This window comes from Phyllostomus hastatus, unplaced genomic scaffold, assembly GCF_019186645.2.
Source record: "Phyllostomus hastatus isolate PE091 unplaced genomic scaffold, TTU_PhHast_1.1 phas_contig_198, whole genome shotgun sequence".
NCBI classification, from domain to species: domain Eukaryota; kingdom Metazoa; phylum Chordata; class Mammalia; order Chiroptera; family Phyllostomidae; genus Phyllostomus; species Phyllostomus hastatus.
The window spans coordinates 6,171,933-6,230,992 of NW_025333715.1; the positions used below are offsets into that span (position 1 = coordinate 6,171,933).

Below are 59,060 nucleotides of genomic sequence, written 5' to 3' on the forward strand. Positions count from 1 at the left end.
CTTGGCTGGCTAGAGCATCCTCCATGTGTGCCAAGGTTGCGGGTTCGATCTCCAGGCAGAACACGTACAAGAAGCAACCAGTGAATGCTTAAATAAATGGAACAACGACCCGCTGTTTCTCTCTCCCCTCTCCCTTCTCCCCCAAATCAATGTTTCCTTTAAAAAAGTGCTGAGAAAGCTGTGCGCCATCCGTCACCCCCCTCCACAGTCAGGCCCTGTAAGGACAGACACTCCTTCCATTCTGTCTCCATTCACTTCAGTGGGTCGTACAAATATTACGAGGGCTGGGCTGTGCTGTCGAAACATTTGGGAAGCACTGTCCCAGGTACCTGGCAACATTCGCTGGCTCCATCCAGCGTGATTTCTTCACAGCGGTGAACAGAGGTCTGACAGGGTGAGGTGTCTGCTAAGTCAGAGCTCCCAGTGAGGACAGCACGGGGCCGGGATTAAAAGATAGATTTTAGGGGCAAACCCAAAAGAATCCCGGCTCTCCCATTTGTTAGCTGACAAGTTTTGGTTAAGTAACTTATTCTTGCTGAGCCTCAGTTTACTCATCTGTCAAATGATGTAAAAGTGATGAGTAGTATCCTTATCCTTAGGATGGAGTAAAATGACTGATGTGTGAAGCGCTGAGCAAAGCGCCTGGCACCTGGTAAGTGCTCAGTAAGTGATTACGGTTAGAACTCAGGTCTCCTGACCCTGGCCCCGCCCCGTACCCCCTCCTCATCCTCGAGTACATCATCCTGCTTCCTCGGAGGATCCCTACTACTTACTGAGATGACGCCAACAGCACTAAACCACCGGTACACGCAAAGCATACTGGGTGCTGGGACGTGTGGAGTTTCTCTCCCCGTGAGGAGTCACAAGCATGGAGACGTGCAGAAGCCGCCCACTGCTCGGTTTTCCCGGGGCATGACCGAGGCCCCGTGCGGCATGCCCTCTTTTTGCTGGATCAGGAGACTTGTCAGTGCCTCCTGAGGGACGACCACGCAGGTGGTTGAGAATTAAAGAAAGTAACACTGCCCCAGTTTTGACACTGCAGAGGTCGTGCAAGGATGACTTCAGTGGCAGTCTGTCCCATCCATTCTATTATGCAGACCCAGATCAAGCACGCCAGTGTTCTTGCTGAAATGAGGAGTCAGTACACTCCCGTGGGAAAAGGTTTCATACCACACACAAAAGTCAAAGTTTTTGGAAAGGAGGCTTTTATTTTATTCTCCCCATGCCGTGGGAGGACACTGTGTTCCCCAGCTGTTTCCTCCCCCAAGGAGAAAAAGGACAGCAGTTCTCCGGGTCTCAGGGCTGAGCTGCTTCTAGATGGAGCTCCCCAAGACAGGACAGAAGGACTGGGACTGGCTCCAAATCTGCCAGCCAAACACACTAACCGCTGCTGAAGAGCAGGCGAGTGGCCGGGAGACAAGCTGCGGACGCGGCATCGGACCGAGAATTTGAAGACTACACGGTGGTCAGAATGAAGAGGTAACAGCACTCTGTATCCGTTCACTCCAGAACCCCCGTGCCTGGCACTTTGGGCACTCAGAGTCAGCAGTGTCTAAAAGGGCGACGGCCTCACAGCTCTAGTCCCACGCATCTCTTTGGCCTTGAGCTTCAGCAGGAAGGGCAGAGCTCTAATGCATCCTGTGGCAGCAGACGTTCTCAGCCAGGGTCCCGGTCTCACGGAGACGGACTGCAGCAGGGGGCTCAGGACACATGCAGGGATCCCTCCTTACAGAAACCCCCTGGGGCCTCTCCAGGGCCTTCACATCCTGAGGCTGCTTCCCAGCAACACCATTTTCGCTCTCAACGCCGGTGGAGCACAGGGGGGCAAACCCAGCTAATCGGGAGTGTCCACCAGTGGATGATACCAGGGGCCGAGACCCAGGAAGAAAGACTGTAGGCCTCGACACAGCTTTTCCAAACATGAGCTTCAATTATTTATTTGAAAAAAATAAGTCACAACCAAGTGTATAAAGAAAAATACTGGTGTCCTAAACTCATTTTTTTAAGGAAGGAAAAAAAAATAACTTTGGAATTGATTCAAATGTCAAGATGGGGCGTATTTTTTTAAGCAGTGGGCTAACTGTGTGGTTTGCTAGCCTAGATGGTGTGGGGAAAAACCCTCAGACGGAGAAGTGGGACCAGATGCTATGACGTCAGAAAAGGCGGGAGTTACTGAGCAGAAACACAGAGTGGCAGGGAAGGCACCACATCCTTCCCCAAAGATTAAAGGTGGAGGGGACAGGACGCTCCCTCTTCCTCCCGAGAACCTGAGGACCCTGACTGTCCTCCGTGCTTTATGGTGAGGCTCGCTGAGTTGGCCGGCAAAGCCTCCAGGACAGGGGTTCCGCTGCTTCCCGTTCTGAGGACTTCTACGAGGTTCGTGCTTGTGCAATGGCAACGTTACGGATTTTGGTTTTTGTGAAACATAGTTCAGAGACAGAGAAAGGTGCTCTTTAAGAGAGGAGATAAACTCAAATCACAATCACACTCAGCTTTGATAATCTGGGACTTGATCTTTAAAATCTTTTTTGAGCTTGGGAAAACTGTCGGTTCTGCACGAGACCAGGAAAAGCAAGCCCGCTGTCTCCGTGCATGACCTGGGCTTCGGCAATGCCGTCTCAGCCCGCCCGTCTCCTGGACGCCACGCCAGGCACTCGCCCAGGGCGGCACCGGGGCGTACGGAGTTTCTGAAACTCCAATTTGATTCTGATGACCAGCCAGGCTAGATAATCTTTTTCCAGGTTCCGGGCTTTATACTTCTCATTCTCTCCCAACAGCCTCATACAAACGAAACCTCAACTGCTTTAAGGAACCCTTACTACAGTAAGAGGCAGGAAGATTCTCCAAATATAGCCAAGGTTAACCCCAGTTCTGAACCCCCCAATCCATGGCAGAAAGGGAACAGGAATCCCTACCCTAAACTCAGAGGGGCGCCACTGAGCCACTTCACGGTGTGGTCGCCAGGAAGGAACAAGACAGCTGCAGAGCGCTTCCCCAGCATCGCTGATTGGAGAGGTAGTAGGAACAGAAAAACACACCACCACTTCCTGGGAGCTGAACAAAATACTGGGTGGGCGGATCAGAAACAGAATCACCAGGCTCTTCTCACAAACAGGAAAACACACACAAAACAAGCAGCACTGGCATTGTGTATTAATCACTCCTCTCCCCACTCGGGACACTTTTTACATTGCGTCCCTTTTTACATTTAATAAATACTGCGATTTCAGCAGCTGCAAACAGGGAGCATAGGAGTCCCTACCTCCCTCTCGTGTGTGTTTTACCCGTGTGCACTCCTCCCAGGTAGCACCGATCTCCCCAGGTGCTGGGCAGAGGCAGGCCTGGGGGTGGGGGGAGCGGTCCGAGCACGTCTGCTGGCCTCTGGCTCTGGAGGTGCCTAGAGAGCTCACCAACGGCCCTCTCGCGTACCCACAGCCGATGGCCCGGCCTGTTCTCGCTCTGGCTCTAAGGCAACGTCCTACAAAGGCAGAGCCTGACGGGGGAGAGACGTGGCCGCTGAGCACCAGTTGGTGACTGGATCTTCCAGCTGCCGTTGTGCCGCCTGCCAGGCTCCCTCCGACCTCTGCCGCTAAGGCTGTGTTCTTGAAGGCCCCGCCCTGATTGGCAATCGGGGAGGAAGGGGTGAACGAGAGCGCTCGTGCAGGGGCGCTGCCCTTGCAGCTCCTTCCTCCCTGGTCTGCGCCTGACTCCCGCACACAGTGGCACCGGTCTGGACCGGGATGGGGCGCAGACGTCAGGCACACAGACCTCTCCCAGGCCCCCACCACCTCCAGCTCCCTGCTGATGGCACCAAGAAACACAACCTCCAAACACGTGGCATCCAGTTTTTCTTGGGCCCTCACTCCCATGTGGGCCACTAACAGTGTTCCCAGGAGAGACCTCCTCAGCACTACGGATGTGAGCAGGCCGGGACACTGGGGGAATGGGCTTCTTTGCCAGGAACCCAGGTCAAAGGCCGGCTCTTGCACTGCCTCACCGCCAGGTACCCTGAACACTGCTTGAGCACTCTCTGCAGAGTTCAGCTTGGAAATGTGCAATCATAACTTCGGTGACATTCAACTAAAGGCAACATCTGGATCAGGCAGGTGTGCTCCAGGGAAGAAACAAAACAGAAGGTGCAAACAGGAGGAAAAGGGAAAGGCAGAGGAGACACTGGCGAGAGACAGGCCAAAGGCCAAGGGCCAAGGGCAGGGCACCGGGAGCAGAACACCTGGGCCGCGTGCAGAACGCCAAGCGGCTCCAACAGCTCGGGCCGGTGCTCCATCTTCTCAATTCATTCCAGAAAATCGGCCTGGAGCAAGGGGGCACGGAGGAGTAGGGAGCACAGTGTTTGGTAACAAAAATAGAAAGGGCTGGGTTTGAGAAAATAGGAAATTAAGCGATGTCATTCTAATCAGCATGAAGTGACCAGGGCAAGACAGGAGGCACCTAGGGACCCCGCGCGGCACCAACCGCGTGGCCGAGAGCTTCTGACAGAGGATCCAGAGCCCGACCGCCCCACACCCACTCCGGCCTGCGCCTGCCCTACGTCTGCAGCAGCACCTCCGGCTCAGACAACGAGCAATAGAGAGTGTATCCCAATTCATCTATTTCTTCTGGGGTGAGCTCTGCGAATAAGTTCACCTTGGGGTTGAGGGCACTGGGCAGGACCCCGGCCTCCAGGTACCTGATGAGTCCCCGCAGGGCCTGCAGGAAGCGGTCGGCCAGCATGTCGGGAGACCAGTCGGCCTCCTCCTGGGCCAAGTGGAGGATGACATTGGTGAGCTGGCAGGCAGTGAGGTGGCCCAGAGCCGGAGTGGACTTGCATATGGCCTTGAGGATCTTGAGGCACAGACAGCGGCAGCCCGAGTCAGCCTGGTCCAGAGCCCGCAGGCGTGCTGTCTCGGCAGGACGCAGGCTCAGCCGCCACAGGTTGTCGTACTGGGCCAGCCGGTGCGGTCTGGCCACCAAGACGGTGTCGCCAAGGGTCACCGATGGCAGGAAGTCAATGACAAGATGTTTGTCCCGCTCATACTGCACTTCCAGGGTCAGGGCCTCTGGGGGCGGCGCCGGTCGGATCACATAGTCCAAGAGGGAGCCGATGGCCGGCCAGTTGATGGAGCCAGCCACGACCTTCTCAAACGTGTCCGCCACCGTCTTCGGGGAGAGGTAGCCCCCGACCACACAGCGGTCCCAGTAACTGCTGCCACGAGGAAAGTACTCCGGGTTCTCTCGGCGGACCAGGAAGAAGCCGGGGACGTTCATGATGGTGTCCTCCCCAGGAATGCACGACCACAGGTTCTGCTCCAGCACCAGGGGCACGATGAGCTGGATGTGGTCGGCCGTCACCACCTGTCGGAGAATCACAGAGGTCCTGAGGGACTGCATCTGCTCCGGACAGCAGCTTCCCCGAACACAGGTCTCCCCGGGAACCCATCTTGCACCCCCCCGGCATTCTTCCCTGTCAGCCTTCCAGTTCGGACAGAAATAGTGAGGACCAAAACCCGGGCCCGTCAGACTCCAGAGCCCACGCTCACACCGCTCGCCGGGGGCACAGAAGTACCAGGACACCCCCGGTAAGCCTGGAGCCCCAGTAAGAGGGAAAACTAGAACGGAGAGGCAGGGCAGGAATGGAGGATGGAAGAGGCCTCTTCCAATTTCCTACAAGATGTGAGTATGACCAAAAAACAAGAAAGGGTTGAAGAAGACCAAGATGGAGTCAATAAAAACACTAAATAACCTGGCTGGCATAGCTCAGTGGATTGAGCGCAGGCTGCAAACCAAAGTGTCGCAGGTTCGATTCCCAGTCAGGGCACATGCCTGGGTTGCAGGCCACGGCCCCCAGCAACCACACATTGATGTCTCTCTCTCTCTCTCTCTCTCTCTCTCTCTCTCTCTCTCTCTTTCTCCCACCCTTCCCTCTCTAAAAATAAATAAATAAAATCTTAAAAAAAAAAAAACACTTCATAAATAAGTGAGATCTGTATCTAAACAAACAAACAAAACAAAGACTGCAGCCGTGATCTCCAAACGCTCCCAACGAGCAGAGTGCAGAGGCAGGGAGACTCCGGCCTGTCTGGCAAGCCCGGGGCACTGACCCTTTGCGCCAACAGCACCGCCGAGAACCAGGGCGGTCAGCACCCAGCCCTCCCCTCTGCGAGGCCCGCCCCGTCACCTGCAGGTCATCGTAGAGGCTGCCGCTCAGGTACATGTCCCGAAGCGGCATGTCAGGCAGCTTGGCCCGCAGGAAGCCCCGGAGCTCGGCGCATATGTCCACGGCAGCTTGCTTGGCCCGCGCCTGCTCGCCGGCAGGGATGGCGGCCCGGTTCCGGTAGTACGCGAGCAGTTTCTCCTGCAGGGACATGCGGAGTCGTGACTTCTTCAAGTCTACCTGGCCCTTCCTGGCCAACGGCTTGGGCCGGGGTGGGCAGAACGTATCTGCCAAGGCAAGAGAGAGAAGCGTGTCAGCCCTTCCCGGGCTTGCTCCGCCCATGGCTGCCTCAACCCCAGACAGAAGGGCTTGGCACCAAAGGCAGGCACTGGCACGGCGCCTGGCAGCTGTGTGCTCGAGAAACCTTTGCTGAGGGCAGGAGGGCCGAGAGCCCCCACAACAGGCCCGGGGGGTGGGGGGGAGGATGACAGGCGTCTCACCGGTGTCGAAGGCCGAGGAGTCCGTGGGCAGCGTCTGCAGGGAGCGGCTCAGGCCGGCCTTCATGTCCTTGTTCAGCAGGCGGGGGGAGCCCATCCAGTTCGGCTCTTCCCAGCTCCTCTTCCCCAGGTGGCTCAGGCGGGTGGGGCTGGTGGGCGCGCTGATCGCCCGATCGTACATCTGAAACGGCAGAGGACCCGCACGTGCGCCTCTTCCTCCCTGTCCCCTCCTTCCCTTCGCCAGGTGAGTTCCAAACTACTACTTTTCAATGCCTTTGTTTCACTCTAGATCACAGGATCCTTTTCCCCGTGCAGGGAATCTCAGGAAATGCAAAATCATATAAGCAACAGATTTATTTGTAATGTCACAACACAGAGATTAAGCATTAATATTTTGGTATATTTCTTTCTGGAAAAAAAAATAGATTTAAGGAAATAATATCCTACTCTACATATACTTTTGAAACCTTACTTTTTTCACTTAGGACTTTTATCATTTCCCTGCATCACTAAAAATGCACCAGTGCACTGTGCCACGAATGTAGTGGGGAACACCGGTTCATTCCATCACCGAATGCTCGCTGAGGAGCTGCTGCGCGCCAGGCCCTGTTCCGGGCACGCAGAGCAGCGCGGCGGGCAAAGCGCCTCCCGGCCCTCACGGGGCTTCCAGTCTGGGAGAGGGGGCGGGCAGTACGTACACAGTGAAACGCAAAGTACGCAGAGAGGGACAAACGTCGAGGAAAACGAAGTAGGAAAGGGAACTAGGAAGCATATTATGTGGTGGGGGGTGTTGCTATTTAAAATAAGGTAGTCAAGGAAGGAGGTTTTGGTTATTTACAATTTTTTACTCGCTGGGATAAACTTCATCAGGGCAGAGACCTAGCAGCAGACTGAACTGACTCCTCTTGGGGTCTCATCTAACGACGCCGAACGACCGCGCCGTGTTCCAGGCCAGCCCCACTCTGCGGAGGCAGCCCCCCGCCTCTCCCACCCCTGGCCCGGCTGCAGGCACTTACCCGCTTAACCGCCAGGGTGGCGATGCCCAGCATGGCTGCTCCACCCACCCCCAGCACCAGCCGGGCATTGGAGAGCACGAAATCAAGGGCCGTGCCGATGCCATTGTCATCCTTCTTGCCTTTGCGCTCGCCAGCGCCTGCCATTGCTCACCTGAGAAAGAAGGCAGAACGCAGCCATCACCACCTGGGACCTCAGGAACTGTCCCTCCTGTCTCCCCCACCAGGCCAGTCCCCGGGCAGTTCAGCAAATCCTCCCACCGCTAACACTGCATGCTCTAGGGTCAAGAGAGAGACACGGCGTCCCAAGCTGTATCTGGATGTAAGAGGAGAGCCGGTCACACTTACTATGGGAGAACCTCTCCACTGATCCACTGAAATTACGGAAAGCATTAAGCTTAGTTCAGCCCTTCCCCGCATTAGAGTACCCCACCACGCAACGCAAGTCTCTCCCTGCCCCTGCCCGACGTTACAATGCAGACTGCACTTTGTTCCTTTGGCCACCGCTTCATGGGAGGTTAGATCTGAGAAGGTCTAACCTAGTAGATTAGAGGAGGCTCATCTCACCTCATTGCACCACCTCACATGTGGGGAGGAGACTTGATAGAGGTCCCGAGACAGGGAATGGCAGAGCCACCTCCAGAACTCTGGACTCCCGACTCCTACTGCAGCGCTTCTTCTACTGGATCGTATTTATTACCCTCCCCCACCCAGATCAAACTCTTCCTATCCTATGTACTGCCTGCAAAGCAAAAGCAAACAACCCACAAAACAGCATGGACCAAACACCCTGCGCACGCGCGCACACACACACGACTACGAGTCCACCCGTGGCAAAGGTCCAAAGGAGGAAATAACCCTCATGGACACTCCCACTTGACAAATGCCGTTTCCTGGGGCAAGTGTGCAGGGCGACTGCCCCCGGCTGGGGTGAGGCCGGCACTGTGAGAACGAGATAAACGCAGAGGACACTGCAGACTTGGCCGTAACTGACAAACAAGCGAATGAAACCCCCCCTGCTCACACGCCCTTGGAACATGAACTGAAAATGTGGACACCTAAAGGGAGTCCTTGGGCGCAACACTGAAGAGGCAGGCCTCCCGTGCCCGGCCCACAAGGCCAGCATGCACTTGCTCCCCGGCAATGACGGAGTCATCCTGATCGAAGCTCCCCTGGTCCCCAAACAAGCCAATCTCCCACGGAGTCAGGAGCCTGTCCCAACCCAGCAGAGGGTGGCAACACGGTTAGGTCTGAACACTGCTCTCAGCACCAGCCCTCTCTTCTGCCCCGTACACCGGGATCACGCAGGGACAGAGCCGTACCCCGTTCAGGATCCCGGCACACCCGGAATGGGCGGCCAGTGACACAAGGCCCTGGCGACCTTCCAGGGTCAAGTAACATTCTTTCTGTACCTTGTCACAACCGAGACTGTTTCACAGCTCACACTCTGCCTACAGCTCTGCACGCCCCCGAAAGGAAAAGAAACATTTCTGCCTCTGCTTATTCCAGCAGTTGCCTAAGAGTCGCTGTCAAGTCCAAAGACATTTGTTCCCTAACTGGAGTTCACAACCTTGGTGGCACTTTTCTTTCCTCCACCTTTCAGAGCCAACAGGAACGTCACATTAGGGGCATATGAGACCACTCAGGCGAAGGAAAAGTATCCCCACTTCGAATGCACAGAGCAAGCAAGGCCAGGAAGAGCTCAACTCTGCATTTACAGGTGGGGGTCAGGCAAGAACGCCTGCCGTCCTTTTCCCAGTGGCCACTGAGACAGAGACGGGACACATCAGACTCACTCGGCTGAGGCGGCGTAATCCAATCAGGACTGCAGTTCCCACACACAACAACGACGTTTTGTTTTATTTTTATAAAAACAAAACACCTTCCGCTGGTGTGTTGACAACAGGAAGAACCGCTGGGCGGAGGCGCCCTCCAGGTGGCAGGTGGTCCTCGGACGCCCTGCGGTAGGACCAGAAGAGCGCGTCCTCCTCCCAGGCAGAGGCCAGATGGGGCCCCCCTGGGCCACCCCGTCCTTGGCCTGTGCGATGTGGTGGCTAGTGAGAGCGAGTCAGTGACGTGGCAGAACAGAAAAGACCTGGGCTTCCAAGTTAGAAATCCTGAGACCGGGAACTTGCCTTGGAGCCCTGACTAATTAGCTGGGTGACCTCAAAGGAGTCACTTAACCCCTCGTTACAAAAAGGGGATAATGATGCCAGTGTGGCCTACATCATAGGGGTGTGGCCTACATCATAGGGGTGTGGCCTAGACCATAGGGGTGTGGCGAGGAAAAAACATCCACTAAAATACTGTATGCCAACACTTTATAAACTAAAAGTACTCCAGATATTTGAGTTTATGATGAAGTCTTTTAAGATTCCCACCTACAGGACAAAAGGTCAGCTTCCAGAGAGCAGTGAGGAATCCAGACTATCCCCTAAGTTACATCTGACCTTCTGAGACAGAGGTAAGAATGGCCTCTAAGTCCTGGCTGGTGTGGCTCAGTGGATTGAGTGCTGCCTGGGAACCAAAGGGTCACCGGTTCAATCCCTGGTCAGGGCACATGCCTGGGTTGCGGCCCAGGTCTCCAGCCTGGGGCGGGCAAGAGGCAACCACACATCGATGTTTCTCTCTCTCTCTTTCTCTCTCCCTTCCCCTCATTCTAAAAATAAATAAATAAAATCTATTAAAAAAATGGCTTCTAAAACTCAGACTGATGCTATCCTGGGCTTGCGACCAAAACGGTGTGATGGGGTGGCCTGGGAGAAGGCTGTCCCGCCCCAGTGCAGTGCGCCCCTCCCATCGGAGGGCCGGCGGGCCTGGGCGCGGCGGGTGTCCACGACCTCCAACAGGAAGACCTGAGCCCTCACTTTAAAATGTAACTGGTTCCAACTGACAGTGCTTACCCACTGTACCTCCTCCACTCGGGTTCTGGGGCACTAGTAGCCGGCAGCCTCCTAGGAGACAGGAACTCCACCCACCTGGCGAGGGGCCTGGCTCCCCAGTGCACCCAAGAGGGGGCGCTGTTGTTCAATGGGTATAGAGGGTCGGTTTTGCAAGACAAATTCTGGAGATAATACACAACAGCGTGAGTACTCTGGTTTTTATTTTGGGGTGTTTTTTTTTTTTGCCATTTTTAAAATATAACATTTATTCCTTAGATGATTTGATACAGAATGGCTTTTCTTCTCATTTTGAATCTATAAGTATGATACACCTAAATACAAAAAGAAACAAACAGCACCAAAACCAAATTTGTGATTCTGTTCATGCGGCATAAACAATTCATTCTTACCAATGAACTAGCTGTACACTAAAAAATGGCTGAAATGTTTAAAGGAAGAGCACCGCCCTGGCGGGTAGGGCGGGGATGGAGAATCCGAGCACTGCCAGCATTCAGGGGAGTTACTTAATGGGCCTCCCTAGATCCAAAAATGGGACTAGGGATATGGATACCCATCGCCCCAGCATCGTGGTGATGAGTAATGCGGGGCCCTGCCGCGTCCTGGGGTGGCAGCACAGAACTCTAAAAACTCCAACCTATTTTGCTTAAAAAAGTCATGTGACTCAAACTTGTCATGAGGTCAGTCATACTGTTGTGTCCAGTTTTCAGAGGAAGAAACTGAGACAAAGGTTAAGTAACTAGCCCAGGGTCACCATGGCAACAAGTTGCGTGGAGGTTTGAGCCTAGAGCTCATGCTGCCGGGTCATAGTAGTTTACAGGGGCCTCAGGTGACTTGCTCACATGTGCTCTGTATTAGCCACTAGACCGCAGCTTCTTGGGGGCATGTTGGCTCCTTCACTGCTACCACCCAGGGCCAGCAGCGTTTGGTAAGTATTTGTTGCACAATGAGCTATAACCCTGTGGTTTTTTTTTTTTTTGGCAGGAGTGATTGCAACCTGTAACCCAACTCACAGTCAAAACCAATCAGGAGCACAAAGACTCAGTAACTCACTGTTTCATTCCAGGCCCCCACGGGTGCCCACCCATCTCAGCCCTACACTGCCAAAGACCAGCCTGCCAGTCAACTGAAGTGGCTCGAGCAGAGACAAAAGCAACTACATAAGGGTCATCCTCCTGCTTTCCCTCTCGAAGTCAGAAACAGTACCCTCCACCCAGCTGGCAAGCCTTACGACTCAGCCTTTGCTCTTTCTCCTCCTCCTGCCTCAGCCAACTGGTCACCAGGCCCCGCTGCGGTACACCACGTTGTAGCTCCATGCAGCCACTCCGCCCCTCAGTCTCATCTGGCCGGATCTGCTGCCTCTGAACCCCTCACCAGTTTACTCTCCAGGCTGCCACTGCCATGACCCCTCCCCCACGACGTTCCACCCGCTTACAAAGCTGTGATGGTCCCCCTACTGTCAGAAGTCACAATCTCCTCAACAGAGGATCCAGTGTCCTTCCGGACCTGGCCCAGCCCCAGCTCCAGCCACCTGCCTCACAGGTGCACCATTCTAGCCACGCCAGATTCAAGTTTCTGGACTACAAAGTATAGTCTGCACCTCCACACCAGCTTTTTCTTGCCCATCTCCTCGGCAACCTTCTATTTCTCTCAAGGCAGACCTCAAATGTCCTCCCTTCAACAGCTGCCTGTGATTCCCTCTGCCACCCCCTGCCCAGGGCAGCTATGTTTTTACCCTTCCTGTAAGCTTTTGTACCCAACCCTCTGGCACAGAGCTGCTCGTGCTGGGATTACTTCCTGTTGATCCCGCGTTAGACCGAGCCCCTCAGTGGCCTGTCATTCATCTGCATCCCAGAGCCTGCAGGACGCCTGCGCCACAGAGGGGCCTTTGGGAGAGCTGCTGAATCCAATATGACCGTTGGGTTATTTTTAGTGGGACTTCTTATGACACCGGTATCGGGAGTACACAGAGGTAACGCCACTCGAGGAGTAGTTCCAAGTGCTGGGTGAGCACTGTCTCACTGAACTCTCACGATAACCTGGGGGGTGGGTACTCTTCTGTCCATTTTACAGATGAGGAAACAGAGGCCTGGCAGCGATCCGCTCTGAATCCCACAGCCGTCAGCAGCAGTGCCTGCAGGGGAACCCAGACACCTTCCCCTAGCACCTGTAACTATGTTTTGCTTTGTATTTCAGACGGTTGTAACAACATATAGTCATGTCTGGAGAACGTGGACAGACCCGCAAGATAACCGAGTGCACTGAAGAACGAGCCGGCCTGGAACTGAACCCTATTAGTTTTAACCAATGTCTTTTCTAACATTTTATGTGAAATTGTTCTATTTGAAATGGTGATAACAATCCTTTTCCAGTGGGTGGGGCTTGAGACTCAAGGCCTAATTTTTCTCAATAAGGAACCGTACTTTCTGTTAATATGTCTGATTAAAAGACTTGGGTGAAAAGAAAAGGGCCTCCCTTTCCTGGTCCGCTGCGTCGGAAAACAATGAAACCTACAGTGACAAAGGCCCACCTACCTGAAGCTGCTTACTGCATCTGTGAGGTGGGGTGGGAGGGAGCCGGGGTGTCCACAGAAGGCACCTCTGTCCTCCTTCCCTTGGAATTAGGATGGGAAAGGAGAGGATTCTAAATAATCCCCCCCAGTTTGCTGTGGAGGAAGACCAGGCCCTTTTCCAGCTGCCTCTCCCGGGCCTCAGGATCCTCCAGCTTCTGATTTCTCCGGAACTCACGGCGGACGGAGGCAAGGTAGAAGTCCCGATCAGTGTAGCGAAGCTTGCGGCCCTGGCGCAGCAGAGCCCGGTAGAGATTCAACACCGCCTCTCGGCTCCATGGGGCCATGGGGGACTGGCAGGGGCTGGGCGTCGAGCTAGAGGCAGAAAGGAAAAACAGAGCCTGGAGTCAGAATTGATAACAGAAGAGCCTATAGAGACAACCCGGAACTCAAGAGTTCTTAATCCAGGTCTCGGAGACCTCGAGGCCACGCTACAACTGAATGACAGGCCAGGGCTAGACCCCAACCTCTCAATCCCTGCCTTATGCTGCAAGTGCAGGGTGCGCTGGAGGGGGGGCCCTGGAAGGCGAACTGCCTGGGCTTGAATCCTGGCTCTGCCACTTACCACGTGACTTTGGGCAAAGCACTTAACCCCTCCAAGCATCAGCTTTCTCCCTTGTAAAATGGAGGCGATGGCATGTCAGAAGTACCTGCTACACAGCTCTGAGAACTGGGCGAGATAATACGTGTAAAGAACCTGCCACGGAACTTCACCACAGGGGTCTGGACGGGTTGCAGACAAGGACGCTCAGCCATACTTGAACCCGGGCATCCCCACTCGTGAGCTGATCCCCGTGGGCAAGTCTCCTAACCCCTCTGTGCTTATTTCAGCTCCTCGTCTGTAAGACGGGGGTAAAAACTGTGTTCTGCCCATATGGTTTGCATGAAGATAGAGTGAGATAAGGCATGTCAACGTGCGTAGAGTGGCACTTGGCACATACTAAGCACTCCAATAGGGACAGCTATTACTACTGCCACTGAGCCCGATGTGGAAGGGCTCAACAAATCCTAGATTTAGTTCCGGGTAAGCTGCCACCATCCTCCTTCAGTGACAACAAGCCCTTTCACAAGTAGGCAGAGTTATCACTTGTAAAGTGCTTTGTCACCATTAGCATATTTAAACTAAGGAACCTAGGAAGTGGCCAGGGCTCACAGTAATAACACTGTTTGCTACCTACCACGCAGGTTCTAAGCACATCCCGCATCTCACTCTACAACAATCCCCAGCGTCGTCGTCGTCCCCATTTTAAGCGGAGACGGAAGCTCCCGGAGGGAAGTAACTCGCCCGCGGCGGGCACAGCTGTAGAGGCGGGCTGCACTCCTGACCCCAATTCTGCCTGCCTCTGGAAGGGCGGTGAGCACCCCGCCGGGGCCCTACCACGCGGTGCGGCACTTCTGGGGGCCCCACAAACTTCCCCAGCACAAGCCCGGCACCTAGCAGGAGCTCAATAACGAAGCTGAACGAAAACGGGGGTCCTCACAACGTCCCCAAGTGGGAGAAATGCTCACCCCCGTTTCAGAAATACAGTCCTGAGACTGCGCGGGCGAGGTAGTTGGTAAGAAGATCCGGACTTGGGGCCCCAAGTCAGCTAGCCGTCCTCTGGCCCTGCCACCTTCCTGCGCGAGCCTGAGCGAGCCACTGGCCCTGGCCCTTTTTCCTCGACTAGAGAGGAGCCCCCTGCAGCCCCAAGGGCCTCCCGGAGAAGGGAAGATGAATACAGAAAACCAACAAGGAAGTGCTTTATGAGGTGGGACGCGACTGTCAGGCAAGGGCTGTCCGTACAGGGTCTCTCGGCGAGTGGACGTTTGGGTCCCGGCAGGCGCCCAGGTCCTCTCCCGACCGCGGGGAGGCTCGGGCCGAGTCGGGGTGGGAGACCGAAAGGCTGGGGTAGGCCGGCTCGGGGCACCTGAGCGGCTTCGCAGGGAACGCTCAGGGAGGGCTGGGCTGAGACCCCAGGCGTCCAGGTCCGTGGCCCCGGCCCAGGCCGGGTGCGGGGCACCGGCCACTGCCGTGAGAGGAGCCTCGGCGGGTCCGGCCGCCGGCCCTCTCTCCTCCCCGCACTCACCCGCGGACCGCGCGCGCTACCACTCCTCGGGATTCGCCTCTCGCCCGGTACCTCTCCCCGGGTCACCCACCAACATGGCCCCTTCACTTCCGGGACACGACCTTGTGCGCGGAGCGGAGGGGCGGGACTGAAGGGAGTTCGGAGGCGGACGGAGGCGGGAGGACTTCCGGTCCTCGCTGCGGCAGCCTCTCTCCGGGCCGGGCCTGGAGCTTCGTCGGGCCGAGCTCTCCCAATCGGACCCGGCCCTCAATCCTCAGTCCCGCCCTCTTTGTGACGTCACACGGGCCCGGCCAGTTTAGAGCGTTCAGGCCCCGCCCTCCGGAGGGCCGCGGGGCGGGGCGTGCACCCCGCAGAGAGAAAGGGCCCGAGCGCGTGGGACCGGCTAGGCCTCCAACCGGAGGCCAGCACAGCCCTTTCAAGTCACTTTCCAGGGGGTCAGGCCAGACCGTAGCAACTTCTGGGACGGACTATGGGGGTACCTGCGGGAATTCTAACATTAGTAACATGCCCAGCCATAGGTTTCAAAGCTCTTCCAAGTCCATTTTCTCGGATCGATTTCGAATCTTTCCTTTCCTTCGTGCTGTTCCAGCTTCCCAGGCCCCCTTGGCTCCTGGCAAACTCCTACCAAAGTCCACCTCGGATGTCACCGCTGGAAGCTTCTCCAGCCTCTTCCTTGCCCCTCATCCAACACATTTAAGTGCGTCCTTTGGGCCCCACAGAAATGTCTGTACACCAGTAGGGCTCCTAAGCTGGTCAATGACAAAGCAGTTATTTACTGGCACCTGTTATTTGCACAGGCACTGGTTTTTAATATGCACTGGCTTCTCTGTCTCTCACCAGCTTCGAGGGCAGGAGCCATGTCTTAGGGAATCTATAAACTCCCTCCTCCAGTGCCTCACTGGGTGCCCAGCCCCGAGTGAAGCCAAGGAATGTTGGGTTTTGGAGTCGGGCCCAGCAGGCTCCCAATTCCAGCTCCACTGTTTAAGGACAGCTGCCCTCTGGCAAGTTGCCTCTTCTCTCTCAGCCTGGGGCTCTTGTGAGGACTGAAAAGCACCTAGCATTCAAGGAATAGTGGCCGGAAGCAGGGTACCCTGGCTGAGGGTCTCCAACGTGCACAGCCCTGCCGCAGGCATTGCAGGGAACAGAGATGCAGCCCTGGTGTTCTGGTGGCTCAGCCTCCAACTCCTCCCAGGATCTTCTGACCACTCCCTTGCTCACTGCCACCCCCTGGTCTGAGCCCCTGTCTGATTTCGTAGATGGGAAAACCGAGACCCAGAGAGGTCTGGTAATTTCTCTAAGGCACTGAGCTAGGCAGCTGAGAAGCTTGCAGTGGAACCCAAGTCTGTCCGACTCCGAAACATATTCTTCTCACGCTTCCAGGCTGCCCTACTTTGCTCTCTAAACAAATAATTTTGTGACCCAAATAAACCTAAATGGTGACATTTCTAGCTGGAAGACCAGATGACCTTTCATATCCCTCCTGACCCTGCAGTTCTATAGAGTATTATTTTTAGAAGGAAAGGAGGGGGTCCCTTAAGGAGCTGCCCTTCAGATCATTTCCAGATTCTTCTTGTTCTTCAGAGTTTTCTCTTTACTTCCAGACACACAAGGCTCCTCCTGTTTTCAGTACTTCCATGGCAACCTGTGGGAGGGAAGAGGACAGGGCAGTGAGACAGGCGTCTGGCCCCCACACGTGTTGGTGGTGACTTTGTAGGCTGGAGACCCCGGCAAGGGGCACCGACCCAAATCTCAGGGCTCCGCTGGGTTTAATGGGACAAGGGGCCTTCTGGGACCTCTCTGATTGATACTGCAGCTTTGACACAACCTCGGGTCTCGCATCGGGATGATGTCCAGATGGGGTCACGGTTGGAGGGTAACAGGGAAACTTGCTCAACAAAACAGCGACTCTCACAGAGTAGGCATTTAATTGTGGAATTAGTTCATTAACATTTCCCACAAAGGTAGAGGGTTTGGCAGAGATGGGCCATCTCCCCTGAGTCAGGCCAGTTGAGTCTAATTTGAAAGGGTCATATGAGGTGGTGATGATCATGGGGCCAGTGATTTAGGCTTCACATGCCTTGGTTTCCTCATGTCTCCATTGGACAAAAATAGACAAAACGTTTCTGCTCAGTGGTCCATGAGAACCAACACTATTGCTCCCAATGTACTGACCAAGTAGTCACCCACCCACCATTTCGTGGGCACCTAGTATGAGCCAGGAGTAGAAGCAGGTATGTGAAATAAAACGCGCAGTTCCCGTCCTCAAGAAGTCCCGGGTCGAGGAAGGAGTCAGACAAGCACTCAGACAGGAGCTAGGAGAGAAGGCTTCACGGCGGGAAGCGGAAGAGCCTGTGACCCAGAGCAGAAGCAGAGGGTGGGCTCCACCCGGCTGGAGCACAAGGTAGAAAGATGAGGGGGAGAGGAGGCTGGACAGGTGAGCATCCTGAGGTAGCCCAGGGAGGAGGTGATGGCCTGCAAAGTGTGTTTCAGGCTGCTGCACCAGCACCATTCGTTTGGAGTCAGTCATGAGTTTGAATCCCAGCTCCTCCTCCTGATGGCTGGGTGACCTGCAACAGGGTTCTCAACCTCTCTGGGCCTTGGTTTCCACACTTGTCAATGGGGATTAGTATAAGTACCTACGCAATCAGAACTTGAAAGTGACTCAAACTAGCTAAAATGGGGGCGGAGATAAGCAGGTCAAGCAGATTTCTGCAATGAGAATTGTGACTATGGCTGGGGCTTTAGGGAGCTCACCAGGTGATGGAGTAGAGAGCAGTCTGGGCAAAGGACAACGTCGTGGGCCATCGGAGAGCTCAAAGGACCGCAGCCCAGAGAATGCAGGAAAAGGGGTCCAAGATAAGACAGGTGAGGAAGGACGGGCCCAGCAGGCCACAGCCGGAAATCCGGCCCTGACCATCTGCAGTGGGCAGTCTGTGCCGTGGTCAGACTTGAGTCTTGGAAAGAGCCAAGGCCATGGCCGGGCTGCGTTGTGGGGGCTGGACTGGTGGGCTGAGCGCCGCAGGAGCTCGGTCCCCAGGCAGGGCGGGACTCCTTGAGAAAGTCATCGGTGGGCAGTGAGAGCTCATCCTCCTCACTGAGTTTTTCCTGTGCGCCGGCACTTACACACACCAACCCCCTAGCTCTCCTCACAGCCCCGTGAGGACAAAGACTGAGGAGTAAATGGCAAGTGGGGAGGAGACAGGGGTTCTTCTGGGAAAGAAAAGGGCAGAAGGGGAGGACAGTTCAAAGAGAGGGGTGTTAGAGGGAACTTGTTGGGTTGTGACGGCACAGAGGAGACGGAGCAGAGAGAGAAAGAGCAGGCCGGGCGCCCCTTTGCCTGTAGAGGAGCAGGGCAGGGTGGCCCCGGGCCTCTCTACCTCCCTTAGCAGGGGCCCGAGTGCTCTGAGGCCTGCATCTCACCAGCCCCATTCCCTTCACTTTGCCCAGGAGGATGCCTTACAAAGTCAAGCCTCTCTGGAAATGCTGGCCACTCTGAGTTGGAGGGAAATTGCTGCTGGATGACAGGACAGAAAGTTCCATCCAGCCCACCTCCACCTCCCCAGCCCTCCCAGGGGCAGGCCCGGGAGGGAGTGAAGGGCGGGCACTATCATTACGCAGCTGATGGAGGAGTTGGCTGAAACCGGATCAGCCAAGCTCTGGGATTGCGAGCCTGCCAGGGACCTGGAAATCACTCTCAGAAAGAGCCGCCTCCCTCGTAAAGGGCTTTGCTGTAATCAGTGCCATCGATCCTGTACTCAACAGACTAAAACCGGATCTCTGCGGGCAGGAGTGAGGTTTCAAGCCAGTGAAATCTCCGCTGCCCACGTTGTGCCAGGTGGTGTGGAAAAGGACGCGGGGGATGGACGCTGGTTTGCTGAATACCCTCCTGTACCAGGCTGCAGGAGTGGGGGCTGGGGTGGGGGCGGGGGAGGCTGGCAGGTGCGCAGGCTCAGAGCCTGGATCCCAACATCTCCTCTTCCCGCCTGTGCAACCGCCGTGAGTTCCAGGACTTACTTAGGAGGAAGCGGGAAAGGCCGAGAACAGCGCCCAGCCCAGAGCAGTTGCTCGGTGAATGTTACTTGGATGCCTTTCACACCCTTTGTCTCCATTGACCTCTACTGCAGCCCTGTGCGGGCCAGGTATCCGTGTACCCATTTTACAGATGAGGCAGCACCGTTCAGGCTGGCTGTAGCCTCCACCTCCTCATCCTCGAGGGACACGCTGGAAGCCTGCGTGCTGGACTGGACCGAGAATTGTTCTCCTTGCTACACCAAGAGCTTCGCAAGTCCCAGACGGTTATGCAAGACAGCTTTCCAGGTTTGCTCAAATGTGTAGAAGATCTGGCCACACCGGCCTCCCCACCCGCGCTGGGGAGTAGTCCTCACCTCTGGAGAGAGTATGATGAACTCCCTGGCTCGCCCCCATCCCCACCACTCCCCACTGTCTCCTCTGTGGGTGCTCACTCCATCCCCCGTTGGGCTCCTTGGGTTTTCTGGGTCCGCCAGGCCTTGTGAGGCTTTCTCCTCCTACGTGGGAAGGAAAAGGAATCGAAGACAAACCCCGACTGCCCCCCAGGGTTACGATGAGTACGCTCCCTGACATCCCTTCCCAGTTCCCATCACAAAGCCCTGAACCTTAGCCTAGAGAAAGAGGAAACTGAGCTCTGGCTGTTGTGGCTCAGTGGATTGAGCGCTGGCCTGTGAACCAAAAGTTCACCGGTTCAATTCCCAGTCAGGGCACATGCCTGGGAGAGGCAACCCCTCTCTCCCTCCTTTCCTCCCCATTCACTTTTTATATCTTTGGTAAATTCATCTGGGATTCATCTGGGTGTAAGGACTGAGGGAGGGATTGTGACTAGTCTTTTTTTTAAATGTCTGTCAGATATTTATGAACTAATCCTTTTTCCTCCCGATGCCATGAAAAACCTCTTTTATCAAATACCGTGTGTATTTGAGAAGCCCATCTTCAGGTCTTTGGAATTTTGTGACTCCTGGGTCGGCGTGACCTCCCCCAGGTCACAGCTCCGACAGGGCGATGTGGAGCGGTTACTGGTCTCCCACGGCTGCTTCTCTCTGCACCTGCTCCACGCGCCCCCTCCCTGACCCCCGCCCTCTGACGGGCCCAGCTCACCTCTTCAGACCTGGCCACGTCACGGGCAGGGCTGCCCAGCCTGTAGGTGGATCGGCTGCCTTTGAGTCAGGCGTCTGCTCCAGCCCAAGGGGATGGCACAAGGTAGCCAGCAGGACAGGGCGGCAGGGTGACTTAGCACTGCAGGTGACTGTGTCCAGGTCGTGATCGGGGCAGATCTGGGATGGAGACGGGACTGCAGAGGTGGTTGTTTGTGTTGCACGCTAAACAAGGGCACTACATACAGGGGCACCTTCCCCATGGGGTGGGCCCATGGAGTCGTGTTTCGTCTGACATTTCTCTGGCAGAAGGCAGTGAATTGTCTTGTTCTAATGAAACCAGTACATTATGGCATTTTTAAAAGACTTTATTTATTTATTTTTAGAGAGGGAAGGGAGGGAGAGAGAGAGAGAGAAACATCAGTGTGCGGTTGCTGGGGACCATGGCCTGCAACCCAGGCATGTGCCCTGACTGGGAATTGAACCTGCAATGCTTTGGTTCGCAGCCCGCGCTCAATCCACTGAGCTACGCCAGCCAGGGCTACATTATGGCATTTAAATTTTTTTTATTGATTGATTTTTAGAGAAAGGGGGAGAGAAATATCAATTTGTTGTTCCACTTATTTATGCCTTCATCAGTTGATTTTTGTTTGTGCCCTGACTGGGGACTGAAGCTGCAACGCTGGTATCTCAGGACGATGCTCCAAACAACTGAGCTACGCGGCCAGGGCCCATTATGGCAATTTTTCAATAGATGGAAGTAAAATGTCTTGAGGAACGGGCACCCTTCCCGATTTGCAAAAGGCCTCGAAGGACTGGGGCGGCCCTAAGAGGGAGAAGGAAAAGCAAGAGATACTTTCTGCATTTCCAGGCCAGGGTGTGTTCCAGAGGATGAGCAGCGCTGGGAAAGGCCCCAACCGTAGCTCAGATGACGAGCTGTGATGTTTGCACATGTTCTCCATCCTTGGAGTCTCAGAACGTGACCCACTGATGCCCTCCTGCCCGGTTGCTGCCAAACAGCCGTTCCTTCCCTGGGTGTCCTTCTGGCTATCCACAGGCTGGGTGCAGGCTAGAGAATGGGAGGAGCCCTCTCCAAACACAGCTCCTCAGTGGGAAAGCCATTCCTCCACGTGGGCCTCTGCCCTCCCTGAGCCAGAGGGGATGAGTGAACCCCAACTGAGGAAGGTAGCTACCCTGGCCTGACAGGGCGCAGGGGTCCTTGGGGTCCTCCGACTGTTTGGGGACATGCTGGTGGAGTCGATGCCAACATCTACGCCCACCACTAACAGCCCACGTCAGAGGCCTGGGGGTGGGTCGCCCAAGGAAGGGCGAGTTACTACGTGCACAGCGCGTCAGTACAGTTCAGCAGGATTGAGGGGGCACTGCCCGGCCCTGCGCAGAGCGCTGGGGACGTAAAAGTGAGGGAGACACGCCCACTAGACAAGAGAGCCGCTCCCGAGGCGCCCGCCGTTAGTGTCCATCCCCAAGCTCCACCACGTCCCGTGCGAGTTCCGGAAGCTTCGTTTCCTCACCTGTAACAGCGAAGAAGAGGACGTGCCCCTCTCCTCTGCAGCCTTGAACACTCTGACGTCCCCCTAGCGCTGACTTCATCATTTGGTGGTGTTTCCCAGGCGTGGTTTGCTTTTCTCATTACACTTTTCCATGATTCTAACTTTTATATTTGCTCTTCCATTTTTTTGCGGCACGCAGTGCGGCCGCGTCCAGCGAGGAGAAAAAGGAAAGAGCGGCGAAGCCTGAGCCGCCTGCAGCGGCCATGCCTCGCCCTCCCACTAGGCGGCAGTGCAGCACTGTGAGAAGGGTGGTGGAGATCCTGCTGCCTGCGAGCTGTGCACCTTGGAGCCGTTTCGACCCTTCATCTCCCTAAATCCGAGCCTCCCCTCCTCCAATCTTCCTGGCTGGAAAATGGGAGGAACCCCTCCCCAATACCGTTAAATCCCACAAGAGAAGAACTGACCCTCTAGTGCCCCTGTGAGTGATCATTGTGCCTTCTTCCATCACCCACCACCTGTGGAGCGCCTGGCACCTTGGCAGTGCTCGGAAGACACTAACGCCTCCCGTTCTGGCCACTCCCTCTGCCGCCACTCCTTCCCGTCTCCGGCCTCAGTCTCCCCATCTAACATGGAGGCTGCAGTCACCCCGCAGAGGACCAAGGCAGAGTTCAAAGTGTGTCCCCTCCCACCACCTCTGAGACTCTCCTTAGAAAACACCCAGAGGGCCCTCTTCTCCGGGACAATGCCAGTATACGAGTCCGAGTCCGGAGGGAAACTCCAGGAAGCCTCCCCACCCCCCGCATTCCACACCACCAGGTGCCATCACGGCCCAAGTCCACGGTCAGTTTCATGGGGGAGAAATGACTAGCCCCAGAAGCTGCCACCCTCACCTGCCCCAGAGGGTTGCTGGCAGGACTGGTGTTGAGTCCAGGCCCAGCCCCGCTCGCCATCCGGTGGCTGTATGTATGAACCTAGGACCCCAGAGGCACAGTGAGGACACCACTGAGGATGCCTCAACAACCCAGCTGTGGGGGAACTGCTGCCCTCTCTGTACAGGCACCAAAGTCTTTATCTGGACCCCCAAGATCCCCCTGCCTTGGGAGGGTGGGTGTTGCCAGTCCCAGGCCCCCTTCTCCTTCCTTCTGGGCGTCCCTGTCCTGCGCTTTCCCTTCCTCAGCCCATTTCCACCCGTAGGAGGGAAGGGTGCCCCCTGGTGCTGGCGGAGGTAACTGCACCCCTCCTCACCAGCAGTGGGGGCCTGGGAAGGCTCACCCCACAGACCCAGCACTCCATAGGGAGACTGGCTTCAGCAAGACCAGAGCCACCCACTTGCAGCCCGCCCTGCCCCAGAGCACCCCAAAACCAGCCACACACACGCACACACGCTGCATACTTCGTAGCTGTTTTTATTATTAATATTACCTTAAGCATCCCTTTAAGGGTGAAATGAAATCCAACCATTTACAGAGAAAATGATTTCAGAATGTACATATCGATTTTCCCTTCCAAAAAAAATAATGGTGTCCTTAAATTATACATTTCCCAGGGCCCTGCTATCTTTTTGGCCAAGTCCTGTCTCCCCACCCCAACTGTTACCTTTGCCCTCCAAAGCGCTCCCATGCCTGACCCCGGGACCCGGCATGGCCTGTGGGTGGGCTGCACCTCCCTGGGCCGACAGGTGTAGGGCAGGTGTCCCAGGGAAGAGAAATGGGGGTGTGTTGTCAGGGCTAGTGGTACACCAGCACTCACGTTCACAGTTTGGCTTCCCTTCGCATTGGGTGAGTGGCCCAGGGCTCCCCTGTCCCCCACAAATTCCCAGTGTGTGGTGTGATTACATGTGAAACTCTTCAACCCCGTGCCTTTGCCCCCCACCCCTCTGACAGCTGTCATCTCCGCCCGGTGGCTAGGCCTCACTTGACAGTGGCCACGAACATGCCCTCCTGGGTCTGAGAAGGAAAGGCCGGGCCTGGCAGGTCTGAGCTCCACCCTTCTTCCCTTGCCCGAGCTGGTGAACTGGAGGCCAGCCTGGGAGGGGGTGCCTGGCAGTAGCAGGAGGGCGCGTGGGGTGAGAACGCTGGCCAGCAGGGAGGCGTCTGGGCTGGGGCTCAGGCTCGATTCCGGACCCCTGAGGCTTCCTGTCCAGGGGTGAGCAGGGGTGGTGGCTGACCTCCTGAGCCATGTCTCAGCCCCCAGAGGAATCAGAGACGGGGGGCTGCTGTAACTCTGAGAGGGGTTCCCTGGCAGTCCTTCTAGAGACAGGAGGGAGAGTGGGGGCAATAGAGCCCCCTCAGCCTTCTTCATTCCTGCCCCAGAGACTGACTGACTTCCTCAGCCAGCTGCCTCACCACTCCCACAGCAGGAACTTCTGCAGACGGAGCTGTGGCGAAAGGGGCACCCTCCTCGTCTGGCCCATTGAGGAACACCCAGAAAAAGTCCCTGCTGGAGGCCAGAGAGCACAGGGTGGAAGGATGTGGGTGGGGCCGAGCGGGGCTTGGAGGTCGTGGGCGTGTGGCTATGCAGCCCAGCCCTTGGGTCAGGAGGATTCTCATCCCTCGAACTGAAAGACGGACGGACGGACGGACCCTGCATTCCCTTTAGCCTTGCTTTCCAGGCTCCCCAAGGGTTTTCTGCCTCAGTCACTTTGGGGAGCTGCAGGAGGCGTGATCACAGGCTCCAGACTCCGGGGAAGGGGGCCATCCACACACAAATATTATGTATAGGGACACAGCGACACAGACACATACAAGTACACACAAGCATGCACCCATGCCCATAAATACACACGCACACACACGCACCATTCCACAGGCAGCCTCTGCGTCCTGGCGTCACCGGGCAAGCATCTACTGGGGCCTCGGAGAGAGGGTGGCCCACCCTCCCTATAACCGCAGGCTCCCAGCGCACCCCAGCCCCGGGCTGGCAGGGAGGGGGCGGGTCGTTCCAGGAGCTCCACGCAAGGCAGGATGACCTTATGACTGCCACAGTCGTTTCTACCCTCTCCCCCCTAGCCCCTGTATCCACCTTTTCCACCTTCCTGTAACGTGAGAACTAAGCTGATGCTGAGCTCATGGCAGCCCAGCTTTCCTTGCAGCTGCCTGCGGCCAGCAAGATGCCATCAGAAGTGACTGTGCCATCTCTGGCTCACGCCACGAACAGGAGAGGCTCTGCGTTTCCCTTGCCTTTCTCTGCCGGCCCCCGGGGCCTGGGTGCCCGTGTGCCGCTGGGAACGGGGCGAGCCCCCCGTCCGGAACTGGAAGGTTGCACGAGGGAAGCAGAGCTGCCCTCCTCGGTCCAGACCCCTCCCCTCCAGGGGGTTAAATCCGAAACAAGCTTCTGTCTGGCTTAAACCACTCACTGTATTTCGGCGTCTCTTAATTACAGCAGCTTAGAACCTACTTCAGTGGGTCCATCTCCTGCCCCCACGAGGCATACTAAGAGGAATGAGATAACACACAACTGGCCATCATGTCTCTCGTGGCCCGTTCCTGGCCCCCAGCCAGCACCGGAGAGGGGCACGGGGGCGACTCCACCTGAGACGGTGGAGAGCCAGGGCTGTGGACTCCAGTGGGAAGGGGTGACGAGGTGCCCCTGGGGCTGACCTACTGGGCTGGCTGGAGCCCTGTGCCGCCCTGAGAACTGACCTCCTGGCCTTGCAAGGACTAGCGGGTAGCCCCCAAGACAACGATGTAGAAAGTAAAAAGGAACATGGAAGTCAGGCCCACACTCCCCAGAGAGGAGTCAGCTGGGGAAGGGCTGGGGCAGGGCTGGGGCATACAGCTGGCACCCACCACAGTGGTGTCCCCGTGGGGCGGGCAGGCGGCTCTTCTGGCCCTGGACTTCTGAGGACACCGTGCTACTTCCCCACTGGATGCTCTATGTTTATGCCCTCCTTTCTCGGTGCCCCCTCTTCCTCTTGGGCCCAAATGCAATTATTTACAGAGCCCGGGGACATCCTGGCACCCACCCTTCCCACTGCTGGTCCAAAGCACCAGGAAGCCCAAAAGCCGGCTTCTCCCCAGCGGGGCCTCAGCTCCCACGGGAGCACTGCGCGAGTTCCTCCCGCGCCCTTCCCCACCTTCCCCTGACACCCAGGGACATTCATGCACTCTCCACGGCACCTCCTGGCCACAGCCCTCTTGGGGGGCGGAAGGGCTGGTCTCCCTCTCCTGACAAGGAATGATGCTTTTTGAGCTCGCAGGCCTGAGCCCTGATTCACAAGGGCTTGAACAGGGAAGATTCCCCCACCCTTCCACTCCTGGTCCTCTCAAGAACCCCTCTGAGGTCAGGGAGACGACAGAAGTCGCCACCCGCTGCCCTGCCACTGGCCCTGTAAGATCGCGCCACCTTAGCCTTCCATCACTTCCGATTTGGCCCTGGCGGGCGGCCGGCCGTCCGAACCCCTGTTCCGCGGCGCACCTTCCGCCGTGCTCTTGGGCTCCTGGTAGGGGTTGTCCAGCAGGTAGCGGAACTGGTTGTAGTTCTGGAGCAGGTACTTGGGGGCATACATGTGTTCGCTGGGGTCGGCCGGCGGGTACTCCTGCTGCGTGCCGTCAAACCAGCCCCCCGTGCGGATCAGGCTCCGGATGTAGTTGAGGTCCCGCTTGTCCTCGTAGTCCCCCCAGCGGGGGAAGTCACCGTTCTGGGCCGACACGAGCTTGAAGTAGATGCCCTCGGGCGTGAAGCACCAGGAGCAGTGCCAGCCGGCGAAGTGCAGGGGGCTGCCCAGCGACCACTGCACCAGGATGTGGCCCGTGCGGTTCTCGTACTGCCGGAAGTTGGGCATGGTGTAGTACTGGCGGCGGCGCAGGCGGATGCCGTCCAGCCCGTACACCGACTGCAGCATGTCCACCGTGCAGCCCGACACCACCTCCAGCGTGCCCGGCTGCTTCCAGAAGAAGCCGTAGAGCGACTTGCGCATGTGGAAGGCGAACGGCTCGGTCCAGCCGTCGTAGAGCTTGAGGAAGAGCACGCCGTCGCGCGCGGGGATCTCGTCGGCGTCGTCGATGATGAAGACGTCATCGGGCCGCAGGTTGCGCAGGCGCGCCACGCCGTCCTGCGTCAGGAAGGTGCGCAGGTAGTCGTCGGCGATCCAGCCGTCCTGCCGCCCGCCCGGCGGGAAGTGGTCCAGGAAGACGTAGAGCACCTTGTGGCGGATGTACTCGAACGTGCCGTTGGTCAGCATCTCCCGGAACTTCAGCGGCCGCGGCTCCCCGTACGCCGTGAAGTTGGACTCGCACACCACAAAGGCGTCCACCACGTCGCCCAGCTCGTGGAAGCGCACGTCCAGCAGGTCGAACTCGTGGTTGATGTTGATGGCGTTGATGACGCGCCGCGGCACCTCCCTGGGCACCAGGCGCTCCTTGGTGGGCAGGTTGGAGTACTGCACCACGGTGGGCACGCCGCAGCTGGGCCCGTGCCAGCCCGGGAGGCACACGCACTCCACCCACTTGCGCCGCGCGCCGCGACTCCCCACGCGCTCCTGGGCGCTCAGCAGGTGCCGGACTGGGCCCCGGGCGGAGGAGCCATCGCCCCCCTCCGCCTTCTCTGGCCGCCCGGATGGGGGCTTCTCCAGCATCTTGGTGCCCGGTTTGAAGCAGACACCCCCGGCCTTGGTGCGCACGAAATACTCGGTGGTGTCCTCGGGCAGCACGAAGTCCATCCGGTGGAGCTCCTCGGTGGCCCTGCTTGGCGACAGTGGCTGGAGCAGCGGCGAGTGGGAATACAGCGGGGTCCGCAGCAGGTCGGGGCTCCCCGGCTCTGGGCTGGCCTGGGGCGTGACGGGGGCATTGTTCCAGAAGAAGCTGGACACGAGGTTCGGGCTGAGGGAGGCCAGTTCCCGGGGGAAGGTGACGTAGGACAGGGTCTTAAAGAAGTGCAGGAAGGAGATGAGGCACAGGCCGGCCATACAGAACATGAGGAAGAGCTTGTAGCGTCTCATCTTCATCCTGCAGGAAGGAGAGAGAGAGCAGGCGGGTCAGGGGTCTGCGTTCCCGGGGGAGCGGAGCGTGGGGCCCTTCTGGGAACCGGACCCGAGGAGGCCCTCGCCGCCACCATGTTTGCGAATCTCCCCGCCAGTTGCCGGTAACCCTGTATGAAGCCGCCTCCTGCCGCCCTGGCATCAAACCTGCTGGTCCAGGTTGCTGTACCCAGTGCCCCAGAAAGCCTATGTGTCCAGGAAGCTCCCCTCCTGGTTCAAGGAGCCCCGCCCCTTGCTCACCAGCCCTGCCCGCGGGGACCACCAGCTCACCACACATCCAGCCTCTGCAGTGGGCTCCTCCCCCTGGTTCACTGCCGCCCCCCGCCGCGCGATACCAGCTAGTACCAGTTCCAAGTACCGGCTCCAGGTGCAAAATGCATCCTGGGAAAAACTCAACGCTGCGTTGCTGAATCTGCCCAGGGGGCGTATGGGCCCCAGAGGAGGGGGAGAGCAGGCTGCAGGCTTGGGGGCCCTTCTCTGCACCGCCCAGGGTGATGTCCTGCCTATCTACCTTCTTATTTGGGGGGGGGGGGGCATTGACAAGCCTTTCCAATACCTCTTCACTGAAAAAAATCCACATGTCTCAAGGGATGGCGTTTAATTCTAACATTTAAAGAATAAAATGAAGTGAAAGTTCCCCTCCTTACCCCAAGCCCTAGACTATCCTGTGCCCAGGCATGCGCAGTTGGACCTGTTAGAGGTGTATCGCTGGTTTCAGGTGCAATTTTCTGTTCCTGGTTTAATAGTTTTCATAACTGTCACATTGGACACCACGTCCAATCAATTTTTTTCTAAATGAATAATAGAGATGTTCAGGTCAGTGGAAATAAACCTGCCACTTCCTTTTAAATTCTACATCATATGCCATGGTTATTTTGAATGAATCACTCTCTATTCATGAGTGATTCATGAATATAACCATTCCTTTTTTTACACAGCCTAAGTTATCAATTCGTGGTGACTACGGAGACATATATAGCAATTTAAACAGACCTTCCATGTTGGATCATCTGTGGTTTCTCAGGAAAGTTGCGCAGATAGCACAGAGAGTTCCCTGCGCTCCTCACGCGTCCTCCCTGGGGTTGACACCTACATCAGCACGGCACCTCTGTCACAACTAGGAGACCGAGGCGGGCACCTCGGCACTGACCGAACGCCACGCTTTCATCTGGATGTTCAATGCTGTATCTCGGCAATGACCCTAACAGTGCGGCTCCCGCTGTCCTTGAGCCCAGGGAAGTGGGCGGGCAGGCTGGGACGATACGCCCTTTTGGGGGAGTGGGACCAGAGACGTGCTTGCAGGGGCCCACCAAGTCACAGGAGGGGTTGAGACAAACACCAGGCCCTTGGCACCTGGTGCCTTCATTCCCCCTCCATAGGTCCTGGTGAGTGGGTCACCGCCCTTCCACCTAGAACACTCTTTTCCCTCAAGTGTCCCTTTCTGTGGCTTCTCCTCTGGTTGTTTCTCAGGGTCATGCAGGTGTCCTCCTGCCACACTCTCCCTTTCACCTCCTGACACTGAGGGTGGCGGGGCACTCGCTGCGCACTTGGCTTTTTAAACTGCTGACACTGTGCAAGGCACTTTCCATTCTGAACCCCAGTTGCTACTTGTGAGATGGATACAGACTTCTCAGCACGTAATTTTCTCTGACAAGTTCCATGGCCGGAGAGCACAGAACCACAAATGTTTGATCTAGAACTAAGTTTAAAGACCATTTCCTCCAACTCTTTCCTCTTTTTTTAAAGATTTTATTTATTTTCAGAGAGAGAGAAGGGAGGGAGAAAGAGAGGGAGAGAAACATCAATGTGTGGTTGCCCCTCACATGCCCCTCCCAACTGGGGACCTCACCTGCAAGCCAGGCATGTGCCCTGACTAGAAATCGAACCAGCGACCTTTTGGTTCGCAGGCCCGTGCTCAGTCCACTGAGCCACACCTGCCACGGTGCTTTCCTTTTTATAAAGGAGGACTTCGGGGACCTGCTCAAGGTTACGGAGCTGGGGCGTGGGCCTGGGCGGCTTGACTCCTTCGCCAAGCACCCTCCCTGGCCTCACCTGGCTGAGAAGTCCTGAGCAAGCCAGTCCAGAACAATGGCGTTGCCAATCCCCTGGCTGGGGCGGTGCCTCCTTCTGCCTAAATGCTTGACCTTCCTGGAACCTGCAGGCAGGCAGGCAGGACAGTTGCGGGTAGGGGCCTAACCTCTGCTGAATGTCAGCGGTCCCAGGACAGAGGTGGGGCTGGCCTCCGCTAGTGTTCGGCTGGCAGAAGGGAGGGGCTGCCCTTCGGCGGCATGCTCAAGGGGGTCTTCTGTGCCCCACAGTGGACTTCAGCCCTGCTCTGCAAAGTGAGGCCAGGCAGAGCAGGCCAGCCAGGTGAGTGGAGGGGCAATGGGTGAGGCCCAATAAAGGCAGGCGGGGAGGACAGTTGCCATGGCAGTGACCAGGTACAAGGCAACCGCGGAGAGGGGTCAGCACTGCAGAAGCCTCCAGAGTGACCCACCTGAGGATTTCAGGGCTCGCCAAGGGAGCCCCAAGCCTTCCTGGAGGCTGTTCTCCCTACTTGGGACCTGCCTCTGTAAGGCACACCCCCGGCCCCGCCCGGCTGGACTGAACGGGCCTGTGGGCTGTGGAGGGGCAGGGCAGGGCCGGGGCTGAATCCCCTGGCAGCAGCCAACAAAGGCTTTAGCAGGTAAGACACTCAGGGGGGAAGTGAACACCCTGCTTTACGCAAAGGGGCACCCTTGGACTCCACTGAGGTCACAATGACCCCGCCCCCCTGGCCCATAGGGAGGACAGGCTCACCATTTCCTGGGACCTCCCTCTGACTCACTGGGCCCCAGCCTAGCTTGCTGCCAAGAGTGATGGAACTGAGCGTGTTTCCCTCATCACTTAGGCTACTAGGAAGCTCTAAAGGGCAGAGGGGTCAGCCCAGAGTCAGTGCCTCATAAACTGTGTTTTCTGGGACACCTTCACTCATAGCTGCTTGTATTTTTTTCAACTTTTACTCCTCTTGGCCTGATTCCTTTTTATCTTTACGTATTTTGATAAGTGCTTCAAATACATCTTTTGACCGAGAGACACGTAAGTAGGAAACAATAAATAAGTAAGCATTTGGGAGCTGGGGTCTTACTTAAGTCTCAACCAGCCTGGGAGTCCTTGTACTGCCTCTGTCTTGACAGACGGGGAGACTGAGACTCCGAGAGCTGACGAGGCTTTCCCCAGGGACACTGAGTAGGTGGCCAAGACCTGAACGTAAGTTCTGTTCCCGAGCCAGCAGCCACATCCCCCCCCCCAAACAGCTGCAACTGTGCCCCTCCACGCGACCTGGCTGCGTGCGGGCTACAGCCAGGGAGCGTCTCCGTGTCCACTGTCCACCTTCTTGGAGAAACCTTCAGGTGTGACCACAGTGGTGATGGCCACTGACGCAGCCCGGCTGCCGTCCTGAGCACATGACACGCACGACCTCCCTGAGCCCTTCCAACACACAGCGGGGACCGTTGTTGCCCCCGTTTCACAGATGAGGAGACTGAGGCCAGAGAAATGAAGTGACTTGCTCGGCGCCACACAATCCGGAAGGGTCAGACTCAATTCTGTGGGGTCAATAGCGGGACTTAATCCAGCGGCAAAACTGTCCTGAGCCCCTTCCACCTGCCAGGTTCAACCCAAGTGGACAACAAGGCCCCACAAAGTGTCCCCCAGTGACCTGGGAGACAACCCAGTGGACGGAACCGCCACCATCGCATCCGAGCCCCACAACACCCCACGGGGTGCGCACCGCACCGCACCTGCACCACCCGTTCATCCCGCAGCAACTTGCAGCGGGCGTGCCGGGTGCCGGCCACCGCGCGAGGGCCCGGGAGCACGGGAGGCCGGGCAGCAAGGACCCCCAGCCCCCAGGGGCGAGGCGCGTGCTTGGGGTGAGTGGGAGAAGGGTCGGTTATAAACTAGGTAAACGAGTTGAGTAATGTACGTTAGGAAGAGCCACGCTCTGAAGAGTAAAGCAGGGTAAAGGGAGGAAGGGGGAGGGGGCGGAGGCCGCAGGGGAAGGAGGGACAGCCGGTCCTCAGGGGCACTGCAAGGGCAGCAGACCAGAGGGAGACGGATGGGCCCAGACCACGCGGGGCCCAGGGTCACGGCCAGAGATGTGGCCGTCCCAGGAGGAAGCTGAGCGGAGGGACAGGGTCTGCCTTCGGTCTGAACGGCTCACCTGGGCTGCCCTGCTGAGATCGTCGCCCCTGGAGCATATCAGGGGAGCTCTCTCACCCCACTTCCCGGCTGCCCGCAGGGAGCCCCGGCCAGCCTCTGCCGAGCCCGCGGGACCGCTGTGAGCACCGAGTCCCCCTGGGGTCCAACCCCCTCTGTGAAATGGGATGTGACCAGGCCTGCCCTGCCCACCTTCAAGGAGACCCTGGATCAGGGAGGCCAGCCCAGTCCTCCCTTTTCCTGATGCCCGCCATGGTGGCCTCGTCTCCCCTGACCTCTGTCTCTCCGGGGGCACCGGTGGCAGGACCATGAGCTCACAGGGCGGAACCCGGACACATTGGGTGCTCCACAAGAGCGCCCTGCGTGGCCCTGGGCCTCCTCGAAGCACCCACCCGCGGCACTTCCTGGCACACCCAGACTGCCCGGGTCCAGGCCTGGCTCTGCCGCTTCCTGGGTAGCCTTGGGCAGGCCGCTGACCTTTCTGAGCCTCCCTTTTCTTACCTACGCAAGCGTTCAGTAATAACCCACGTAAGGTGCTAGCACATACCAAGTGCTCAGTGAGCTTGAGCTCTTCTTACTGCTATTGCTACTCCCCTGGCAGAGCAGAGGGAGCCCGGGCTGGGGGAGGAGCAAGGGCTGAGGCTCGGAGCTGAGCCCCGGCAGGGCCTGGCCCCAGTCAGTGCTGTCCTGTCTCAGAGCCGCACTGAGCAGGGTGAAGGCCTTAGCCAGTGGGGCCTGGGCAGAGCCTGAGCCTGGCTGGGGAGTGGGCCGGGAAAGGTGGGAAGTCCTGTGAGGGTCTCCGGGAATTTCCGTACCAGGACCCCCATCTATTCCATGAGTCACACCCAGCCCCAGGGGTTGGGTCTCCCCTCCGAGAGCATGAAGGAGGCGGCGGGTGGGCCAGGTGCTTCCCCGGATAATCATGGACGAGGGAGGCTGAGCTGACCCCGGCCCAGGATGGCCTCAGGATCAGCCTGCCCCAGCCTCCCCCTCGCAGCCAGGAGGTCCCAGCTGGGCAGGTTTCCTCCCCGCTCCCTCCTCCCACTTCCCCCCTCAGGCTCCGCTTGGAAAGCTGGGGGAGGGAGCGGGGAGCAGCTGAGCCCCAATCCCATGATGCAGCCATGACCTCAGGGCCAGGGCTCGGGCTGAGTCTGGGGGGGTGGTCCCGGCCAGAGCGAAGAGGGGTGCTCCCTGGAGGCTGCCAGCTGTGCCTGCGGGGCTGGCCAGGCGAGCAGCAGCAGCCTCCCAGGTGCAGACGGCCCGGACAGCTGTCACCGGGGTGACCGAGGCGCCCGCGGAGCTCTCCGTGGTCCTGAGCTCGCCTGCACTGGCCGGGCCCTCGCTCAGCCCCGGGGGGTGCCCGCAGGCAGCCTCCAGCAGGCCCCTGCCAGCCTCCTCCGAGTTCAGGGCTGGAGGCCCAAGGGCTGCTTCTTCCTCCCCTGCCTCACAGCCCTGATTCCTGGCGCCCTCCACGCTGGGGCCGCTCCGCTCTTCCAACTGGGAGAGGAGGCCCGCTGTGGTCTGTGTCCGGCAGCAAGCGGGGCCAACCCTTCGTAGGTGCTCAGGGCACTGAGTCAAAGGGGTAGATCTCGGGAGGGGTCAGCCCGTCCTCCCTCAGTCTCCACTCCCGGGCAGGAATCTGCCCATCTAAGCCCCCCAGCCTGGGAGCACCTTCGAATGCACCCTCCCCACCTCTCCAAGAGTGCATCTGCTGGAAGGCCACCTTGACTTTTCCGCTGAAGTCCGCCTCCCTGTGCTCACCGTCCTCCCGCCCCAGCCCTGCCGCACCGGCCCGAGGGCTCTGCCCGCCTCCGTGAGGAGAGCAGGAGGTGCATCTCTGCAGCCAGCTGCCCCACCTCCCCGGGCCTCAGTCCCCCTCTCAATAAAAGGGAGATATAACGCTCCCTCTTTCACAGGGTTATTGTGAGAATCAAATCAGCTGATCCATGCCAAGAACTAGTAACCTGGCCTCAGCACGCAGTAGGTGCTCAGTAAACACTGGCTCCCAGTTTTACTGGAAGTCAGGAGGGTCTGGTTTGAGTCCCAGCACTCGAACGTACTAGCTGTGTGTCCTTAAGCAATCTCCTCAGCCTCTCTGAGCCCGTCCTCGGATGAAGAAGGACGATGCCATCCTCTCCCTTGCCGTCCTGGGGGAGACCCCAATGAGCCGAGGTGTCGAAGCACCTGCCTGCACAGAGCCTGGCACTTGGTCGATGCTCTGAACGTGCCTGTTTCTTCCCTTGCATTCGGGTTTCCTGTCAGATGAGCGAACGCAGGTGATCCAACGGAACCTGCCAGGCCTGGGCCCTGGCCAGCTCCGGGCCAGGGCTGGGCCAGGTGCAGGGCTGCCCACCGCCTTCCGGGGCATTTACTTCTCAGGGACTCGCTGGGCTTTCCTGACCTGGGGCCAGGACCTGGGAGCTCCGGGGCCCCAGGACGTGCTCGGAATCCTCTTCCAGGGTCTGCAGGCACCAGAAGTAAGAATACCGCCCAAACCTGCACCCCAGGCAGCGGTCCCTGCCGAGTGTTCACCCGGCTTCCTCTCGCCCGATTCTTAGAGCTGCCCATTCCAAGCCCTGGGGCTGCTGGAAATTCTTCTGATGGCCTGAATCAGCCTCTTTGGAGCTTCTGCTGTTGCTCCCAGGTCCCTTCTTAGGGTTAAGCAAGCAAGTCAGTGTGTGAGACCCGAAGACAGCGACCACGACTTCTGAATTTCCTCCGTCCCTGGGACTCAGTGAGGGTCCTTCCAACATGAGGTCCCATGATCCGACACGGAAGACGGGCAGGGCAGGTGGCGAAGAACAGGACAGATCCTGGGGTTCTGGCGCGATGCACAGAACTGGAGCTGTGTTTATTTCTTCCCGTCTCGTTGTTTTATTCCCTCCTTCAGTGCATCCCCAGCAGGCAAGGCTGCAAAGGTCAAGCCTACACTAGGGGTCACTCTATGGCCAGCACATTGCCCAGGCTGCTGGCGAACGTGCCCCGAGACCTTGCTGTGCGCCAGGCGCTGCGGCTGCGAGGGCTGGGGAGGAGCCGGGGCCCGATTCAGGGGCCAGCACTGGAGGGACATGAACGTTCGTGCGTCTCCGTCTTGTCGAGGAAACAGAGGCTTGGGGAGGGTGGGGTGCTTGCTTAGCCACACAGCACCAGTGGGGAGGGAACAGATGGGAACAGACACCGCTCCCCCCAGGCACCCTGCGCTTGCTGACAGACAGACTGGGGCGCAGCGGGACTGCAGACTCTGGGCCCTGCCCTTGCCCAACCTCGAGCGCCCTGGCCGAGGGACTGTCTGGTGTGCCAGGACCCCAGTCCACAGCACTTCTGCTCCCCTGGCACTCCGCAGAGTGAGCGCTGGCTCGCGGGGCCAGCCCCGGCCAAGGACGCCATCTGTTCCAGGTGACCAGAGTCACCTGGCAAACACTGTTCACCACAAAGCAGCAGCTGTCACGGCCACAGATAAGGAAAGGGAGCCCCAGCAGGAAGAGGAAGTGCTACGCTGGGAACCAGTTCTCAGACCAGCTAGGCAGTGCTGGGGGGGGATCGGGCAGCCGTGCCACCCGGATGCCCAACTTGCCTGGCACAAGGGTCTGTCTTGGCCCCACTTCCTCTGCTGGCGCAGCTCCAGGTTGGGGCCGGCCGCTCAGTTCAACGCCCACACCCAGAAGCCCTTTCCCTGACGCACCCCACCTCGCCCCCTGCTCCACAGCCAGCCCCCGCGCTCCCTGTCCCTCTCGCTCCTCCAAACCTCTCCGCCCAATCCCAGCTCCTGCCTGCTGCCACAGAGGGCAAGCACGTGCCTGGCAAAGTTGGTTCCCCAGGCTGGGACCTGCCTGCCCTTGCCCCCTGGGGCCCCCTCCCCTTTCCACACTGGTCACTGGCCTGCCTGAGACATCAGCTCCCGGTCCCTGGAGGCCAGTGGGCATACAGAACATTTCTACCACCCCAGAGTGTCCTATGGACAGCAGTGTCGGCTAAACAGGTTAGTCATCCTCGGGTACCAGCCGGCGGGGCGGCTGTGCCCAGAAGCCCGTGGCGGCCCACGGCTGGTCTGATCCTGCCTCCCTCCATCTGGCCCCCTTGCCTCATCCATGTTGATGCCACGGGCACCCCTTAGCACGTGCTGAAATAAATATGTGCCAGCCATTGGCGGGGTCTTACACATACTCGACCTTCACAGTCAGCCTCGGAGGCAGGGATGATTATTGCCCACATTCTACAGAGGAGGAAACCGAGGCTGAGAGGGTGAAGCGACTTGGAGCGCGCTCCTCCGCCCGCCGGTACAGAGCCACTGCTCTCCGGGGCTGCAGGTCTGCGATGCAGCGTCCACTCAGAGGGGCCGGGCAGGGAGGCCTCAGCCTTAGGCCACTGAAGGCTCTGAGCACCACCGCAGCAGCATCAACCTGTGCCTGAAGGCGACTCATCTGTCGGTTTCCCAACTGTCCCGTGATAGTGCTCTTTGACGGTGGAAACATCGAGTCCTGTGCCGGCCCAAGCACCAGCCCCTGGCCACATGTCGCTACTGAGCACTTGAAACTGACTGGGGGCGGGGCAACAGGGGAACTTGTCACTTAAATACAACGTCAAGTTTAGTAGCCACGTGCAGCTAGTGGCTACCGAATTGGACAGACTCGGTTTAGACTGCACTGGGGAGAAGGGAGCCAGGGGGCCGGGTCCACTGCTCCAGGCCCAGCAGGAGTGGTGGGGCAGTGCGGGGGGGGGGGGGGCGCGGGGCGACCGTGGGAGGGGCGGGGAAGACACTGTGGGGCATGGCTGTGGTGCTGGGGGCAGGAAGCAGCCCAGGCGTCCAGCCTGGGACACGCGGAAGGGCGCGGGGCAGTGGTGAGCTGCTGCTGAGGTGCCGTGGATCCCGGATGAGGGAAGGAGGGAGGGAACGGGAGAAGGGACACCCCCCTGGGGGGACCACCTGACATCCCGGATCAGCAGGAGGGGGCCTGGAGCGGGGAGCTGCTGGGGCTCTGCGGTGGGGGCAGAGAGCAGGTCGGCTCTGGGCTTGGAGCTGGGGAGCAGCGGGGAGCGGGGTGGGCGGGGGAGCTCCTCACGGAGCTCAGCCCAGTGGAGGGACAGAGGACAAATGAGAAAACGGCCAGTGGCCAGTGGAGGAGGCCAGGTGGCAGGGAGGGCCTCCGGGAGGATGTTTCAGCCCAGGCCCTGGTTCCAGCAGGAGCCGTTGCAGAGAGAGGGGACAGCAGCCCAGACACCGGGCGGGGGGCACAGAGGCCTGCGGGTTGGGAACCCCCAGTGCCATGCAGCCAAGTGGGGGTTCCTGAGTCTGGCAAGGACCTCGAGGGGTGGCAAGAATACCCCCCTTACCCCGGGCTGCTTGGTGGCCGCCCCCCTGGGTCTGCAATCCCAGCGCAGGTCAACCCTCCAGCGGGGCGGAGCTGCAGAGCAGGGGGCCTGGAACATTCCTCCCAGGAGACGGTGCCTCCACCGTCACCACCTTCTTCCTGGCGGCGGGACCCTCCCGAGTGCCCTCGGATGCTGACACGGTGCCGCGCGCCTTGCTCTCTGCATCCTCACGGTGGCCGCGTGGTAAGGCGGGCACCGGGAGCGAGGGACCCGCCTGAGACTCGACTCACACCCACCCGCCACCGCCGGGGGTCCTCAGTCAGGATTTCGGCACGGGGTCCGGGCTGCTGCCTTCGGCCTGGCCTCTCGCCCCTGCCCAGGTCCCCAGCGGGCGCCGGTGGGCCTCCCTTCCACAGGTAGCCTGAAAGGCCGCACCTGGGCAACGGCCCCACCCCCACGCCGGAGGCTGCCCTCCCCACCCAGGCCGCACTCCACCAGGCCGCGCTGCAGTGACGCACGGCCACATCTCACAGAGCCCAGGGCTCCCGAGAGGCCGAGGGAGCCCTGCCCCATCCCCACCCCCCCACAGACTCCGACAGGAGCAAATCTCCCGGGACAGGGGCCTGTGGTGAGTCTCCAGCAGCTTGAAGGGGGTTGAGTGCTCTAGAAAGTCAAGAAACCTAAGATGTGGCCTGGCCTTCAGGAGGCTCCTGCTCTGCATTGCAGACCCCCGTCCACAGCCAGACTGGCGGCGCCCACCACCCTGGAGATTTCTGTTGGCCTCCCGTTTGATGCTCGCCTGCGGTCAGCGGGCCCCGGCTGCGTGGCCTGGGGACACCCCAACCCTGCCCGAGGCCCATCCTGGAGCCCCTCCACGGCAGCACGCTCCGAGGCAGGGGAGTCCGACCTCTTGGCGTCTCTGGGCCACACTGGAAGAAGAGTTGTCTTGAGCCCCACATTCAATCCGTCGTGACAGGTCATCACACAAACGATCTCACAATGTTTTAGGGAAACTTAAGGGTTTGCGTTGGGCCATGTTCACAGCCGTCCTGTGAATGCCACGGGCCACCCTTCTCCACCGTCACCGTCACGTCAGCCCCTGTCACCTCGACACAGTCCCAGCAACCAGCCTTGCTTGCTCCCCGCTCGCCCCGGGCGTGGCGGGGCGTGGCGTCGGGACCCTGGGTCTTCCTGCTCCCCTCCGCTCCACCCTGCCTCAGGCCTGCCCGGCTCCTCCCTGGGCCCCTCCACGCTCCACGCTCCCCTCCCCGGCCCTCCCCTACCAGGTACCTGCCTCGGCAGGGTCACAGGTCACCGGCGGGGGCGCTGCGCCATCCGGGCTACTGCCACGCGCTCCGAGACCCTGCGCCTGGCCGTCCCGGCTCCCTGGCAGCTGTTTCTTCCCCGGGGGCTGTCCCCTGCGACCCGGGCCCCATGCAGGCCGCAACTAGGTGGCTGTGCGAGGAACTGACCTTGTCCGGGCCTGGTGCCAGCTCTGCTCTTTCCTGGGCTGCCTTCCTGGCCCCACCTCTTCCCCGCTGAGCTGCCTAACCTCTCTGGGCTTCAGTCTTCTCGTTTGCACGCAAGAGCGACCGAGCGGCCCAACTGGGGGGGCTCAGTTGGCTGAGGGACCCTCCTGTACCCAAAGGTTGCGGGTTTGATCCCGGTCAGGGCGAGCACAGGAGGAAGCCGATCAAGGTTCCCCTCTCTCTCTCCCTCTCTCTCTCAAAATCCGATCAGTAAACATACTCTTGGGTGAGGGTTAGAAAAAAAGGGTGACCAAGCCACAGGGAGAGGCGCCCCACCCCGCCAGAACCGCCCCCAGAGGCCAGGGGCCAGGAGCTGGGTGCCCTCCAGGTTTCCATGTGCCGTGCCCAGAGAGCCGCACGCCCCCTGGAGCCTCTCCGCTCGGTTCCCTCGGGGCGGAAGGTCACCCTGAACGGTGTCCTCTCTCTCAAGGGGCTGCTGGGCATGGTCGGTAGGACACAGGCGGGAGGCAGAGGAGTGAGGTAAGGCCCACGGGTGGGGTGGGGCAGCGTCTCAGACACAGCGGGGCCCAGGGACCCGGGTCCGAGCCCTGGCCACCCGCAGAGAGCACGCGCCGCTGTCCTGTGGGGGGGCCCCGTGGGGTGGGGGCCGCCGGGGGAGGAGTCTCAGGGAGCGGCCACACCCGGGACTGTGTGTGTGGCTGACCACGGGAGAGAAACTGGGGTCCCAGAGGAGACCCCCAAACAGCTCCTGCCCAGCCCGAGGAGGCCTGATGCCCAAGCGCGTGGTGAGCAGGCCTTGCGGTCCCTCTGTGGGCGGAGCCGCCCTCTCCAGGCCTCGCCTGGGAGGGAGAAGGCACGAGTCTGTCTCGGGAGAGGGCTGGGCGGCGGGTCTGCCATCCTTCACGCTGCCGGCGGGCGTCTGAGGGGGGTGCAGTGAGGGCCTTCAAACACGCTGTCCCATAATCCGGGGCCCCCTTCTCCCCTCTTTTGCAGCCCAGCTTAGCTCTTGCCTCCCCGGTGGGGGGCTGCCCTCAACCCCAGCCTGCTCAGAGCCCCCCCCATCGGCCTGGAGAGGAGCTTCCCGCTGGCCCATCTGCCGGCGCTGAACACAGGGCATGCGGAGTTCCGCTCCCGCGCCGGCCACGCGGGGGAGGCGAGCATCGGCGGACGGGGGCAGGACGTCGCTGTGGGCAGGCCCCACTGCCCCCTGCGCCTCAGTGTCTCCATCTGTCAGAGGGGATGACACCCGCCCGCCAGGGCGGGGTGCTGAAGGCCCAAGTGCGCAGGACAGCCCAGAGGACCGCCCAAGCGCACAGGGGCCGGTCATCTCCTCCGCGGGGACAGCCCGGCCGGGACGGACAGCTGGAGGGCGGGGGCAGGCGTGGAGCCCCGGGGGGGAAGGAGGAAGAGAGAGGCCCGGGTCCAGCCGAAGCGCAGTCAAGGCAGTTGGAGGGGCGGCCCCGGCCCGGAATAACTAACCAAGCACACGAGTAATCATTAACAGAGCTTCTGATTAGAGAGAGACGAACACAGCCTTTTCCGATTCGTGGAGAGGCTCGGGGCTCTGCACAGATGTTGACCGAGCCGAGCCCCAGGCAGGCTTATTACTCACACCCCGGGACCCGGGGGGCCCTGCAGCCCTGCACCCAGGAAGAACGCACACCCGGCCGGCAGTGCAGGACGCCCCCCACCCCGCGCCCAGAGTCTCGGGAGGCAGGGAGGCTGGGGGCGGTGTGGCTGCATCCAAACCTGCCCCTGCCTCTCCTCGACCCCCCATGTGATCAGGTCGCCTCATACCCCCTGGGCTCCCTGTGGGAGCAGCCCGGCCCCTCGCTCCGTGAGGATTAAAAGGGGCGACATCCAAAAAGCCTTACCCTCGGCCAGTCCTCTGGGCCCCTGGGCTGAGGTCTGGGCGCCTCCGTCCACAGCGCCTCACCACGTGCCTGGCTGGGGCGCTCGCTGCCCAAGGCCTGTGGGCGCCTCCCTCCGAACAGGTTCCCGGGACACAACCCCAATCTTCCTCCTCGCCGGCCCCCCTCCTGCCTCCCCCTTTTTACAAATTCTGACTTGAAATTCTTAATTGCTGAACAAGAGGCCCTGCATTTCCATCTGGCACCAGGCCACGCAAATTCTCTCGCGGCCGAGTTCCCATCAGCCACATCCCCCTGCACGCAGCCCCCCAGGACCCCCCCCCCAATTCCTGCACACTCAGAACGAAATCCAAGCCTCCGCATCTGCAGGCCCTGCTGGGTTGGTCCCTGCCTGTTTGCTGACCTCGCCTCCCTGGCCCACGCGGCCCACAGTGGAGGGACGTGCAGCCCCTGCCTCTCTGTCCCTCCCACACCCCGGGTTCACCTGTCTCAGGGTCCCCGCGCTGACTGTTCCCGCCACCTAGAGTGCCCTTCCCTCCGACCTCCACACGCCAGCCACCTCCTCCCTCCCTGACCGGCCAGCCAAAGCAGCTGTGTCCTCCCGGGCCGCCTGCCCCGCAGCAGCACTCCTCGCTGCGGAAGCCGTCCCCGGGTCTCCGTGCGAGTGGTCTGCCTCCCCGCCCCCGCCCCGCTCACCCGGAATGTCAACAGCGGGAGGGCAGGGGCACTGTGGGCCTTGGTTACGGGTCACCGCGGCTCCCCACCCCCTGACACCGCCTGGCCTGCACACAGTGCTGCATGAACAGCTGCCGGATGACAGCAGAACTCTTAGGAGAGCCGGGTGGCAGACTCCGAGCGAAAAGTATGGCCTGGTTTCGGGGTGCACGGGCGGCAGGCCTGGCCGGTGCGTGCCCACCCCAAGCAGGGGGCCCTCCCCTGCTCCAGAGGCCCAGGGAGAGCCCCGCCCTCTCAGCCCCATCCTGCCCAGGCAGCCCCGGCAGTGCCAGCCCCTCCCGCCAGGCTTGCCGGTCCCCCGGGGACAATATACAAAGGGCCACTTCAGCGCGGAGCCTCCGCTCCGTCTCCAACCCAGAGGGCACCCCCACCCTGCCCCTGTCCTCACGGGGCCTTCCCCAGCCCAGGGCCCTGGAGCCCAGCTACACCGGAGAGGCTTTGTTCCATGCACCACGGCACCTGGGGGTGTGGGGGGGTGGGAGCCCCCACGCAGGGTGGAGGCAAAATTGGCCCCCACATACCTGGGCAGGAGGAGTGGGGGGCACTCCAGCGGGCACCTGAACACAGGGTGGCAGGTGGTGGAGACCCCTGTGTCCTGAGAGGCCTGGGTGCCAGCGGGGTCAGGGAGACAGAGGAACAGACCCGGGGGGAGGGGGTGTGGGGGCCACAGGGAGGGACCCTCCGCTGCAAAACGGGGCACAGAGAACTCGCTCAAACGGCGGCTCCAGTAACCTGAGCCGATGACCCGGGGTCTGAGCCCGACACCCAGCAATGCCGGGACGACGCCGGGAATCCCCAGCGTTCCTCCTCCAGGGCGTCCGTGAAGTGCCCGGCGGCCAGCTGCCCACGCCAGGAATTCCCCCTCTCCCTGACCCCACACACCTGTCACCGAGCCCGGTCTGCTCCATGTCCTGTGCTGGCGGCACCACCACAGCGATCACCTGGACGGCAGCGGCAGCAGCAGCGGCAGCCTCCCTGAAGGGTTCCCAGGCTGGCTGCCACGAGCCAAGCACAAGCCGCGTCTGCGGCCGCCTGGTCCTCGCACCTTGGAACCGCCGACCTCGGATAAAGTCCAAACCCTCCGGGAGGCTCCGAGTCCGTGCACAGCCTTACACCCCCACCCCCACGCCTGTCTCAGAGGGGTCTGCCGTCCTGCGCACCCTCCAGGGCTCTCTGACCCTCCCCTCCGCTCTGGAAAGACCCCGGCCTGCCTTGCACCCCCACCCCGACCCCTTACCCCAAACGGAGGCCGTGCAGCCCAGGTCTGGGTTTCCCCAGCCCCAGCCTGACACAAAGAAAGTGTGTGTCAACCTCGGTTTGTTGAATGAATAAGCGACCCTCTACCAAATCCCACACCTGTACCTTTTAGTAAATGCTGCTGGGCTCAGGCCTGGGCTGGGGCTTGGAAAAGTGGCCTCAGGTCCTCGTCCCACCTGCAGTGCGCCCGGGGCTCACACCCTGCCACGAGCTGGCTCACCCCCATGAGTTCCCGGGGTCCCTTCCAGTCGGGGTGGGGGTGGGGGTGGGGGTGGGGAGGGGAGACAGGAAATGACTGCAGCCACCTGAGCCACAAGGTGGCGGGTGGCCGGGAGGGGGGCCGGGAAGGAAGGGGCGGCATGCGCAGCGCCGGCTCCTCCACGTGAGTTAGGGTCCTCCCCGCAGCAGCTCGTGGCCACGCGCCTGGCACACAGTAGGTGCTCCACGAGTCACTGCTGAGGGCAGGAATGAGCCTGACCTTGGGCCCTGCCACCCCAGGCCTGGGACCCCGGGCCGGAACCTGACCCTCTCCCGGCCTGTCTGCTGAGGCCTGACAGGAGGGGCTGGTCCTCAGAGGGGCTGGGGAAGGTGACAAGGCTGCCCCCACGCCCCCCACCGGCCCAGAGCCCGCGGCTCCTGGATCCGGGAACCTGAGCGCTGCAAGTAACCTCCTGCTGGGAGCGGTCTGGACAGGGCAGGTGCACAGCTGGTTGGCTCCGTTCTCCGGGCACCTGGCACCTGGCACCTGGCGGGCCTCCACGGCGCTGGAACAACGGCCCCTTTCTCCTCGGGGGGCTCAGTCTGAGGGACACGCATTCCACGGCAACGACGATGCTCCGCTGTGTGTGTGTGCAGGTGATGTGCACGGAACCTCCACGGGGAAACACGGACACGCCACACCCTGAGGTGGGCAGGTCTGTCTGCACCCCCGGCAGGTGGACACAGCCCCTGGCACACAGTCGGCCCTCAGTGAGTGACCGCTGAATGAACACAAGAGTGCCCTGCCCCAGGCAGAGTCAGGGGCCACGGGAAAGACAGAGAGGGAGTCCCCACCCAGGATCAGGGCTCAGCTGTGGTTACAAACACCGTCACCACGAGGGAGATGCAGCGCGCCCACTGGGCGGTGGGGACGGAGGTGGTGCCACAGCCCTGGCTGGGAGAAGGGGCAGGAGGGGCTTCCCGGGCAGACGGCAGCACCTGCGTGTGGGGGGGTGCTGGTCCTGCAGGGAGGGAAGGGGCCTGGCACATCGAATGTTGGACGTGGGCAGAGAAGGACCGTGTGCGGAGGACAGCAAGGGTCCCGAGGCTGGAGCACAGGGTGCGTGGGGTGCGTGGGGGGCATGGGGAGAGAGGAGCGAAGGCCAGATGGGCACCACAGGAGGGAGGTCAGAGGTCTGGACCGAATGGGAGCAGAACGGCACCCCCGTAGGCCCAGCCCCGGACACTCACTGACGCAACTTCTGGGAAGGACATGCACAATCGACAGGTAAGCTGCTTGCCACTGATGCACCTGTTCTGGGGGGGGGTTGCCGGGGGCCAGACAGGCCCACTGGTGCGACCCCACAGCGGGCGCCTCTGCAGACCCCGCACAGGTGGCAGCCCCAGGAGCAGACACGTGGTGAGCTGGCAGCTCTCAGGGCCGCTTTTCTTCCCTCTCTCCTTCAAAACGTAACTTACATCCTTTCGGCTCTAAAAGTTCACCGCATTCTAGAACATCTGGGAATCTCAGAGGAAGAGGAGGGACAGGAGCAGGCCCCGTCCGCCGCCTCTCGGGCTGACACACTGCGGTCTGAGCGCTTGCAGAGGTTCCCATGCCCCTCGGCACTGGAACGGCTCACCGCCACGGGTTTCCTGCCGGCTCTGGGGCGACACGCACCTTCTCCGCGGAGCACCGACCTCCGCACTGGAAGACCGAGGCGCCGACTGAGCTCTGGGGACGCTGCCCGTTTAGGTTCCTTCCCGTCCCCCCACAGACCTGACCTGGACCTGACCCGGACCTGACCGGGACCCTCCCACCCCGAGAAAGGCTCCAACTTGGGACAGGCAGGGGCGGGGACAGCGTGCAGCCCCACAGCCCCGGGCCCCCCGCTCCACACCAGGAAGGGGACACACGGCCACTCTCCGTGGTGCTCTGGGCCGGTCCCAAGGCCCCGGCCTCAAGGTTTCTTCTGTGAAATGGGCGGCTTTAGCCGGCCACACGGCCTCCAGGCACCCCAGCCTGGCGCCTCCTCTGGGCTGAGGGGACAGCCACCTGGGCTGCGCGGCACCTTCCAGTCGCTTCTAGCAGCCGCGCCAGGAGGCCCCTAGGTCTCTCCACGGCTTGTCATCCAGATGGAAGGACCAGCACCGTAAGCTCCACTGCGGGCCTGGGGGACCTGGCCACGTCCTCCCGGCCCAGTCCTCTCTCTCCCGGCCACCAGCACGTCCCACCAGGCCCTCAACAGACCTGCCCTGCCCGCGAGGTTCCCGCATCCCATAGGGACAGACAGAAATCCCCTTGGGGTGGGCATCAGGCGTGGCTGCCTGGAGGGGTTTCAAGGGATGCCCAGGAGAGGAGGGGAAGGGCATCCTGGGCGGAGACCAGCACCTGCCAAGGCCCGAGGGGAAAGCCAGTGGCCGGATTTCTGGTCTGGGTGCAGGGGCTGGTGTCTCGCCGACCCCACCCGCCAGGGCCTGGAGGCGGCTACTGGGGTTCCTGCCACGTTCCCCGCAGCGGTGGCCATAGGGCCGTGGCCCGTGCTCACGTGTGGCCCCCAAACACTTCGGACAGCAGTGACCTGGGAGGCCCCAGAACCAGCCTGAGGAGGCCTGGCCCCTGGACACCCCCAGGAGGGGGGTCTGCCTGGACATCCTTGAGGGCCAGCCCCTGCTGTTTAATGACTCTGCAGTGGCCATCCTGTGTGGCCCAAGCCCACCTGCCAGGCCCCCCTGACCCTCCCGGCCGCGGCAGAGCGTCACACCCTCTGGTCTCATCTGGGGGAGCAGGCTGTGACCCTGGACCAGCCACCCGCTTGCCGGGGGCCTCGGCTTGGAGACCGAAGACTGTCCCGGGCTGTCCGAGGAGCGGAAGAGGCCAACCCGTGCACCAGCCTGGCTCTGCCCCTGCTGGCCACGTGGGGCCCCCGGCGCCGGCTGCTGCGGCTATGTCTCCCACCAGCCCGGGCAGAGGCCCCCCTCTCACCGCCTCCCACCCTGCGCACGGGGGACACCCGCCGGTCGCCGGTGCGGGTCTTCTGACCTGGGCCACCCGCACAGGCGAGGAGAGCCACACCCCTGAGCCACGTGAGAACCGAGGGAGCTGGAGGGTGTGGAAGTGCTTTTCAACTGCGGGCGCCACAGAGGCCCATTCCCGCTGCCGCCCGGCGGGGACGCTCTGCCCCAAAGAGCCACCTCCCGGCTGCGTGACCAGGCACTCCAGGCACCTCTCTGGTCCCGGAGTCAGTGTCCGCGCCGGGGGACGGCGCCTTCGCAGGCGTCCGCCCGCACCGGCCACGATGCCACGCGCTCGCACTCACCAGTCAACCCAGAGCTAGGGAACATTCAGTGAATGCTTTCTCCGTGCTGGGCGCGGTGCCGGCTCCCGGCACACGGGAGCCCAAGCCTCCCGTTCCCCTTCGCCGGCCGGCATCAGTCACCAGCCAGGACTCACCCCGGCGGTGGTTGGGGGGGGGCAGCCCCCAGAGGCTGACCCAGAGCGCAGAGCAAGCTCTGGGGGGCCCCATGGCCAGCAAGGACCTATCTCCCAGGGGAGACCGCAGCAGCGGGTGCTCCCGTGAAAAAGCAATGGGGTTACAGGCTGGGGGTCGTCACGGTGTGTGCAGAGCTGGGGGGCAGGGGTGGCATGGAGCAGAGGCATGAGTCACAGGGACCGTCATCCCAGGGGACAGGGCGTCTCCTAAGGCAGCCTGGACCCCACGGGGCTGGACAGTGGTCTTGCAGTCCACAGGCCTCCAAATCCCCAAGGCAGAACCTTAAAAACTGGGTATGAGCCTTCCCTCCCACGTGGGATTTCTCACTCAGCAGGGTGGGAGGGACCCAGGCACTAGGGACTTTCCTCAAGCCACCCAGGTGAGGCTGAGTGAGGCTTCCAGCAGCCCCTGGACGACGGGGGGGACTAGAGGGACACGGAGCCCGGAGGTGGGTGGCCTGCAGGCCCCCAGGACACGGGCCAGGTAGCCGTTGCAGGCATCCAAGCCTCAGAGAGCGGTCCCCTCTGGGTGACCCAGGGGACCTAGGTGGGAAGCCCTGCCTGTCTGGGGTCCTGCAGCCCCAGCCATACCGCTTCCCAGCCCTGAACCCCGGGGCCTGGGCTCCCTCAAACTGCTGAGCGGGGAGAAGCAACAGCACCTACCTCTCGGGAAGCTAGGCCTTCGTGGGATCATGCAGACACAGCACTTGGCCCGGTGCCTGGCACCCAGCAAGTGCTCAGTAAATAGCAGCAAATGACGGCGACTGGGAGGCTGGAGTGGGGAGAACAGCCTGGAAAACCACCTATCATGGGCCTCTGCCAGCCAGAACCCGGGGGCCTGCCGCTGCCCCTGCGCCCCCACCCACACCGCTCGGCCCGGGTCCGCGCTGCTCCTTCGGGGACTTCCGGGCGGGCGGCAGGCCGGCCGGCCCGAGAGGGCAGCTGGAGGGCAGGCCCGCGGAGGCCCCAGCTCCCGGCCTGCACCCCGCCCCGCCCGCACCCCCACAGACTCCGCTTCAGTGGGAACCGGCCTCGAGCCAAATAAGCTCTGAATTCCTAAAATAACACAGTAATTAGGTATATAAATAATTTCTATTGTTTCCACTTTATTTTTAGAAAAAAAAAGTGAAAACAAGTGAGGAATTTCCATTCCAACAGGGAAATTTCCATTTGGGGGACCCCATGAACCTCCCGTGGAGTGGGCAAGCCCCGGGCCGCCCTGTGGGCCCCCTTCGAGACCGCAGGGGGCGCTGCTCCGCCCTTCCACCTGGCCCGCTTCCCGCCACCCGCAGCCTCACTGTCCCCTTCCGGGAGATGGGGACAAGCAGGGTCCATGTGACCGCCCCACCATCGCCTGAGGCTGCCCTCTGGAGGGCCAGGCTCCTCCACCGGGGGGAGGGGAAGAACGGGCCGGGCGGCCGGAAGAGCAGGGCCGCTCCCTGGGGCTGACAATCGTTCACCCGCTCCCTTGGGCTCCCGCAGGTCTGCGGCGCTCAGGCCAGTGGGACCCCCCACCCCCGGGGGTGAGGACGCAGGGACGGTGCTCTGCAGGCCCACAGCCAGGAGACCAGGGTGCACACCGGCCTCCCTACGTAAGCGACGCTCAAGCTTAGACGTAAAGGACGGGTCCACAGCAGCCGGACATGGTGCCTCGAGGTCCCCAGCTGCAGCGGGCATTGCCGTGGCCCTCTCGCCACGGGGTGCTATGGAGATGCAACAACTGTCAGCTGCTGAGGTTTTCCTGGGCGGGCCCATGAGAGGGGCTGTAAGGCCGGGAGAAGGGTCTGCGTGATTTGGGGTAGGTGGCCAGCATCATGAAGGAGGCTGTCACCGGGCGACAGAGTTTCAGGGCGCAGAGGCGGGTGGGAGGAACATTCAGGCCGAGGGAACAGCAAAAGCAAAGGAACGGAATTTGAGGCTTGAGCTCTCTTTGGATCCCATCTCAGAGCGCTCTTATGTGAACCTCTGGGACCCAGAAAGGCCGCTCTGTGCCGAGCCCCGAGGCCAGGCCAAGGTCAAGGGGAGAGAGACCCTGGGAGAAGGGCCTCAAGCAAGAGAGTGAGGCAGGGCCAGAAGTGTGGAGCCCCAAGAAAGGAAGACACCAGCCCTCCAGTCCCCCCGCTGCCGGTCCCACTGAGGGCGTTTACTCAGGGCGGCCTCTGGCCCTGTCCGCAGCCCAGGTCACGCCTGCCCCCGCAGGCCAGGCCCCCTTCCGGACAGTGTGGCCGGGCGGCTCCCCAGATGCAGCCGGCCGACAGTCTCCCTGTCTCCAGGGCCTTTCCTTCTTGTCCGACCATCCCTTACGAGCCCCCCACGACACGCCTGGGTGCCGAAGCTGTCGTGTACCTGCTTCCATTGGGGGATCGTTTAGCTGTTGGCAATTTGAAATGGGCCCCGCTGGGAAGGTTTACACCACAGGAATGGGCCGACAGTGCTCATCGGAGAGCCAGATGCCGGCATGCCACGGCCCTCTGGCCAAGCGTGCACACAGAGAGGCAGGCCCCTGCCCGTGGGGACCCCCAGATGGAAGAGGACAGACAACAGGGACTCGGAATGCACCGGGGCAGGCCGTGTCGTCTCCGAGGGGGCAGGGGTGGGGACAGGGAGACCCGTTCTGCAAGGAGGGTGGTGAACCCTCACCAGAAACCGAACGAAAAAACCAGACCGTTGAAACGAACGGCGAGCGTGCGCACCGTCCCACGTTGGGAACCGAAGTGCAGCCCGGAGTCCCCTAGCCAGAAGTGGCGGGGCTGGGCCTGGAACCTGGGCCACCGGATGCGGGAGCCCTGCTTTCCACCCCGGGGTGCGGCGACCGCTTCTCCTTCCTCCCCGAGGCTCAGCGCTGGGGAACCCTTGGGTGTCCCGTGGTATCTGCCGCCCAGCTAGATTCTAACCTCCCGAGCTCGGGGCCTGCGTCCTCCCCACCTGGCTGCCTGGCACAGCGCCCCTCACGGGAGGGCACTGTGTTTGCTGACCTGCATGTCTGAAGAAACTTCTGGAAAACAGCCCTGGTCTGCATGTGGTGGATTAGAGCTGGCTGGGCCAGGGGTGCACCGTGCAGTACGGGGAACAAGGAGGCTCTGGCCTTGGGGTGCATGGCAGGGTCCCCCGAATGACAGGGCTTGGGCCAGAGGTGGTGGGGGCCCAGAGGGGCAAGGAGAGGATGTCTCTGAGGACAACCAGGACCCCAGCCATTCTTGCTTCTCTCCTCTCCTCCTCCAAGGAGGACAGGGCCGCTCGGGCCCTCCCCCCGCCCCCAAGCCTCTGGCTCCCTCCCAGTCACATCCAGCCCGCACATGATCCTCACCACCACCCTGTGATGTGAGCCCGGCCTGCCAGCTGGCATCGATGTCCCCGTTTTACAGGTAAAAATACCAACGCAGCAGCCAGTGCCTCTCAGGTGCCAGCCACCCCGCGCACACTGTCTTTCCACGCAGTCTTCTCCACACCAGTGGGGAGGCTCTCCCACTGGACAGCTGTGGACACTGAGGCTCAGGATGCCGACTGCTGGTGGTGGCCCAACTACACCAGAAAAGGGACCCCAGTGTGGGTGAAGCAGCCCTGACCACAGCGGGAGCACGGGGCGTGCCCTCGGGAGGACAGAGTGCCAGCTCATGAGGGGTGTGGCCCCCCACCTCCTCCCCGCCCGCCTTCCCTCCCTCCCTGGGGCCCAGGCTCCCTCCCCTCTCTTCACCTGGCTTCTCACTTGGGCCACTTGCGGTGCCTGGCAACCCCCCACCTCCATCGCTCAACACAGGCCGGGCACTGGCATCTCTAAGCTTTTGCTCATACCATTCTCTCGGCCAAATGCCCTTCCCACGTTTTCCACCAAATGAACAAACTCTTCCTGCTCCCAGTTATGACCTCGGCCGGCAAGTTCTCTCCCCCCTTGGACGCCGCACCTCTCCCCCCAGCATTTGGGAGCACTGATGACTCCACAGAATGGCCAGCTCCCAGGTGGGATGCGGGGTAGATTGTCTTGCTCTTCCCTCCATCCTTAGGTTTGGCCCCATGCCCAGATCTTTAGTAACTGCCCCGGGGAGGGGACACACCAGTGGCCATAACTCCCCCATCAAGGCAGATCCTAAGCGATGTCCCAGGAGAGAGGAGTGCTCTGGGGACTGGGAGAGTGCCAGTTCTGGGGGGCCATGCAGGGGTCTCGCTGGGGTCCTGTGCCTGCCCACACCCTTTCTGGGACATCTTGCGGGGCTAAGGGAGTCCCTGGACCTCAGGCCACCCAAGCTGGCTGAGACCCATCTCTGCTTCCCTTGGAACCAGAGCTCAGGCACCCCCTTACCCCGCCATTCACCCAGAGTCGCTCCCCTCCCCAACCCAGGTTCCAGAACTCTCAGATATTTATAGCACCCTCCCCCAGCCAGGTTCCCTCCCCTGCCCCCGGCAGTGCCGTTGCGGTTCTCTTCCCATTCCCCTCTGCTCGGTCCCCAACGGCAGCCACAGTCCAGCCCCCGCCCAGCACCCCGACTGCGTGCGCCTGGGCCTCTAACGCCGCCGCCGCAGCCCCAGGTCGAGGGTGGGGGGGTGGGGAAGGGGAAGGCGGGCGCTAAGGCCTCCCACTCCCCGCCCCGCGCCGGAGGTTTGTTGGGGCGCAGGGCACAAAGCACTGCTCAAGCCGGGTGCCTCTGGGACGCCCCCCGCCGGGGCCGGGAAAAGAAAGGTCGAAAGGATGAGGCTCTGCCCTCCGGGGCCAGGGAAAGCTCCACTGAGCGGCCGGTTGGGGGAGGGGGCGCCAGAGCCCCAGCATCCCGCCCCTATCTCAGCGCCACCCCACCAAGCCCCCCAGCCTAATGCTCTCGCCCCGGGCCCCCAGAGGTCACGCTCGGGGAGGGGGCGTTGGGAGCCATGACTGGGGACGCCGCAAGCAAGCAGGAGGCGGCGGGGAGATGGAAGCGGAGGGCCGGGAGTGCGGGATGTAGGGGCTGCGGCGCGGGCCCCCAGAACGCCAGGGTCAACTCACCCATCGCCTGCTGGGTCTCAGCAGCAGCGGCGGCGGCGGCTCCGCGGCCCCCGGGGCCCCCGGCGGGGAGATGCTGGCGTCCGCCGCAGCCTCTCGCCCCATCCCGGGCTCCGGCGGCGGCGGCTGCGGCGGGCGCCCGGCATCGCAGGCAGCGCGGCCCCAGCCCGGCCCGGATCCCCGCCCCTTGCCCCCACCTCCACCCTGTCCCGCGGTCCCCGCGCGGCCGCCTGGCTGCAACCCGGGGCCGCGGCGGGGACCCGGCGAGCGGACGGTGCGGGGGAGGGCTCCGCGGGAGGCGCGCTGGGGGTGCTGAGGCGAGGCCCGAGCGCGGCGCGCAGAGGTGCCCGCTCCCGCCGGGTTCCGGCGGCTCCGGTCCCCGCCCCGCCCCCACCGCGCCCCCTCCCCTCCACAGCCGGCGGGGCTCTGTTCGCCGCGCCGGCCCGGGGGCGTCTCGGAGGAGTCTCGGCGGCCGCTGCTCCGCGCCTCCCGCGTGTGCGATCAGATGTGTGTGTGTGTGTGTGTGTGTGTGTGTGTACGCGCGCGCCCCTGCCTGTGACCGTGCGTGCGCCGGCCCACGGCCCGGTGCGTCCTGTGCGGTGGTGTGTGTGCGATGGGAGGCGGGGCGGGTCAGGGAGTGTGCGCGTCCGGCGTGTGCTCGGGTCTGCGTGTCCGTGGATGTGTGCATCTGTGTTTTACAGTGTGCACGGGTCTGTGTGACCTACAGTGTGTCCCTGGGACTGTTTCTGCGTGCATGGCGGTGTACATCTGCTTGTGCCTGGACCGCGACTGTGTGCACACTATGACCGTGTGCAGAGAGGCCGCTAGGTCTCCTGTCGTGCGCTTGCCTGGCCCCAGGCGGCTGTGAGGAGGTATACACCCATCTGTGACGTGCAGAGAGGCCTGGTCTCACTGTGTTCCCAGCAAAGAGCCCGGCCTGTTATCTTGTCCACACAGGTCTGTGAGCCTTGGGGTTGGCCGCTGTACACCCGCCCGTGCTCCACAGGGCTTCGGCTGGCTGTATCCTTCCGACTCCCTCCATGCACTGATATGCCCTGTGTGCTCCCTCTCCTGGGCCTGGCGGGGCTCCCAACCGCAAACCTTCCCACCCCGTTCGCCTTAGGGGTGAGTGGGAAGCCAACTTGCCCTGCTCACCTCTGGAGCCTCCTCTCCACCTGCAGCTGTTCTCCCACCCGCCCACTCTTTCACAAATGGCCCCTCAGGCTCCTACTGGGGTTCCAAGGTGGCCTCAAGCTTCTCTCGCTTCCCGCCTTCTTGTAGTTCCTTCCAATCTAGGCTCTAGCGGACCGTGACTTCCGCCCCCGTGTGCAAGGCATCCTGGGTACGCACCAAGCACCACTGTCAGCCGGACCATCCGCAACGCACCGGCGTAGGGTAGAGAGCCCCCTCAAGGCTAGGTCTCAGCAAGTATCCGCAAGGGCAGGCTGGGCCTTTGCAGGGTTTTTGGAGCTGGAGCTGGGCTCCCTGCCTCAGGTGCCCACGGCCCACCTCCATCCATCCTTGCCAAGCAGCCGGAGCGACCCTTCTCCAACATTCTTCTGAACAGGTCCTTCTCCCAGAACTCCCACTTTCTTAATTACACTCTGTGCCAGGGCAGGGCGGAAGGCCCCTCTCCGATTCTCCAGCCTCACGGCCCACTGCTCTCCTCCGCCCGCAGGCTCCCTCTCGGCCAAGGATGGGCAGACTGTTGTTTGGGAGGGCCAGACGGTTCACCTTTTAGGCTTTGCTGCCCATTGGGTCTCTGTCTCAATGACTCAACCCTGCCACCCTAGCACAAAATCAAGACAATATGTAAAGGAATGATCATGGCTGTGTTCCAATAAAACTTTATTTATGGACACAAAGATGGGAATTTCGTATAATTTTCCCATGTCATAAAACACTATTGTCTTGCTTTCCCCCAACCATTTGAAACTGTAAACACCGTTCCCAGCTGGCACTGCTCTAAGCACACTTCCGAAGTCCTCATACCATCCTTGAGACTCACCTGCTCGCAGGTGTCCCCACGAATGCAGACAGTCCCCAAGTCCCATCCACTCCGCCCCCAAAGTATCAGCCACCTCTTCTCCCCCACCTCCTCCTTCAGCTCTCACTCAGTCCTACCTCCCTCAGACCCCTCACCACTGCTCACGCATGCTCTCCCCCAGCGCTCCCTGACTCTGCCGGGAGCCCTTGCCCGCTGGAAGGGCCAGCTCAGAGACACTCTCCTGGCCCCTGACCTGGGCGGGGGAATGTGCTCTCCCTCCCCCAGCCTCCTGCAGCAGCGTGGGCATCCCCCAGACTACGTGCCAGAAGCACTGTTTGGGGTCTGGCTCCCCCAGTGGGTTTGTTCTGGGCATCTCAGAAACCTCGAGGCTGGCCCCTGAGGGGGTTCAGCACAAGCCTCCCCAACATGTGCTGCTTGGGCATGTGGACAATGTTGAGCTGAAAGCAATCAAGACCCAGCAGACTCAAGAAAACTGTTCACTCCTCCCTTAATTACCTAGAAAAAAAAATGTAGGTGGGGGCCTGGCCCAGAAAGAGAGATGACTTTTTATTTGAGTGATCTCTCTGTAAGGCAGCACAAATACCTAAATGCCACACACCTGCTCTTCTCATCCTGGGCCTGGGGAAGCCTCGGTCCCTTAGCTCAGAACGGCAGGTAAGCCCCACCTGCCCAACTCCTTCCGGGGTCTCACAGTCTCATGGGGGCCCCAGTACGTATGTAATTACATTTGTTTTTCTTCTGTTAATCTGGTTGGTGTTCATTTGACCAGCAAACGAAGCTAAAAGAGCAGAATAACACGTTTTCTTCCCCTACACCCCCCGGCCCTGCGCTGGGCATAAATGATCACAACCCTTCATGTCCACAGCTCCCAGCGAAGGAGAGGAGGTGACGTGACGTGTCCAAGGTGACAAGCCTGGGAGCCCTGTTGCGCGTGGGTCACCGGCCAGCAGTGACCACGGAACGCTGTGGATGGCTCGACGATAAACACGCGAGAAAAAACACCACATGCACAGAGACAAACTAGTTTCTGTGGGGAAGTAGGGACAGAAATGGCCACCCCCCCTAGTGGGGAGCGCACCAATCCACCGTCCATACCTGCTTTTATTAGGCTCATCCTGCATAATAATTCAGGTAAAGTACAGCACTCACCAGGGGAAGTAAGGAACTATAGAAAACAAAGAACTCTGCCGGTCTATTGAGTTGGGGGTCAAAGAGCTGTAAGGCTGAGGAACAAAATAACTTCCTCCTAAGACCCTTCTCATTCAACTGAGAGCGTTCTAAACAAAGAAGGTTTCACAGTAATTTACATGTTCTTTCTTAGGCCTGATCACCCCGGGAAATCCGCACTTCCCAGTACCGAGCTGTACTACCCTGTCATTGTTTCAGGCTTAGGTGGAGCAAGGGAACTAGGTAACCAAGAGACAAGGAGATTTTCTCCCAGACGATGAGAACTCAGGCTATGTCAAAGCCGAGGAGCAAGGGTCCATCACCCCCTTTTGCTGCAGCCCCCCAAGTCCTTCTTTTGGGGGGCCTCCCAAAGTGATCGTGCCTGGCTTAGGTCGTTCCCTCCCGTGGGGAATCTTACCCGTCTTTGGCTAACCGACCAAGCTTTTGGGGGTTCAGTCATGAATAAAGCAGCAGAAGCAGCATTCCTGCCAGGAAGATAAGCTTTTATCTCCTTGCCACCTTACGGTTCCAAGGGCGTTCCCTTAGCCTTAGCCTAGGCGGGGGTTTCAGCCTCTGATACCAGTCAGGGCGGTTCCCAACAGAGCCCCAGAACCCGGCTCCGTCCCAGTGGTGTGGGGCTGTCCCTCCTTTGCTCTGTCTGCCAGGGCGCCGGGGGGCCATCCCGCGTTCATCTGTCTTCTAGAGGGTGGGTGCTCTTTCTGCCTCTGGCGACCTCCGCTCCCCCCAGACCGATGGGCCCTGCAGGTCTGGAGCCAGGCCGGAGCCACAGACATGCCCTCTGTCCTTTGAAAATTGTTGATTGATTTGGGTACATGGATAATAGCCATGCTGTGTGCAAATGTGAAAGTTACTGAAGGGTGTCCAAGTAAGACCAGAAGTAAGCACCCGGCCTCCACCTCGCTCGGCTTTTTGTTCTTTGAAAATATGCCTTTTCGTCCTTTCAAGATTGCTCAGTGATTTGGGCGGACAGATAACAGCCCTGTTGTACAAATGCGAAAATTACTGTAGGGTGTCCAAGTAAGACCAGAAAGTAGGAAGACAGACTTCGCCCGGTTTCCCTCCCAGGAAGGATTTCACCCGCGCGACTTGTTCAGATGCAGCCCGTTCAATCCGAAGCCACTTCGTTGTGACCCAAAAACCAATCCCGGGGCTCGGCTCCCAAGCTGAGGGCTTAACTCCCCTTCGTTTTCTTTTTTAAATAAAGTGTAAAACAGACACGCCCACCCATCCTGGACAGGCCCGCCTGTCCGTGACCGCGCCGCCCTGCCCAGGGGGCAGAGTGGGAGATAAGGACTGGCGGGGAGGGCTCTAATGCACAGAGGGAACTGGTTTCAATCTGGGATTTTGTACAAGTCGCTCAACTCTCAGTTTGCTCATCTGTGAAATGGGAATAAGGAGGGTCCTCCCTGCTCTGGGGGTGACATGGACCCGTATACAGGAGGTGGCCTCCCTGGGGCCTGTCATCCAGTAGGTCTCAGCTGGCACCGTGACTGCAGGGCCACTGTCCCCTGAGCCCAGAGGCCAGGCCTGGGTGCACAGAAGACACTCAATGCATTTTGCTGGGGAAAAAATGAATAAATTAATTCTGCCTATGTGCATACTACCAGTTACTAAAAAAAAAAAAAAACGGCAATTGTCCATTTTGATGTGTCTAAAAACGGCCACCGTGGGAAAGCCCCAAGTCCTGCTTCAGTGGGCTACACCCTGCACCCCTCCGCAGGGCGCCCCCACCCACACGCTGGTGCTTGTGGTGGGGGACTTCAGAGGTGGAAAATTTTAGTTTAATAGCTAATAAGCTTAGTAATCAATGCACGTAAAAGCTTTTGTTCCAGGAACTGAAGGTCTGACCCACCCTGGCTCCAGGAGACCACGAGCAGTTCCACCTTTGTTCTCTCAGAAGGCCTGCAAGCAACTCAAGATGACATCTGAGCCCTCGTGCTCCTGGGTGAGGTGACCACCGCCCAGGAGGAGAATGCTGATGTCGTTTCTTAATTCAAAGAACCTTTCCCCGAACTTCAAAGCCCCTCCCCACACCTGGCTTATTCCCTGCTATAAAAACCTTGGCCTGGAAATAAAAGACAAGATGGTCTGTTAGGGTGTGAACCCACCATCTTCTCAGGTCACCGGCCATCTGAATAAAGTGCCCGTAAAGATGCAGTCCCTGTCTCTGCTGATTGGGCTTGGGAGTCACAGGCAGCCCGAACTCCGGTGCCTTTTCCGGTTTCACTTTTAGGCCCATGCAGGCAGAGGGACCTACAAGCAAGCACCCCCAGACCCACCAACCCTCCACCCCAGGGCAGTTATGTGGAGGAGCCGGAGTGGAATTGCCCTGCCCTGCCCTGCCCACACTCCCCCCACTCTGGCCTTTGTTGTCCCGACCTTCCCTGGTTCCCAAGCTTCTCTCGAGGCCACAGGAGAGTCGGCGCTTGGTTGGGGTCACATCAAAGTCAGCTTGTCTGCCCACCGAGCTCTCCCAGTGTCCAGGGAGGTGTGTGTGACAAGTGCCTGCCCTCCCAGCCCGACAGAGATGACAAGTGGCTTTCTCGGTCACCGGCAGCCTGCCGGGGCCCTGCAGCACCAGGAGCCCTCCTCGGAGGGAGATGGTCAGGGCTGGGAACAACCCCCGCCGGCTTCCCTCTCAGCCTCTTTCTTCCCTTGCAGCATTGTAGAGGTCTGGCACACAGGTACTGAAGCCGAAATGATCCTGATCAAGACCCGGGTTCGAGACCCTGGCCGGGTAGCTCAGCTGGTGAGAGTATTGCCCGGATTCACCAAGGTTGGAGGTTCAGCTCCCAGTCAGGGCACATGCAAGAATCAACCAGGGAAGGCGTGGATAAGTGGAACAAGAGTCAATGTTTCTCCCTCTCTCAAACCAATTTTTCAGAAAACCTGGGTTCAAATTCGTCTCCGCTGCATGCTCCAGTCATTTCTGTGCCCTAAGCTTGGGTTCTTCATCTGGAAAGTGGGGATAATCACCGCCCAGACGTGACAGTGCTGTCGGTGGAGTCTGCAGCCCGCCCGCCAGCCTCTCCCTCCTCCCCCCCCCCAGTCCCCTGGTCCGCAGACGGAGTGAGGGAGCGGGCTGGGGCTCAGTAGGTGGTCCTCCCTCCCCCGGCCCCTCCTCCTCCTCCTGGGGGGGGGGGCCAGGCTGCCCACGCGGAGGCTGTGTGAGCCAGGAGCTCAGAGGAGATACAAGATTAGCCGGCCCGAGGTGGTGTCGCCTTACAGCTCTGCCGTCCCCTTTCACCTGGACCTGTTTGGGCTCTGGGAACAATGGCAAGGTCTGTTATCTCTTTCAAGCGCGGCCGCCGGGCCCCAGGGGGCCACCACGTTCACCTTCCGGCCTCCCTGAGCCATCTCAGGCCCAGCCCCCGGTCTGCAGCTGCGGAGTCCCGCCCTGTGCTGCGGGCAGAGCCAGCCAGTGCAAAAACTTTGGCTTTTCCTCTGTAGAACGGGCGTGAGGGTGGTGGCTTCCTGACAGCCAGCAGTAGAGGTTTCTGATTAATGTGTGGTCCCTGTCCTTCCTCACCACCTGCTGGGTAAAGTCACTAGACTTGGCATCCTCCCCTCCCCTCCACCACAGGCCCTCCGTTCACTCATTCAGTGGCTCCTTCATTTATTCATTCCCGAGCCCCTCCCCAAAGCACGCAGTGTGCAGCCCTCGGAAACAAACGCTCGCAGTTTCTTCAGCTTCCCTCCTCTCTGCACCTTGGCACGTATTTATTAGTCCTTCTGCTCAGAGAGCCTTTCTGGAAAAACTCCTACTCAACCTTCAAGACCCAATCCAGGTGTCCCCCCGCCCCTCCCAGGAGGCTGCTTTGACTTCCGGTGCCCAGAGGCCCTGCTGGTGCCCATTTGGAGAGCTCCCACCTCTGGGCCTTTGCCGCCGCCGCCGCCGCTGCTGCTGCTGCTGCTGCTGCTGCTGCTGGCCTCGGCCGGCCAGGCCTTCCCAGCCCCGCCCTCAGTCCTGCGGAAGAAGAGGGGCCACGTCCCAACCTGACCAGCTCAGGGGAGGCCTGCGGGGCGGCCTCACAGACTCAGAGACCTCACGTAACCACAAAGGATGGACTAAAATTAAAGCTTGTTGACTAAAAGCAGTTCCAGTCCTAGACCGGTATCTTTCCCTAACAAAGGTCAATCTTTACCCTAACTAAACTGCCTATTGTCTTTTTGCATCTGTGACAATAACAGACCTTTGGAATGCCAAGGTGACTTCCCTGTTTGTTTCCCAAACCCCTGGGGCACGAGCTGAGACCACAAATCCCCACACTGCTATTGTTATCGTGTTAATTGTTGTCTGTGACCGATCCCTTACCCACCCACGTGAAAGAAGGCTGTGTCCATCATTTTACCTTTTATCCAATCCCAGAGGTTTCCCCACTTTGCTTTCTCCCGCCTCCCTGACCTATCACTAACGCACTTCGTGGAACCGCCTTAAGGCCCTCCCTTTGATTCCAGTGTATGAATGAAGGTGCTAACTGCCATCTTTCAGAGCATTTCTCAATCTGGAGCATTTCTCAATCCGTTGAGA

At 60.2% G+C, this 59,060-nt stretch overlaps 3 protein-coding genes across 9 annotated transcripts; all 3 read right to left on the reverse strand.

Moving 5' to 3' along the window:
- Nucleotides 1-1,188: 1,188 nt before the first annotated feature.
- MIEF1 (mitochondrial elongation factor 1) lies at nt 1,189-7,808 on the reverse strand. Its single transcript, XM_045834835.1, has 4 exons — nt 7,665-7,808; nt 6,652-6,829; nt 6,176-6,438; nt 1,189-5,352 (listed from the first exon to the last, which is right to left on the reverse strand). The coding sequence occupies exons 1-4, from the start codon at nt 7,806-7,808 to the stop codon at nt 4,546-4,548; spliced, it is 1,392 nt and encodes a 463-aa protein (XP_045690791.1). The 3' UTR covers nt 1,189-4,545.
- A 5,396-nt stretch (nt 7,809-13,204) lies between these two features.
- LOC123816094 (MIEF1 upstream open reading frame protein) lies at nt 13,205-15,315 on the reverse strand. The gene is made up of 2 exons (XM_045834836.1): nt 15,197-15,315; nt 13,205-13,445 (listed from the first exon to the last, which is right to left on the reverse strand). The coding sequence occupies exon 2, from the start codon at nt 13,415-13,417 to the stop codon at nt 13,205-13,207; it is 213 nt and encodes a 70-aa protein (XP_045690792.1). The 5' UTR covers nt 13,418-13,445; nt 15,197-15,315.
- A 7,916-nt stretch (nt 15,316-23,231) lies between these two features.
- Nucleotides 23,232-51,646, reverse strand: MGAT3 (beta-1,4-mannosyl-glycoprotein 4-beta-N-acetylglucosaminyltransferase). Of its 7 annotated transcripts, none has more exons than XM_045835030.1 (2): nt 51,337-51,646; nt 23,232-27,778 (listed from the first exon to the last, which is right to left on the reverse strand). In XM_045835030.1, exon 2 carries the CDS (start codon nt 27,775-27,777, stop codon nt 26,179-26,181), a length of 1,599 nt encoding a protein of 532 aa, XP_045690986.1. In that variant the 5' UTR covers nt 27,778; nt 51,337-51,646; the 3' UTR covers nt 23,232-26,178. The 7 variants fall into 7 exon arrangements, with proteins under 7 accessions (XP_045690986.1, XP_045690985.1, XP_045690990.1 ...); XM_045835029.1 differs by lacking the exon at nt 51,337-51,646 and adding an exon at nt 42,299-42,512; XM_045835034.1 differs by lacking the exon at nt 51,337-51,646 and adding an exon at nt 41,378-41,628.
- Nucleotides 51,647-59,060: the final 7,414 nt, after the last annotated feature.

Bases quoted from the DNA above. Each gene is read 5' to 3' on its own strand.
- MIEF1 (XM_045834835.1), bottom strand. From the start codon at position 7,808: ATGGCAGGCGCTGGCGAGCGCAAAGGCAAGAAGGATGACAATGGCATC. The intron at 6,830-7,664 runs GTAAGTGCCTGC...CTGCCGTTTCAG, and splicing joins CCACCCTGGCGGTTAAGCGG to ATGTACGATCGGGCGATCAG. The intron at 5,353-6,175 runs GTGACGGGGCGG...ATTCTCCGACAG, and splicing joins GCCTCTACGATGACCTGCAG to GTGGTGACGGCCGACCACAT.
- LOC123816094 (XM_045834836.1), bottom strand. From the start codon at position 13,417: ATGGCCCCATGGAGCCGAGAGGCGGTGTTGAATCTCTACCGGGCTCTG.
- MGAT3 (XM_045835029.1), bottom strand. From the start codon at position 42,324: ATGGAGCAGACCGGGCTCGGTGACAG. The intron at 27,779-42,298 runs GTGTGTGGGGTC...TCCTTCCTGCAG, and splicing joins CAGACCGGGCTCGGTGACAG to GATGAAGATGAGACGCTACA.